Genomic DNA, 60948 nt, shown 5'->3' with positions numbered 1-60948 from the left:
ATATATGACATAGCAAGTCACAATTTTGAAGGTTATTCTCCATTTAGTTATTATAAAATTACTGCCTATGTTCCCTATTCTATACATTATATCCTCGTGGTTTATTTTATGCATAGCAGTTTGTACCTGTTAACTCTCTACTTCTAAATTGCTCCTTTCCCTTCTGTTTCCCAACCAGAAACTAGTTTGTTTTTTTCAGATTCCATATACATGTGATACAGGTTTTGTCTGACTTATTTCACTAAGCATAATACCCTTCCAGTCCCTCCATGTTATTGCAAATGGCAGAATTTCATTCCTTTTCATGGCTAAGTAATATTCCATCACATATTTGCCACATCTTCTTTATCCATTTTTCTGTTGATGGACACTTAGGACACTTCTATATTTTGGCTATGGTAAATAATTATGAACACTCGAGTGCATATATCTTTGTGAATTAGCATTCTCATTTTTCAGATATATACCCAGGAGTGGAATTGCTTGGTCATATGGTAGTTCTACTTTTAGTGTTTATTTTTAGGACCCTCCATACCATTTTCCACAGTGGCTACACCAATTTATGGGGTTGACAGAAAAGTTCATTTGAGTCGTGCCAGCCCAGTATGTTCCTATCAACAGTGTAAAGGGCCCCCTTTCTCTACAGCCTAACATTTGTTATCCGTGTCTTTTTGATGACAGCCACTCTGATAGCTATCAGGTGATATCTCACCGTGGTTTCAATTTGCACTTCTCCGATGGTTAACAACACTGAGCATCTTTTCATGTGTCTGCTCTGATGCATATTCTTTTAACCCTAAAGGTTTATCCTGGACAAAGGATCTTTGAGGTAAGAATGTTTTTGTGTCTTTTGCAGGGAAAGCAAGAGAAAAGGGAAGGCTGACCTTTTCTTTTAAACCTAACAGTTAAAAGTTCTTTCACAAAGATGCAGGTGGAGGGTTGGGGTATTTAGATTGGTAAGTCAGATCAACATTGGCAACTTTTAAATTTTACATGTTTAATTTGATGCCAAACACCAACCAAACATAATCATCTGAAGAATACTCCATCTCAGCCTTACTTCAGTGGCAGGAACTGGGCTCAATCTGGTGTTTTGAAGGTGATCACAGGAAAGAAAATGAGAAGGGGAGCCTTTTTAAAATGCTGCAGTACCCACACTTACCACATCACGAGACTCCCCACCGAGTGCTGGGACCCACCTCCCGCAGAAAGCCAAAAGAACAGACCACTAAGAGGGGTCCAAGGTGCCTTCTACACACCTTGGACCACACCTCTCCTTTGCCAGGGAGTGCTACTAAAACCAAAGCAGAGGAATAAGTCTCCAGAGAGCGACTGAGACACACGGATAAAACTGGGAGGAGGAGGAAGCAACAGGAGGCCGACACTGTGGCCTGGCCTTCCTGGACTCTAAACCCACGCGGAAGTCTGGGGCGCCACAGCTGCTGTCCAGTAAGAGGAGCTTCCAGGTCCTGTATGCCCCTCCAAACTCGGATTCAAATTCACCACCTAAAAATGGGGTTTATCTCTGCCCTGGGCATCTGCACCTTCAGTCGCTTTCATCATCATCCTCAATCTGAAACCGTTTCTTCTTCCGGATTCCTGGAACTCCCACCTCTGGTGCTGTGGGAATGACAGGGATGAGACGAGAGAGGAGATCTAAGTATGTTATGGAGAAGGAGGCTGGTAGCATTTATCTTCTGGACTGGAGAGAAGAGTGCTAGAGGTTAGAAGATAAAGCAGGTCCCGACCAGACTCCCCACTTCCGCTCCCACCTTTATCTTCCTCCTGCTCCTCATCACTGTCCAGCAGTTGTCGCTTCTTGGGTGCCATCATCAGCTGCTCTTTCCCACCACTGGTCCCTTCCTCTGAAACAACCACAAGAGGCATGAAATTAGGGAACTAGGTTCTTGTAGTCTCAGAAGTCTTGTAGACCCTCTTGATCGATATGGCCAGCACGCAGTAAGCATACAGTAGATAAGTGGTCCTGGTATTACCCTCTGGTGACACCAGGCCTGCTTTCTTTTTCCGGGCTAACGGGAGGGTCTTCAAGGCATGTGCTCCGTGCTCCTGTTGGTGCTCCTCCTCCTGTTGGTGCTCCTCTTCCTGTTGGTGCTCCTCCTCTAGGCCTGGCTCCCCAGAGACCTTAGATTCTAATCCTAAATGAAGCTTTTCCTCCCCTTCTGCTTGGCTCAAGGAAGCTGCCATCCTCCGGAGCTGGGTGGGACTCAGTTTGGCTGGAATTCGCCAGAAGATTTCCTATAGTGGCAAAGGAGTTGAAAGCAGGAGCAATGGGAAAGGAGAAGCCTCTAGCTCACCAGATTTTTATATTACTCACTGAATACATACAAGCCTACATTGGTGAAGCGCCACAAGGGTTGTGAACTCATTGCTTATTAATCCAGCTGTTAATTACTTAAGTAAATGAATGGATTCTAGGGCCCTAAAAGTGAGTCAGATACGATCCATGCTTTCAAGGATCTCACAATCAAACAGGAGAAAGAACCAATGTACTGTAACAATGTACCGTAACACCACAGGACTGGGGCTATACTAAGGGGACAAACAAATCTCAGCCACCAAAATGATTACAGTTGGCTCTCTGCATCTGCGGGTTTCACATCCATGGATTCAACTAACTACGGACCAAAAATACTGGGGAAAGAAATGAAAAATTCCAGAAAGTTCCAAAAGGAAAACTTGAGCTTGCTGCACACTGACTATGATGCACATAGCATTTATATTGTATTAGTTATGACAGGTAATCTATAGAGACTACATGCAAAGACTGTACACCAATACTATGCCGTTTTGTATTAGAGACTTGAGCCTCTGGTGAATTTTGGTAGGAAGTGTGGTTGAAGGGGTGAAAGAGACTGCTTTCTTGAGGAAGTGACAGCTGAACTAAACTCTTGAAGGTCGGGTAGTCTGTTCATCAGGAAGATGGGTGATCGGCCACCTGTGTGTGTGGCTGGAACCTTCCAGTAGGGGGAAGGTTCTGGCATGATTGACTGTTTACAGGTATGAAAAGGTCTGTTTGGAGGACGGAAAGTAGCTCAGGATGACTACAGTGTGAGGCAGGTGTTGGGTGGCATGATTGTGAGGCTGCAAAGCTTGGCCAAGGCCAGCTACATCACTCAGAGGCTGTGGACTTTGTCCTGCAAACGGTGGGGAACACCAAGTGTTCTGATCAGGGGAGGGATATAATCAAAACTATATTTTAGAAAGATAATGTGGAAGCAGTGTGGAAGATGGGCTTAGGAGAAGAGAAGATAGGTGAGGAAGATTAGCAGGACAGCTGCTGCAGGAGTCATGGTCAGAGATGACACGGAGTGAGAAGATGCATCTTAAAGAGGCAACACGATGCTTGGCTGATGTCCTAACTGGTGCATTTACCTGTCCAGAGGCAGGAGGCCGAACCCCTAGCTTTCGCAACAGCTGTTGGAACTGTTCATTTTCCATCGCTTCCTCATTTTCTTCTGTCAGTGGCACCACTGGAACTGCCTGGGAGCAGCCTAGGACAAGACCCGGTCACATGGTGAAGACGTGAAGAAGGAACTGGCCCTCCATCCCATGGCAGGTCCCCAGCAGCCTCCAGACCCCAATCCTCCCAAATCCGTCACTTATTCACTCACCGACCTCTTCCCGATCATCTGCTGCTCGGAGGAAGCAGTTCTGGAGCCAGAGGAGGGGAGCGGAAAAGCCTGAGGGAGTATGGGAAACTCACGGCTGGTCCACACGACCAACCCTGCCATCTGAGACACCTCTCCCAACCAAGCCCTCACCTTCCTGGTGCAGACTTTGCCCCAGGCATTCAGCTGAAAGGACGGAGCCAGCCTGGGCTTGCTCTGCTTCTGAGCCGCCTTCTTCCTCTTCATCCTCTTCATCCTCTTTCTCTGGCACGTTTTCCTCTTCGTCTAGATCTTCCTGGCAAAAATCGTGCAACGATTCCTCTTCATCAGGCTCCAATTCATTGGGGTGAGAAATGGACCAAAGGAGACAAGATAAGGAACTGCGTGGAGTCCTCGGTTCCTGACTACCACACTGGGGGGGCCTATTCAGAAGAGCCTGAGGCAGGAAGAATCTGGGTGGGCTACTTCTAAGGAGCACTGCAGGGGGAGAGGGGTGGGAGGGGGGCACGCCCAGCTGGCAGAGCCAGGGAAAGACTGTTACCAAGCTCGAGGGTGCCAGCTTCTTCCGGCGTTTCTTGTACAGCTCCCGCCGCTCAGCCACCAGCCCCAGAGCCAGCAGTTTATCCACTATTCGGGCCCGTGAGCGTTTGGCTGTAATGTTCTTCATGATGTTACCCAGGACATCTATAGAGAGAGAAAGTGTGAACGGCCGAGAGCAGCAGGGGAGAGGGACTGGTACAGAAAAGAGAGAGCAGGCTTTGGAAAGGGGATAACTCAGTTCACTCAAAAATGACGCCACAAAAAAGCAGCATGGAGGTCTTTCAAAAAACTACACATAGAATTACCATGTAACCCAGCAATTCCACTCTTGAGTGTATATCCAAAAAAAATAAAAACACTAATTCGAAGACACATGTACTCCAATGTTCTTGGCAGAATTGTTTACAGTTGCCAAGGTATAAAAGCAATCTAAGTGTCCATAAACAGACAAATGAATAAAGATGTAAAACACACACAGGTGCTTACATCTGAAGCCTCAGATGTAAAACACCTGAGGCTTCCCAGGTGCCTCAGACAGTAAAGAATCCATCTGCCACACAGGAGACGTGAGTTCGCTCCCCAGGTCGGGAAGATGCCTGGAGCGGGAAATGGCAGCCCGCTCCAGTACTCCTGCCTGGGAGATCCCATGGACGGAGGAGCCTGGCAGGCTACAGTCCACAGGGTTGCGAAGAGTCAGGTACAAATTAGCAACTAAACAACAACAGCAACATACACTTATACAGGAATGCTACTCAGCCATAAAAAAGAATGAATTCTCGCCATTTGTGGCAATATGGATGGACTTGGAGGGCATTATGCTAAGTGAAATAATTAAGACAGAAATATTATATGGCATCACTTATATGTGGGTTCTAAAAAAATAAAACGAATGAATATAACAAAAAAGCAGCAGCCTCACAGAACAAATTAGTGGTTACCAGTGGGAAAGGGGGAGCGGCAATGCGGCGGGAGGGGATTAAGAGTTGCAAACTTAGGTATAAAATAAGCTACAAGGACATATTGTACAACATGGGGCGTACAGCCAATATTTTTTAACAATGATAAATGGGGCATAAAATTAAAGAATTAGTGACTATAAAAAAAATTAGTGACTATAGTGAATCACACTGCAGTGAATTGTACACTTGTAACTTATATAATTAAAAAAAGAAAAAAAAATCCTTAAAAACAAACAAATGCAAATGTGACACCACAATAGAGCAGGTGGACAGAAAGGAGACAATAAGCCTCCCTCGGGAAGAGGCAGCAGCGGGGGCTCTCCTCTCAGAGGCTCCCCGAGCCCCGCCCGCTCACCGTCGGAGTCCTGGAACTCCTCAAAAAGCCGCTGCAGCTCAAGCTCCTGGCCCTCCGTCCACAGCACAATCTGGGTTCCTTTCCTGTTCGGGGAGGGTCCGTGGGGGGGCGCTCAGGGCTGCGCGCTGGGTCCCCGGCTCAGCCCCCGCCAGGGCACGGCCGCTACCTCGGGAGGTCCTTGACGCTGTCGGCCAGCCCCAGCCGCACCAGGTGGTGGATGACCTGCCTGCGTGTCCGAGGAGCGGCCTTCAGGTGCGCCAAGATGGTGTCCACCACATCCTGACCTGAGGCGGAGGAGGGTGATGCTGGGAGGGGGGTCCCGGGGCTCTGGCTGCCTTCCTCCCTCGAGCTCCTCGGACCTCAAGGCCTCATACCTTCCACATCCTTATGCGCAAGGTACAGTTCCCGAAGCTGGGCCTCCTCCTCTGGGCTCCACCTGGGGAGTCTGCCGCCAGAAGATCTGAGTGGGGAAAGGAGGGGATCGTGGAGGCTGCTGGCTCCGAAAGAGGAGACCAAGGGCCTTCCCTTCTGACAGGAGCCAGGGCGGCCCAGGCATCTCAAAGCAGCCAGCCAGCAGAGGCCCAAGGTGTGCCTCCTTCCTTTCAGTCTCCTTCTATTTAAGAATCCCAAAATCAAACTACGATCCTCCAGGTTGGGCCCCTGGAAGCTGATACTGCAGGGGCTGAGGGTATCACGAGGAGAGAGAAGAGAAAAGGAGAGGAGCCGAGCTACTCAGAGAAAGAGGACAGACATTTCTGTGTGTCCTTACGGCTTCCCAGCACTTCTTGGCATAAGGCACATACAGAGTCTCTGTGGGCCCCCGACTCTGACCGCACCCCCCGAACGCTGGTGAAGGAGGAGGAAACGAGGGCAGACAGGACGCTTGGGCTCGATCCCCGTTTCTCTCTCGGGTGAAATTAGGTAACACACTTCACCTTCGGGGCTTGTTTTCTCAGGTACGGAAGGGAAAGAAAGGGGACACCGGCTGATCCGCCAGGTCCCCCAGCTCTGACACGGCGCGCCGGGTCGCCCCCCACCACCGACCACCAGGCCTTCCCCTGTCCTCAAGCTCACCCGCCGTCCTGGGAGCCGTAGCCCTCGGTCAGCTCTCGAACCACAGCGGTGTTCTTCCAGAACAGCAGCTCCACGAAGGCTTTCTGGTTGACAGCGGCCAAAGCAAAGAACTTGCCCAGGATATACTTGGCAAAGGTCACCAGCTCCTGCGGGAGAGGGAGGCTGCTGCCAGGCCCGTGGCCTACACAGACAGGAACACGGGCCTCTGGGGATCGTCTGGACACCTGTTCCCAGCTGGCCCTCCTCGCTTGGCCTCTTCTGTCCTTCCCCACGCGGCTCCCCCAACCTGCCTGCCTCCGTCCTCAGCGTCCGCTCGCGGCTCAGCCCTGACGCCCCGCAGGGCCTTTTACCCCGGGCCCTCCCTAGGCCTCCAGACCCCGTTCTCCCCTGCTGCCTCACTTGGTAGGCCCCGGCGGCAGGGTCGCTGAGCAGACGGTTGAAGAGGTAGAAGAGGGAAAGCTGGAAAAGCAGGGCTTCCATCTTGAGATCGTGGGCCAGCCGGTGCAGCATCTTGACCACGCAGTGGTTGGTGTGGGCGCCGTTCTGCTTGTAGCTCCGCAGCAGCAGCAGGTAGGCTCGGAGCACGGTCGCGTTTGCAAAGCTGCGCCGAGACAGGGAGCGAGACGACGTGGGCGTGAGAAAGACACAGCGCGGCCGCCTGGCGCCCCGGTCTGCACCCCGACACCAGCCCCGTCCGCTGGGTGCGCACCGTTTCAGGTAGTCCAGAAAGTTAAATTCTCTCTCCGACACCTGGACCACGTCCAGCGCTTCCTCCTCCTCCTCCTCCTCTTCGTCCTCTTGCTCTGCCCCTTGTTCCTCCAGCCCCTGCTGGCCTACAGAAAGAGTGAGGATTACCGGGTGTCTGCGAGGCTGGCGCTAGAGAAGAAAGGGGAGGTGAGCGAAGAGAAGGGAATGGAGACTCACGGGGGAGTGGGGCCCAGAGGATTTGCTTCAGTAGCTGGATCTCCTCCTCTGGGGAGATGTCCTGAGCACCAAACACATCTCTTTCTGGCCACACCTCCCTGCAGCACAGAAAGAAAAAGAAAAAAAAGGCTTTTTGCCAGAGGGAATTTGGGCTTCCCTGGTGGCTCAGATGGTAAAGAATCTGCCTGCAATGTGGGAGATCTCAGTTCAATCCCTGGGTTGGGAAGATTCCCTGGAGAAGGGAATGGGTACCCACTCCAGTGTTCTTGCCTGGAAAATTCCATGGAGAGAGGAGTCTGGTGGGCTACAGTCCATGGGGCTGCAAAGAGTCAGACATGACTGACTGACTAACACTTTCACCAGAGGGAATCTAAATTATAATTTGAAGTAGTAGATGGAATTTAGACTTACTTGCCAACTGGAAAGAGAATGCAAACTGTCATCTCAAAGATGAAACAAAAAGACTCTAGGGAAATTTTCCCTCGTAAGCCTCATTGCAATGAAAATCATAGAGGAACAAAATGCAAGTTATCTAAATGCATGACATTTAGTTGGACAAATATACACAATGGGGTTTTAAAGCCATTAACAATTGCATAAATATATCTGATGAGAAATGATGCTCACAATATATTGAGAATTGAAAAAAATACCATAAATCGGTATCATAATATTTTGATTTTGTAAAAGAAGGTGCATATGTCTATATATAACACAGAAGGGAAAAATACTCTGGAATGTAATTCATCAAAATGTTAACGACGGCTATTTTTTTTTTTAAATGTGGAACGCCTCACGGATTTGCGTGTCATCCTTGCGCACAGGCCATGCTAACCTTCTCTGTATTGTTCCAATTTTAGTGTATGTGCTGCTGAAGCGAGCACTGACGGCTATCTTTGGCTCATAGAATTATCTCTATTTTTTCCCCCAACTAACTGTGCTGATATTTTTCAAAAGTGAAACAAAACAAACGATAAACCTAATAAAGCAAAACCAAGACACCCCGGACTCAGCCTCCCGCGCAGAGAGAGCTCCTGCGCTTCTGAGGGGTCTGCTCTCTTTGGAAGACTGGGAACCCCGTGCCCCAGTGAAAGCCACTCTCCACCCCCAGAAGCCCAGGGGCCGGATGCAGGAGGATGGCGGGCAGAGAGAGCTCTTACCGGGCAGACCTCAGGAGGCTCAGGGCCTGCGGGGCCTGGCCAGCCAGGAGGCAGTCCTGGATCCGCACCATGGCTTCTGCCCGCTGCTCTTCCACCGGCACCTCTGAGGCCGCGTCAAAGGGAACCGCAGAGTCCAAGCCGAGCTCAGAACCCTAGAGAGGGATGATCAAAGCCACGGAAACGTGGAGGGCTGAGGGGATGCCGAGACAGCCCGTCCAGGGCACTGGACGCAAGAGAAGGTTTCTGCAGCTACTTGCCTGGGCACAGCACTGCAGCTGCTCGGCCAGGGAGGGCCACACGGCCTCCAGCTCCTCTGGGCTGTAGGGGGCATCGCCAGAAGCAGCAGATGCCTTCTTTCTCTTCTTTCTTCTCTTTCGTTTGTTCTAAGGAGAAAGAACTGTGAGAGGACAGCAGGAGAGCCAGAGAGGACTTTCCCCGTCAATGTCCTCTAAGAACTAATTAGTCAGAAGTCTGGATTAATCAGACATTCACGGAGTGACCACCATGCGCTCCTTGCTGGCAGCGGGTAAGCAGCAGCGACCAGCGCGTGGCCTTCTCCTTGGGGCCCCGGTGGGGGAAGCAGGGAAGTGGGTGAACGACACCACAGCGTGGATAAGACCTAGAATGTGGCTGAGCATAAGGTGCCACGGCAGAACACAGGAACAGCACGTGACTCATTTCTCGGGGCGACACCCTAAGCAGAAGTCTACAGAATAGACAGATTTGCTGTAAGGATAAAAACTGCTACATGAAAGGGCTTTGTAAAAAGGAAAGCATTCTGCAAAAGTACACTACGATTGTTTTCGTCCTGAAAAGCAGAGGAATGAAAGCCAATACCCTGAGCCTGTCTCCCCAACTCATGGCTGTAAATCAGTCTTTGCTGTGGGTAAAGATGTGTGATGAGGTCCTTAATGACATTCATGATATATTCAAGGAACTTCAAACACACCAAAGGTCAGGAGCAGGAGCCTGGATTCCAGCAGGTCAGAATTAAGGATGGATGCTAGTCATTTACCCGCAAGACCTCGGACAACTGGCTTAACCACTCTGCGGCTGCGTCCTGATGGTGTTGTAGGGATTATGGGAAAATCTTAGCACCACCTCTGAGACATAGTAAACGCTAAACGTGCCATACAGTACTGAGGATACAACAGGGTTCTGAGTGAAAAAAGACCTTTTAGAAAAGTCTCATTGGTACTACGGCTGTCCTAGGTGGCGCAGTGGTAAAGAATCCGCCTGCCAATGCAGGAGACGCAAGAGACTTGGGTTCGATCCTTGGAGCAGGAAATGGCATGTATTGTTGCCTGGGAAATGCCATGAACAGAGGAGCCTGGTGGGCGGCAGTCCATGGGGTTACAAAGAGTTGCAGTGGATAGAACTGAGTGACTGAGTACATTGGTACCACAGCCCCTTTCAAGTTCACTCCTGACCAAGTTTTAAGCTGTAGCAAATAGAAGTACAGGAAAATTTTTACAAAGCAGAGTCCTTGCGTCTCCAGGATAGAAATGCCTTGACGTTTTCTTCTTGTCCCAGATTTTTCATTTATTATTTCATTTCAGGCTCATATGGGTAGATATTATAATCAACTCTAAAGACCTGGAGACTCACACAAGCGGCTTGAGTTATTCTAACAGTAACTAATACAGGATGACATCCCAGGTCTCTGACTTTTTTTATTTTTGGCTTCGCTAGGCGGCATGCAGGGTCTTAATTCCCAGACCAGGGATCAAACCCTGGCCCCCTGCAGCGGGAGTGCAGAGTCTCAACCAATGGACTGCAGGGCAAGTCCCCAGACCTCTGCCTTTTAATGTAAGGGAGGCCCTTTCTATCTCACGACAGTGAGCTCCTGAAGAATAGCCAGGAAATAGCACAGCATAATTACTAAATTCTAAAATTATGGACCCCCAGAGTCTTTGTGCTTTTAGCACAGAGCAGGTGTTTAATAAATGGTTCCTGAATGAAGATATTTACGGTAGATCAGGAATTAACCGCATGAGGGGAAATTCACAAGGCCAACTCACAATGGCAACACCAACAAAACTCTTGGCCTCAGTTGAGAGTCCTTCTAACAGATCAGCTTTCCCCTTCCTCCTTTCCCCCCAGCTCTTTCTACACCCCTGGGCCGCCCCATACCTGCACCATCAGGTTCCTGCGGTTCCGACAGAACCGCTCCAACATCTTGAGGAAGAGGTGGGTGGTTTCCACCAGGTCACGAAGGAAAGAGCGGGGTTGGAATCTCTCATCAAACTTCCGAAAGAGAGCCAGGAAGAGCTCCCGGTACTCCATCACGTAGAAAATGTTGTCTGCAAACAGGGAAGAGAAGGGGATGGAAGGACTGGTCTGGAAAGCTTGGGGATGGGAGAGACAGGTGGAGCTGGGATGGGAAGGGTGAGGTCTGGGTCGAGAGGCAGGGACGGCAGGACCAGCGACCAGGCCAGGCCTCACTCTTGATGATGCGGCTGCTCTCCCTCACAGCCTCGTCTGGGCACACGTCCATCTCGTTCACCGTGGCCAGCAGCTCCTGATACGCCTTCAGGGCCAGGTGCATCCTGCAAGAAGAAAGGAGGGGAAAGGGAGGACAGCTTAGCACCCTGGTTCATGGAAACAGTATCACCCCTTTGCACCCCCACCTCCCAAAATAGTTCCATCAAAAACTGAATGACCCAGCCTGTCCTTGCTCCCCAGCCTGACCACCTGAAGCCTGAAATAGGGAAGAAAAGCACCATCCCGAATTCAGGCGTTCTGATTCCCAACCTGCCCGAGATGCCCACTCTGACCCCAGTTCTCCTCCCGCTCACCGGCGTGCCCAGGAGGCGGCTTCCTTGCGGTCGGTCAGCATCATCTCATAGTAGTTGGTGAGGTTCTGCTCAATGAAGTGGAAGGTGCGGACACTGAGGGTCTCAGAAACCAGGCCTGGCCGGAAGGAGGCAGCTCGGTTGAAGGCCATGAAGAAAGCCAGGGCCCACATGTAGTAGGTCTCGTCGTGCTGTTGAGCCTTCTCCCGAAGCAGGTGGTCCTACATCCAGGAAAAACAGATCACTCCATGACCTCAGGGCTCCCCACTTCCTCCTGTCCTACCATGACCAGGTGGACCCTGGACACCACTGTGACAATATACCAGGACCCGAATTTCCATCCTCCTCTTATCCTCTCCACGTTCCCTTCCCTTTCCTCTGGGGCAACTACTCCATAGTCTTTTTTGTCCCATCAATAACCACTCCCTCCTGACCATGTCTCAGGAGCACCCGACACCCTTCCCGCCTGCTAGTCCATGCTCTTCGGCTAGCTTCCCGTGGGCTCCTCACCAGCCTGCCCTTCCCCCACCAGAGGCCCGAGTAACCTCTCTGCTCCACCCTTCCTAGGCTCTCACCTTCACCGAGCCCATGAGCCGGTTGTAACAGTTCTCTAGGAACTCTGAGCAGAAGTCCCGGAGGAAGAGTCTCACGTTGAGGGCGGAGCGGCGCTGGACGGACAGCTCCCGGGCAGCCTGGCGACGCTTAGGCACCCGTCGGGGCTGCTTCCCCAGGTCGGAAGTGTAGTTTTGGAGCTGGGGGTAGAGGTTGAGGGGATCAGAATTAGCCCTGAGCACCTCCCTCACTGGCAGCTCTTTCCACATCCTTGGTACTTCAGTTTTCTCAGAAGAAACATGTAGAAGGTTCTTTCCCGCCAGTACTAAGTGAAGATGCCAGTAAAGACAACGCCAAAACTCTATGCCTCCTACGCCTCCAACTTTCTAAGCCCAAGAACAGAGATGGCTTGACCTCCAGAGATGCTTACCCTTTGTAGGCCCCCTACTCTACAATGTCCCCCCAACCGCCCCGATGGGCCCATACTCACATTGTGGAGACCTTTATGAAAGATGAGGTCCCTCTCCCCAATGGATTTCAAGCCCTGGATGATGTAGGAACCCCCAAACCGAGAATGCCTGCAGAGGGGAAGAAAAAAACAAAAAAAACTGCAGGGTGACCCCTGCATTCTGTGGAAGCTCCGTCCTCACCCTCTTTCAGTGGCACACCAGAGCGCGCTGTGACCCAGCGTTCGGCCCGAGCCCTGGCATCCCACGCTGCAGGAATGGGAACTCGGCTCGAGCGGCTGTCTGCCACTCACCTGTTGCCTCGCTGCAGGGCTCGGGTCTTCTTTTCCGCCATCTCTCGCTGGCGCAACACCTCCAGCTCCGCCACATCTGTCCTCCGCTCCTGGGCCAAGCGTCCCTGCCCTACTCCTGCCAGCTGCTCAGGGCTCTGGATTTAGAACAAGGAGGGGCGAGTCAGAAGGGCAGTCATTCCCTATTCTGAGCTCACCTCCTGGGGGGACAGAAAGAGTGACCGAAAACAGGACTGTTGCTGGGACCCCGGACTTAAGACATGGCTACTCCACAAGTCACCTGCCTTCCCCAGACATCTCGGTCATGACTCAAGAACAATTCTGGCCGCACGGCAGAAAAGGATGCGAGGCGAGGGACGGCGGCAACAGGCCAGGGTCTCACCTGGTCACGAAACATCAGGGAGATGACCTCCAGCACGTGGAGGCCCCACTGCTGCTCCGCGGGCGAGCTGGCCAGGAAGAGGAGCAGGTCGTCCAGGCCACTGAGGTGCAGCGCCCAGAGAAGCCGGTCGTGGACGCTGGCGTCATCGTCGATCCGCTGAGCAGAGAGCGGAGAGGTGGAAAGGGGGCGCTCGGTCAGTTCTCCCGCCCTGCCTGGGGGTTCTTCAGCTCACTCCTTGACCAAGGTGCCCCCCACCCAGGCCGGTCAGAGGACAGGACAGCGGAAAAGGGGGCTGCTCACCCTGACCGAGCATGAGAGCCCAGACCGCCCCGGATCACCTGCTCCCGCTCAAGGTCGGCGGGGACGTGGAGGACGTTTCTGACCAGCAGCAGGATGCGCTCGATCAGCAAGTTGTCTTCCTCCTGCCGTTCCTCCCAGCCCTGATCAGAAGAAGGAGAGACAGAGGAAGAGACCCCCTGGGGAAGGCGGGAGGGACCTACCCTGACGAAGGGGCAGAGGCACAGAGAAGGGTCAGGATTAAAAAGAAAGAAAGGAAGTGTTGTTCAGGCAGTCCCGAGGCAGCAGACTCAGCGCAGTGGACTGGACTGGTACCCCAGGGGCCGGATCGCCGTGACGACGCCCTGCCTGGGACTCCGCGGAGGAGGAGCAGGGCGTTAGCTGCACCCCCGCCCCCAGCCCGCCTGGCATCTTGGGAGGCGGAGACTCACCAGCTGCAGTAGCTCATACAAAGCTTCACTGAGGACCCCAAATGCCTTCTCACTGGCAAAGGCCTACGAAACAGGGGAACGGACCTTAAGCAGGCTCCACGTTCTCCTTCCCCACCGCCCCCAACTCTGCCCCACGGACTCTGGGGGAAAAACCTCACCTCTTTGTAAGCCTGCAAGTAAGCCAGCACCTGCAGAAAGTGGTGCCGGAGGCTGGGCTCCTGGGGCACGCCGCCAAAACACAGCAGGGCTGGTTGTGTCAAGTTCACCATCAGCCTGGGGAGGTCACGAGGGGAGGGAGACGCTGTTAGGGTTCCTCACCGGGCACCAACACCAAAGGCTGGCCCACGGTAAACCTTAAAAAGCTGAGGGATCAACAGTGAGATCCTGCGGCTTAGCACAGAAACTAGATTCAACAGCCTGTGATAAAAGCCACAGTGAAAGAAAACATAAAAAACAATGTGTGTGTTTATATACACACACATACACATGTGTGTGTAACTAGGTCACTCTGCTGTCAGCAGAAATTAACACAGTGTTATAAACCAACCATACTTCAATTAAAAAGAAAAGAAGCTGGGTCATCACCTGATAACGGCATCAAAGAGAGGCTTGTCGCGGCGATGCTGGGTGAGGATAGGCAGGAGGTCGCTCTGCAGGATCTGAGCCGACCCCAGCTGCTGCCGCACGTCCCGCGTCTCATCCTCGTGCCTCAAGTAGCGGATCAAGTCCTTCACACTCTCTTCAGGGACAGAACAAACACTTACATGGAACCGGGGAAGAAGCTCCACCCAGGTCCCTGCGCCCTTCACACCCATGGCTTGAGAAATTCAAAAGATCGCGGTTCAAGTAAGTTTTTTTCCTTTTTTAATCGGTTTCCTCAAAAAGGGACTCACCTAAGCAGTCTGGCTCCTTGTGGTAAGTGTCTCCCTCCAAGTACCCGAGGGCACTGCATGTGGCAAGAAGTTCACAGTTCATCATGCTCAAGCCCACACATCAGTGGACGAGCCGAGGGACAGAGAAATGACGAGGCCTACAGAGACAAGGAGAGAAAACAAATGTGGGCTCCTCCCCACAAAAGGGGGGGAGCGCACAGGGCCTGAACGCTTTGGGTATTCTGAACAAAATCCTCAAATGCTTCACTTCCATCAGCACCAACAAGTGTTGTTCCCAGTCTCAGGGAAAGCTTTAAGTTAAGGCTTCAGCCAAGGAGGCTCCAAGCCTAAGAGTTAAGCCATCCCATCCTCTAAACTGGGGCCTCCCAGATGGTGCTAATGGTAAAGAACCTGCCTAGCAATGGAGGAGAGATGAGAGAGACAGGTTTGATCCCTGGGCCCCAGTATTCTTGCTTGGACAAGGAGCCTGGTGGGCTACGGTCCATGGGGTCGCAAACAGCTGGACACGACTGAAGTGACTTAGCATGCACGCATCCTCTAAATCAGGTCTGAAACTGTATGTTTCAGAGTCTAGGTGATGTAGTAGAAAAAAAAGCTGGTTAGGGAAGGGCATCAACACCAAGACTCTCACCCTGAGAAAGCTCTGCAGCTCTACGAGAGGAACGAGCTTTCCTCTCCCTTAAAATTGCCAGCCCCAGTCCCCTCCACCTTCCACACACAGTTATGGCTCTTCTGTACAAGAACTGAGAAGACCCAGCTGTGACTGTGAGGAGACCCCACTGAGCATCTGATATATCCCAGGAGCCCCGAGGCTTCTAAGGCCCTAGGGCTGGGCAGAGGAAGTTCCTTCACTCTCCCCCCCAAGTGACTCGTAAGCTTTGCTGATCTCAGTAGAAGCCAGCACCTCACAGGGTGGACAAGGAAAGACGTGAATAGGAGCCAGTTAAACTTCTTGTCCCTCTAGGCAGAAGGACCATCTTCCTTTTCAGAAGCATGCCCCCCTTTATAAAGGTCCTTAAGTCTGCATCAGATAATCAAGTAGGTACAGGTCCTGGATGTTTCAGAACCCGACACTAGTAACACACACACACACACGGGACTGTCCATCAATCTTGTCCCCTTATCACATTCAGCCATACTCTCAGCTTCCTCTAAAAAGACCTTTCCCATATGTCCCATAGAGGTTCCATATGTACCTCGAGCCCAGCTCCACCCCTGTTCCCCCACGGGAATGGGCATGTCCACAGGACCAAGGTCTGAGGCCTGGTGCTGTATCCCCGCGTCTATGTAGCCGGGTTATCTCTCTAGGCTGCTGCTCCCCCTTCCCCAGTGTGTTATACCCTCAGCCGTGTCCAGTTCTTCTGCAACCCCGTGGACTGTAGCCTGCCAGGCTCCTCTGTCCATGGAATTCTCCAGGCAAGAATACTGGAGTGGGCAGTCATTCCCTTCTCCAGGGGATCTTCCCAACCCAGGGACTGAACTCAGGTCTCCTGCGTTGCAGGCTGATTCTTTACTATCTTAGAATCTGATTATCTGTCGTAAGTGATCTACTCACACACACCTGCCCAGCCCACCACTTCCTAGACCCATGCCTTAGCTGCCTCTCTGGCTCTCTAACCCTCCAGCTCAGGAACACAAACACACACATTCTTAGACACAGAGCCCCGCCTTGCACTCTCCAAACCTTGCTCCCACCTTCTGGAAAGTCTATCTCCCTTAACTCCAAAAGTTCTAAGTCTATCTGACATTCACAATCCAGCTCAATACCACCCAACTCCTCATGAGGACAGGAGTCTATAGCAGGGCAGGTTCTGACAGCACATGTCATTCTAAATGGACTGCCTCCTCCAGCACTGAACACTTCTTTATGTTATAATTATCTAGAATATATCTTTTCTCCTCCATTACATGTTTTTTTTTTTTTTTTTTAATTTTTATTTATTTGGCTGCAGCAGGTCTGAGTTGCAGGATCTTTTATTCAGGTGCGCAGGCTTAGTTGTTCTGGGCAGGTGGGATTTTAGTTCCCAGACCAGGGACCGAGCCCCAGATTCTTAACCAATGCACCACCAGGGATGTCCCCAAACAAGCCTTTAACTTATCTTTGTTTCAATCAGAGCACTTTATTCTCCTTCGTGTTTTCTACTTTGAAAATAATTCTCCCATGCCCCCTCTCTGACCCACAGCAAAGGCAAAACAGTAAAACCAGAATTCTGGATTGCTAAAGAACCAATAGAAAAGCAGAAAGGAAATTCTTTTTTTTTCCCTTGAAAAAGATGTTAGAAGTAACAAAACATGCAAGTATGCAAGTAAGAGTACTAACATTATACCCAGTTAACATATACCCAGAATGCCTGCAGTTATTTGAGCCAGGCTGCACTTCAAAACCACCTTAGAGGGACCTCTCTGGTTGTCCAGTGGTGAGGACTCTGATCAAAGCAGGGGGTCTGAGGTTGATCCCTGGTCGGGGAACTAAGATCCCGCATGCCACCACATGCGGCACAAACACAAAAAACCATCTTAGAACGTCTGCTTAGGCCGGATCCAGATATTCAGAAACTCCAGGGGCTGAGGGAAACGGGCACAGGCACAGTATTCAGGAAATACTTGCCAAATGACCCTGTAATTGCAAACTGCTTTAAGACACACAAGCCTGTTATGCTGGAGAAAAACCAACATGCAAAGGCAGCTCTACAACTGGATTCCGCAGTCAGCAGTGAGTGCTCACCACTTCCTTCTGTGCGGCGCTTTTTTGGTGGTTTTCTTTTGTTTGCTTTGTTTTTAAATACAGACTGGTATAATGCAGTAGTTCCCAAACTTTTGGATTTCATGGATGGGTCTTTAATTTTTTTTTTTTTTTAATTTAGGGAGACTAACCTAAGGTTGCAGTCTTTAAATTTTGTAACTTAAGGACATTTAAAAAAAAAAAATACAGGCACACAAACCTCATTTTTGCTGGCAGAGGACTATAAAACAGTGCAGCTGCTGTGGAAATTGGTTTAGCAATTCCTCAGAATGTTAAACACAGAGCTAACATAGGGGCAGGAATTCCATTCGCAGGTAAACACCTGAGAGAAATGAAACACATGTCCACCCAAAAAATGCACACAGCTGTAACAGCCAGAGTGTTAAAAACCCCAGTGTCCATCAACCGATGAATAAATAAACAAAAAGTGGTATATCTATACAACGGAATACTATTCGACAATAAAAATGAATGAAGTACTGATACATACCATAATATGGATGAAATCTGAAAACATTATGTTCTGTGAAGAAGTCAGACACAAAAGGTCACATATTGTACAATTCCATCTACATGCAATACTCAGAATAGGTAAATCCATAGAGACATAAAGTATTATAGTTCAGTGGCTGCCAGGGTCTGGGGGAGACGGGGGAATGGGGCTGATTGCTAGTAGTCAGCTTATGGTTTCTTTTTTGAGTGATGAAAATGTTCTAAACTTAGACAGCAGTAACTGTTGCATATCTCTGTGAATTGTACATTTTAAAAGGGTGAATTTTATGGTATGTGAATTGTATCTCAAAACAGCTATTATAAAAAATACTCACACAATTACTACACATTCTGTTTTCAGTATTTAAACACCAAAAAAACCCCATGAAAACCTAACAAGGACAAAAATCCCAGGATAAAATAGTCCTTTACATTTCATATATTTGATTTTATGAAAAAATTCATTATGCTGTATTTTCACATTTCATCATAGACAGATGAGAACTTTATCAAACACCTTAGACAAAGCAGACCTGGACATTTAAAAGGAATATTAGTTAAGTTTCCCACTCAGCAGAGTACTAAGCAGTTGAGATGAGGCAGTAATCATCTGAAATTAATACTTGCAGGCCTCAAAATGCAAGACCCAAAGGAAAACAAAGCATGAAATATTAAAAATGCTTGTAATTCAAAACAGAAAACTAACACACTTCTTGAAAACAAAACCAAACAAAAACTTTGGCCCCAAACCCACCCTGCTCTACAAGCAGCTTTGAGTATCACTAGTATGAACAAAATGACACTTGGCATTGGAATTCCAGTTCTGTCCAGTACTAAGGTGGTGATCTTCAGCATGTGGCTTAACCTAAAGCTCAGCTCTCTTATCGGCACACTAAGAAAAATAAGTAGGGGGTGGTTCAAATGAGGTCACGAAACTCATGTCATCTGTGGAGCGGTGGCCCATTGGTGGTCCAAACAGTTAGCTGTCTGCTTCAAGATTAGTACGAAAACAAAGCATAAGCATTTAGAACATCTTATAGCAAGCTGACAGAGCCGATGTACGTTGAATCTAATAGTGAAAAGCATGAAAGTGCTAGTCATTCAATCGTGTCCGCCTCTTCGTGATCCCATGGGCTGATAGTAAAAATGTCTCTATTCTGTATATCTTTTTTTTATGTTACTTCTCTAGTAATTTAATTTTTCTAATAATACTATTCAAGTTTTATTATTTTATTTTTAAAATTAATTAATTAATTTTAAATTTACCTTTTTGTGTGTAGGGGGTGGGGTGCAGCGCCATGCAGCATGTGGCATTTTAGTTACCTGAGCAGGGATAGAACCCATGTTCCCTGCATTGGAAGCACGTAGTCTTAACCACTGGACTGCCATAGAAGTTCCTAGTCCTACTATTTTAAAACAGTTCTTTATATGTCAATTATATCACAATAAAGTTGGTGGTGAGAGGGGGAGAAAGCATTGGTCTGCAATAGCTTGGGAGGGGAAAAACCCTGGTCCTTCACCAAGAAAGTCTGAGAAGCACTGATATCAAACTGATATTTACTGAGTGCTGAGTACAAAGACTTCTCAAAATATGAATTTCCTCTCCAACTACTGGACTCTACAGTCAGTCATTAAGTGCTTACAAAGAGCTTTAGGCAAAAGTCAGGGCTCTGTGGGTGCAGTGGCTACAGGTGTTGAAGATATGTAAGGAATTTAGTTGCACAAATAAAACTCACCTAATATAGAGGAAACTATATAAAAGGCAAGTCAGCACAAGCTCTAAATGAGTGATATTGAAAAAAGATTCTGAAAAACTAGGGCTCTTTTCAGGCTGAAGTAGTCAAGGAGGTTTTGTCAGAGAAGTGTGATTAGAACTGGGCCTTTGAAGGCTGCCTCAGAATTTCCGCAGCTAGGAGGAGGGGAATTTGAGCAGACAATCTTCCAGAGCAAAAGCAGAGAGGGAACCACTATGAATAAAGGAGCTTAACAGGAGAGCAATGAAAAAGATGGTTGGAACTGGGTTTATGGGAAAACTTATTGACAATCAGTTTAAGGATTTAGAATATAAGCGTGGGACTAATTGAAGATTTCTAAGCTGAAAAACAAAATGATCAGACGGGGGTACAGCAAGCGGGAGCACATATCCTACTGTTTCACTACACATCACTCTTGTAAGGTCTCAGTCTTTTTTCCTCTTACTGCATTCACTCCACAAAAGATCCCAGCCTCAGATCAATGCAACCATTTACTTTCCAGGCTCTTGGATTCAAATCTAGACTGGGATTTGCTGCAGGAAACCAAACAACCCTGCACAATGATACACAACAGATGTGGTCGTCCACCCGAACAGGCCTTCAGCCTGGCCCAGCATCCTTAGTGTGCCTGGTCCTCTCCCTCTTCTGAAGGAGCAGCTGTTTCCAACGTTCACGAATTACCCTTCAGTCCTTTTACCCCACGGCTTCCCACCCCTCTCAGCTGGCGTCTCTGGTCCTTTCCTCTCAGAACAGCAGAAACCAGAAATGACCTCTCTCAAAAGCTCTCCACCCAAACTGAAAAACACATATTTCAAATGCCCACAGTGACCTCTTTGCTTCAAATCTAAGCTCTCCATCCGTAACAGCTCAATTGGAAGCTCAGTCTTAACCACTGGACCGCGAGGGAAGTCCCTGATCAATCACTTCTTATCCCTCAGTTGGTTCTTGCTCATTTGTCTCCAACATCCTCTTTATACTGGCTCCTTTCCCGTATAAGATGCTCAAAGCTCTTCCATCTTAGGAGGAGGGAAATCCAATAAAGCGAAAACCAAAAAACCAAAACTTTCCTCAAACCCATACCGGCTGCTCCTCCTCTCCTCAAGTGGGACGCTCCTTTTTATGTGCGTACGGCTGCAAGGCTTGGGGATCTCAGTCACGGCCTGAACCCTGGACACGGCAGTGAAAGCCTGGAATCCTAACGACGAGGCCACGGGAGACTCCTAAGCCTACACCTTTAGTCCTCTTCCTGTCTCTCTACACAGCTCCTTGGGCAAACTAATCCACTCCCACATCTTCAACTACCATTTCTGGGCCATCAGCCAGCACATCCGGTATCTCCTGCCACTTTGAGCTCGCTGGTGCCAGTCCCACACATGAATAGCCATCTCCATCTTCTTCTCAAATCCTCACACTTAATATGTCCAAATGCAACATCTTTTCCCTTGGTTGTCTTTACTTTTCTGTTGGATTTCTCAGGAATTGACACAGGCTACTCAGCTATTCACAAAAGAAACCTAGAAGTCATTCTAAATGCCTTGAGTCAGTCACTCAAGCTAACTTGACTTCCTTACGCTCTTCTGTCTGGCCCTTGTCTGTCCCCATTGCTACCGCCTCGCTTCAGGTCCTGAGTATCTCTTGCTTAGATTACTCAGCTGCTACCTAGCCTCTTTCCCTGTGTCCAGTTCTCTTAAATCTATCCATAATATGGTTACCAGGGCTGGCCATTTAACCACACTGCTTAAAACCTTTCAATGACTACATAAGAAACTCATAGTAATTGTCTCTGGGGAGAACTGGGGGACCTAGGTCAGGAGAAATAGTTATCTTTCTCTTCAGTACTATTCGAATTGTTTACCTTCAGCATGCGCTAATGCCTACAATACAAAGTCCTTCCTGATCTGTCTGCTAGTTAACCTTCTAAGCGTCTCTCCCAAGACACTCCTCTGTCAGGAACACCCTTCTCTCACCCACCTAGAGCCCATCCACTCGCCTTTCAGAACTCTGCCCACCTGGCACATCCTCCTGGTTTCTCCATACAGAAAGCATCTCTCTTTTGTGTTTATTTTGTGCCATAAACAGACTTTCATCATGGCATCTGTAGTTCATGTTGTACATACTACTTAAACAGACCGTTTAAAACATCTATCTCCCTGAATCAGCCTTCGATTCCCTGAAGGCAGGAATTGTTTCACATTCACCTTTGAATTTCAGAGTCCAGTGAGTGAGTCAGAATCTCCCGGGAGTGGGGCATGGACAAGAGTGTTCTGAAAACACTCTTTGGGTGCCTCTAACTCAAGCTCCTGTTACCTGCACTAAAATATAAACTCTTCTGAGACTAGAAATCTTTGTGACCAGCACAACATAAGTGTCAATACATTCTTTCTAAGCTGAAGTAGACAAGTTTTGAAGCTGAGGGAGGAGAGGCTGGGGCTGGAGATTTGGAGGCATCGGGTAGTTAGGTGGTCTGTCAGGCTGTGAAAGTAGAGAAGTTTGCTCAAGACAATTCCAAGTGAGCAGAGGAAGGAAGCCAGGGTGGAATTCCCTGGCACCCTGTAACTGAGCTCACACCTTCCAGTTCCTTAAGGGCAGGAACTCCGCTCTATCCATCTCCATCCATCTGGTACGGAACACAGTGCACTGTAGGAGCTGAGTAACTTACTCAATTGTGTAAGTGCCACAGAAAATGTTTAGTCGTGAAGTTGTGTCTGACTCTTTTGGACCCTATGGACTGTAGCCCGCTAGGCTCCTCTGTCCATTGGATTTCCCAGGCAAGAATACTGGAGTGGGTTGCCACTTCCTTCTCCAGGGGATCTTCCTGACCTAGGGATGGAACCCGTGTCTCCTGCACTGGCAGACGGATTCTTTACCAATGAGTAACCAGTGAAGCCCGTCGTATACAGAAGGAGGTGAAATACTTCAGAGACACAAAGGAAAAAGTGACTACTTTGGCCTAGGAGGGCTGAAAAGAGAGGTTTTCAAAGGGACAGTTGAGTTCACTCCTGAAAGAGAAGCTCATTTGGCAGAGAAGTGGTAAGGACTTCAAGTTCAGGGACAAGTTGGAGCACAGGCCTCAAAGCATGACAGACGCCATACAAACACCTTTTCCACAGGGCTGGGATTCAACCGCACGAGATGGAAAAAAAATGACCAGAACCTTTAGGAAACAACTGAGTCAGAGTCAGACTGCCAAAGGCCTGGACACCCACCTAAGGATTTAAACTTGACCGTGGGCAGCCAAAGAGGAGCTTTAAATGTAATCTGAAATGACCAGATTGACTTTTTATAAAGGTAGTTATTAGTGGCAGCAGGAAGGACCAAGAATTGAGAGACTAGAGGGAAGGAGCCTCATTAACGGCTGATGGTCCAGCTAACAAAGCCAAGCAGAGACTGCAACCTCCAGAAGTCTTCTACCAAGGGAAAGGTCAGAAGGGAATGAGAAACCCATTTTATAAAAACTCAAGATTTAAGTCAAGTGACCACTGGATCCCAGCTCCTGCTGACCACCAAGTCGCACATCTGTTTTTTTCGGGTCTGAATTGGATGGGAAGTTCAGAAGCGGAAATTCCTGGGGAGCTCCTGTCTTACAGTAAAGGTTGCAAGCCCCTTTCCATCACAGCCGCACCCTCGCGGGCGGCCCAGGCTGTGCGGAGTGACCTCGGGAGAACAAGGGGGCGCCCCAGGCGAGCTGGAAGCGCCCGGACACCCACGGAGCCCCGACTGGGAACTGCGCGTGCGCACCCGAGCGCGCGGCCCGCCCCCTGCCTTCAAACCCGGCGGCGGGAAAGGGGGCTCCGCGCGTCCCCGGGGAGCCCCCGTGGCCACGAAGGGACGCAGTCCACCTCGAGCCTTCTTGCCCACACACGCACTCACCCGCTCCCCGCCGCTCCTGCAGATCCCCGCGGAGCCAGCAGCCCGACAGCACAGCTCCGCGGCTGCTCCCGCCACCAGGGTGGGTCGGACCAGACCCTGCCTACGTGGGGAGCGGGGCGGGGCGAGCCGGGCCGGTCCACGGGGCCCTTGGCGGCCGGGGCAGTTGGTGATGAAGCAAAAGACAAAGGAAGCGAGTACCAGTGTTGTTTTATCTGAGTCGATCCCTTAGATTGAGCCCGAGCTCTTGCCGCAATGGATTTCCTGCTGACTTATGATCATTGGGATCTAAGTCCGAATAGAGGTGAATTTACAATAGAGGTGAATTTACATTCTTCCCCTTCTCCTAGTCAAGTGGATTATTCCAAAGTCTTAACAAGGTTAGTTAGAAAAGTTTGGCTTTATTTGTGAGGAAATGGAGCGTGCAGCTATGCGCAATAGTGGTCTCATGTGGGGCCAGGGTGCCTGTCTTACTGTAGGTATAGGTTTAAAGCTTGCGAGGTGTGCAGTTGGCTCCTAAAAGGAAGAGGTCAACGTAAGTATTCATCGTCAAGCCAGGGGCTCCTCTGGCTCCTGTTGAGATGAGTGTATTTTCCCAACAACGAAGGAAGATAGGGATCAAACAAATAATATCTCGTTAATTATTAAGATTTCAATAGAAGGAATCAATTTCTGGGACATGAGGCTTTAGAAGAAATTTGATGAGGATGAAAAGACAGATGAGCGGAAAGTGAAAAGACACAAAAAAATGGAAAATAAAGACTATAGAACTAGTGATAAAGGCAGAAAGATGCCATTTGAAGATTATTTTGGGCTGCTCTAAATTAAAATTCTGAGTGTCAAATCCTCTTTCTTCTATGCCCCCACCCCTACCTCTGCATTTGCTCTAGGCATCAGATTTCCTGTTTTGGCCTTAGGGAGCACTTCTGGGCTTAAACGCCAGTGTGTTTGGAGGTCACACTGGGGTTTGTCAGGCAGAACAGTTAAGCTGCTTAATTTTTCTAGGTTCTAGGCTCATCCATTGCTTGGGTTGGGATCTCAGTCACCCAGGGCCTCCAAAGAGATCCATCATGCCAGAATAACCTCAAACCCAGCCAGTGGATGTAGAGAGGGTGATGTGGAATTACAGAACAGTCCCAACCCCAGTATTTACTTTTCTCAGAGCTATTTTGCCACCCAAGTCCGTGGGGCAAGCATCCCTGAGATAAGTAGGCTACACTCTCCTGTTAACTTCTTCAAAATTCTTGGTACAACTGCCTCCTAATCTGGGGCTGATACCTACACCAGGCCCAGCTGCTTCTCCCAGCTCTTGGAACGCCTTGTCACCTCCACTTCCCTCCGTCTGCCTCCTCTGAGGAGTAACGAAATGCTTCCCTGCTCCCTCAGAAACCTGGAGCTGAACACTCGGCTGGCAGCGGGGTAAAGGCCAGAAACTGAAGGTCTTCATGCCCTGTACTTACCGCGGTGGGTTGGGAGAGGAAGGTATAGGGTGACAGCTCTCTTCCGTTCCCTACCTTTCATGCCAAGCCCCCAAACTCAAGACACAGGCACATTCACTCACAGTCATACGCACAGTCACGCACACGCAGCGGCGAAGAGAGGGGGCTGGGGAGGAAGGGAAGTGTGCACCAAACAGCTCAGGAATGCAGCTTGAAAGATTTCACACGGCAAAAGGCAAGAAAAACACACACACAAATTTAAAAATAAAGAAGTACATGCCCCTCCCCACAGTCTCTTTCTTCATCCAGGGGCTGGCTCAGCCCCTCCATGTAAACCCAGAAGCTTCCTGCTCCCTCTATCCAGCTGGAGCTTTTACAGGGCCTGGGTCTTCAGTTCAACAGGTTCCCCTGTGACCTCTGGTTGTCCATTGGACTCACTGGGCCTGGTACCCTTGAGAATAGACAGTCTCTCAGAAACACTCTTGAGCCGGGGGAAGAGGAGAAAGTCATAAAGGAGACTGCCCAGGCCTGCTCCAATGACCGGGCCCACCCAGTACACCTGTAGGAAGAGGAAAAAAATAATCAGGTTTGGGCAGCGGACGAAGAGCAAGGTTGCTCTTTTTGCAATCCCACTGTTTTAAGACAGACATCCTGCACTTGGCACATACAACTGGGCGCTGTTTAAGCAGAAGTCAGTGTTCTAACCCTAACTCCTGGACTGCTCCACAGCCTGCACTTCAGAATTCATTTCCTTTCTGACTTATTAAGTTATTCCTTTATCCTATACCTTAACACGTGTATATTCTATTTTTTTGCTTTTTGCTATCAATTTGTACTAGTTTCCATATTGCTTTTTGTTTTGTCTTTTAATATTTATGTATTTGGCTGCCCAAGGTCTTTGTTGCAGCGTGGAGGATCTAGTTCCCTGACGTGGGATCAAACCTGGGCCCCCTGCATTGGGAGTTCAGAGTCTTAGCCAGTGGGCCACTAGGGAAGTCCCTCCATATTGCTTTGAAATTTCTTTTTAATTGTAGTCAGTTACACATAACATAAAATTTCCCATCTTAACCGTTTCTAATTGTACAGTTCAGTAGTGTTCAGTATATTCATGTTATTGTATAGCCCATCTCCAGAAATTTTTTTATCTTACAAAACTGAAACGCAACACCTATTAAACAACTTCCCATATCCGCCACTCCCTAGCCCCTGTTACCTACCATTTTGCTTGTTTCAATGAATGTGACCATTCTAAATACCTCATATAGGTAGAATTATATGATATGAGTCTTTTTCTGATTGGCTTATTTCACTGAGCATAATGTCCTGAAGGTTCCTCCATGTTTTATTTACCATGTATAGAATTTCCTTCTTTTTTAAGACTGAATACTGCTTCATTGTATGTATATACTACATTTTGTTTACCTTTTCATCTGTGTGGGGCACTTGGATTGCTTCCACCTTTCGGCTATTGTGATAATGCTACCATGAAAATGAGTGTACAGCTTTGAAAAATTTTTTGAATTATTTACATATGCTTGACTGGCATAGGGCCAGACAACACCAGAATAGCCATTTTTTATTGAGGACTTACTCTGTATCATATTCTGTGCTAAATACTCCATACATATGATTTTCACATTTATTTCTCATAACATCCTGTTCTGTAGTTAAGGAAACCAAGGTGCAGAAGGATTGAGTTATCTGTCACGGTCACACATGAGGCTAGTGACGTGTTAGAACAGGGATGAGGCCAAGGCCCATTTGTGCTTATACATATCCCAGCCTCTTGAGAGTAGAAGCTTTTGTCTTCCTCTTCAGTAGTCTGTCCTCATATCTCCTAGCTTTGGAATCCAGCGAATATTTAGTAAAAGAAAAAGAAGCCCTGACTAACTAGTGAAGGAATGACATGAGCAAGAGTTCATAATGAACCCTGCTCACACAGGCAGGCAACCTCTGTGCCAGCCCCCTCAGCTGAGGGCTGGTAGAAGAGTCAGCACATCCAGATAGGAAGCGGGAACCAAAGCTAGAACCTGCAGGCCACACCCAGCCAGGAGGGCTTCGGGGTCTGGCCCTCCTCCTGTCACTCACCCAGTGGTTGGTGAAGTTTCTGGTAAGAATGGCAGGAGCGAAGGAGCGGGCAGGGTTCATGCCTGCGCCCGTATAATACATCTGCGAAGACAAAGGTCGCTGAGACACCTTCCCCCCGCCCCAGCCCAGCTCCTCTCCCCCCACCCACCGCCCTCCAAGGACTGGCACCTTGTCTGTAGCCAGCAGCGAGGAGGGGTGACAGCGTGCATGGAGTCCCACAGTGGGGTCACTAATGCCCGTCGGAGGACAGGCTGTGGGTTCCCTGGCAAAGCCCATGCCTTCCCGGGAGGCACGCTTTCTACAGTGGGGTCAAGAAGGACTAGCTACAGCTGTCGCTAGAGAGGGGAACACAGCGGGATTCATTCCTCTGTGCTGATACAGACGGAGGGGGATCACGTTCATGTTTGACAGTGAAGTGAGCGGGAAGAATGCTCAGAGGTTGGCAAAGGTTTGGGGGCCCTGCAATTTTAAAACAAGAAGTTGCAATCCCTTCTCCTGCTTACCCCAAAGAGGTGCCCCAGGGTGAGGGAGAAGCCCACGGCCAGGGCCACGGAGCCCATTCGGCCATTCCGCCTCTCGTCGTACGTGGCAAAGATGCAGAGCACGAACTGGAGCGTCAGGAAGATCTCCACGATGGTGGCCTGGCCCACGCTCACCCCAGGGTGCAGCTGGGCAGAGGAAGAAGAAGAGAGGCGGTGTCTCAGGGCCGCCACAGCCTTACCTCCTCACGGCTTCCCAGGCAGGAACCCCTTTATGGCATCCGTTCCCTGGAGAGGAACGCTATTAGCACCTCCTTCGCAGTAGTTGTATTTGCTCCTTAATTTCTCCTACTAATATTCCTGCATAGTAGAAATAAATGTACCCATTTACATGGAGGAGAAACTGAGGCCCCATAAAGTAAAATAAGCTTCCTCAAGAACCTGCTAGGAGCTGGAAGAAAAGCGGGGACCCGAACTCAGGTCCAGGGCTGGATGGCTTCCACACCCCCCACAGTACGTGTTGATCCTCCCCACCCTAAACATCCACACACCACACACACACACACAGAATGTCCCGGACCCCCGAGGAACTGATTTACCTGCCCAAGAGGAAGTCAAGGCACCAAGTCCCCCGCCCCACTCGGCCCACCATTACCGTGTTGAGCGCTAGGTTTCCTCGGACGGCCGACGGGGTGACGCTGTACAGCACGGCGGCCCCGGCCACGGCGCCCAGGAGCTGGGCCACCATGTAGCAGATGGCGCGGAGCAGGGACATCTGGGAGCCCACCAGGAAGGCGAAAGTGACCGCGGGGTTGACGTGGGCGCCGCTGATGTGGCCCACCGCCTGCACCAGGGTCGCCAGGGCCAGGCCGAAGGCCAGAGCCACCTGCAGGACGTGCAGGGGGCCCGGGGCCCAACGCAGCGAGGCCCCCAGCCCAAAGAAGACATAGAAGAGGGTGGCAAAGAACTCAGCAAATATGGCCCTCCAGAAGGAGGCTGACCGCAGCTCCCACATGGCAGGGGGGATGGGCACGACGCCTGGGTCCCTGACACCCCCCTGGCCTGATCTGGATGGACAGTCCCCTTTATAGAGGACTTCTAATCCCTGGGAGGGGCAGGCTGAGGTGACCGGCCCAGCCTCTTAACCCCTTCACGGCTGCGGCGGGCCGGCCTGCTCTGGTGCATCAGAAAAAGCTGCAGCATTTCCCCCTCCCTCCTCAGTTGCGAGAGGAGCAGAGCCACGGGCGTGAGGGTGGGGATGGGGTCAGGGCTGGTGTGAGGCTCCGAGAAGAAAGGACCGAGAACGGGGGGACTGGAGGAGTCTGCCTTTCTCTTCATGTCAAAGTTGGGGTTCATAGTCCTGACTGACATCTACATTAGAACGTTCCTCAGCTCTGCTGGGAAGGTTAGTGAAGCTGAGTTCATGTCACAGAGCATGAGGCTATGCTCCTGGGGGCCTCTAGGCTCCTCTGAACTGGCCAGGGGTAAGGGTGGGGGTGGGGGTCAGGAGTGGAGTCCGGCAGGGAAGCTGGATAACTGAAGAGAATTCTTTAGTTCTCTGGGATTAGGGGGCCTTCTCCCATTGGCTGGTTTGGGCTGGAATCTGTGGATCCTGCAGCCCTGGGACAGAATAGTTCTGCTGCGTCTGGCTTTCTCTGAGCCCGGGCTCCCTACCCCTGACCCATGCCAACACCTCCCTTTCCAAGCCCTCAGCCTGGCCTTTTACTTTTATTATTTATTTATTTGCTATATCACATGGCTTGCGGGGTTTTAGTTCCCAGACCAGGGATCGAACCCATGCCCCCTACAGTGGCAGCACGGAGTCCTAACCACTGGGCCGCCAGGAAAGTCCCAGCCTGGCCTTTTAAACAACAGGGATGGCAGGAAAGAGCTATCTTCCATGGGTAGGTTGGGAGAGGTGTTGGGGAGCTGGGAGAGGAAATCAAAGTGTGAAAGTGTTGGTCATTCAGTCATGTCCGACTCTTTGCAACCCCATGGACTGTACCCGGCCAGGCTCCTCTGTCCATGGAATTTTCCAGGCCAGAACACTGGAATGGGTTGCCATTCCCTTCTCCAGGGGATCTTTCCTACTGAAGGACCAAACCCAGGTCTCCCACATTGCAGGCTAATTCTTTACCATCTGAGCCACCAGGGAGAGGAGAAGAGAGGTTATTAATTAAATCTCAGAATCAGCTTGTACTTCATCTTTCCTAATTCATAAGGTCCTAGCAGGAAGTACTGAAGGAAGGAAATTGAGTCTTGGCTATGAAGCAGCAGGAGGGTCTAATGCCCCCTAAACTGGCTATGATCAGGACATTAAAGTCTTAAACCTTGACCCGTAGAGAAAGGTCTGGGGATGTGGGTATCTGGGGTAGCAGGGTGGTCAAGGAGAGGGAAAAGGACAAGATGGGGAAGAAAAGCTTGGAGAAAGAAATTCAGTTGTGGTCAGGCTTAGTGAGGAAGTCGGGAATCTAGTGATGGGCGCTGTGTGGTGGTGGAGAAGGCAGAATGGAACACACTGTTAGGTTTCACCATCTCCACACGGTGGCTCGTCATAGAGGCCACAAGCTGTTCCCATGAGAAGTACAGGAATCGGGAGAAGGGGATGTCATGAACAAATGACTATTCTGTGCACTTGAAATCCATAAATAACAGCAGGAGCAACAAAAGTCCTGCCTTTACCACTTTCTAGGTGGGGAAGTTATCTCCACTAGATATAAGCTCCAGGAGGGCAGGGGACTTGTCAATCTGTTCATTCTGTAAACCCTGTGCTTGACACACACTATACAGTAAATAAATATTCACTGAATAAATCAATATAAGCTCTCTCAGCCTTCTGGTTGGCTTCAGTCAACCAGGGGTGCTCACAGTGAAGGGAGGGACTCATTGTTTCACTCCTATTCATCGCTATGAGCCTGGGTTTCAGGAGTCAGAGAGCCAAAGAGGAAAGCTAGTGGGCAGATCTGTAAGACAATGAGAAGAATCCTAGGAAAGGCAAGGTAAAGACAGTCCATCCCTCACCATAGACAGTCAGGCCGTGAGCAGGTCCCAACGGTGAGCCAGCACTTGGGTCACTGGAATCGGCAAAGGAAAGCATCTTTGAGGAGTTGCATGGGACTGCAGGGGATTCCTAGGTCAACACTCCTGGGATCACCCAGGACACGCAGTGTTCAACTGGCTCTTCTTTTCTGGCTGGTTTGTTCACTTTTTTGCTATCATTCTACTTCTTTCTGTTTAAACACTATTTTTGGCCTCGCCCAGCTCGGCATGTGGGATCTTAGCTCCCCAACCAGGGACTGAACCCGTGCCCCCCCGTTATTGGACGTGTGGAGTCCAACCATTGGATCGCCAGGGATTTCCCCACTACGCCATTCTTGTGTTGGGAGTTCTTTTCGGGGGTTGGCAACAAAGTTTACTCCTGGATTCTCCACATTTCTCTCTTCTGGCTTTAATAAACCTACAAACATTTTTTAAAATAAGCACTTCTGACTGAGTCTTCGTGGCCGTGCGGGGCTCCTTGCGGCGGCCCCCCCTGCTGCGGAGCGCGGGGGCCCCGGGCGCCCGGGACCAGCGGGTGCGGCACGTGCGCGCAGCGGCGGCCGCGCCGGCCTCCAGGGCGCAGGCGCAGTAACGGCGGCGCATGCGCACGGGCTTGGTTGCTCCGGGGCGGCTCGGGGGTCTTCCCGACCAGGCAAGGCTTCTCCTGCGTTGGCAGGCGGATTCTTTACCACTGAGTCACCAGGGAAGCCTCTTGTAAACATTTTTGACGTTTTTTCCACTAGGAACTATGGAAATGGAGAAAAGGAATTTGTAAGATAACAAACCTGGGGTAGTTGCAAAGTTATTTCAAGTTTTAATGGCTTGTGATAGTAATCCCTTCTAGAGTCTCCTCTATCTCTACACTTAGATTCAGTTATTTTTGGTTACTAACCATCAGCCTTTCAACTTATTTCTGTTCCTGGGGCTCTGAGCCTATGTTTACTCCCCACGTCAGAAGACCCCACTTCTGTCCCACGGAGGTGCCGTGGGAGCATAATCCACACGACCAAGGAGCAAGTGAGTCTGTAGCCGAGCAATCTGCCTTGCTTCATTTCTGTACAGGGGTCCTGTGTGATGACTACAGCTACCTCTGAGGTTGCCTAGGACCGACTCCCTACCTTTCTGAAGCTACTCCCTAGCCACCCTGTATCCCCTGGACCCAAAGAACAACCCAAGTTTGAGTTCCATGAAAAATCTACTTTGCTGACAAATGGAGAGAGTCGTTCGGTTGCTCAGTCGTGTCTGACTCTCGCGACCCGGTGGACTGCAGCACGCCTGGCCTCCCTGTCCCTCACTGCCTCCTGGGGGGAGCAGCATGGGAATATACACACTATCATATGTGAAACGGATAGACGGTGGGAATTCTGATGTATGACTCAGTGTTCTGTGAGGGCAGAGAGGGGTGGGATGAGGTGGGAGGTGGGAGGGAGATTCAAGGAGGGTACATATGTATACCTATGGCTGATGCATGTTAATGTATGGCAGAAACCAGCACGATATTGTAAAACATTTATCCTTCAATTAGAAAGAAATAAAAAAAATAGAAACCCCAAAAATCCACTTTGTTGATCATACAGGATTGTATGAGGATAGGATGATATACACCTGAGCAATACATCCATGTTAAGTTGACTGCCTTGAAGTATAAATGAACCGATTCATGAATTAATCAGATATAAACACAATTTCATGGTTATCAAGTATGAACCATCCTCTTTAGCAATTACAGTGTGGGTAAATAGTGATGCGGTACTGAGGGGCTGGGTGACCATCCGTCTCTGCTCCCACCACGTGGAATCTCCATCCCAGCCCTGTACTTAGAATGCCAGGTCAGCATTTGACCCAGCTCCATTGTGTGGACAGTTTCAGTAGGACAAAGGCCCCAGCACAGCACAAGCTAGCCTAGCAGCCCCTTTGGCTAGCTCCTGAGGGCCCCCCTTCTCTCTCTTTCTCTGGTAATGCTTTGCTGACTGCTGACTCCTGGCAAAGTCCAGAACAATCACCAAGCTCTGAGGGCATCATCCCTCTCCCACTCATATTTAAGGGCTCCAATTAGCACTTGGATCAGGCCAGGGCCCTTGTGTGTTAGAAACAGGATAATCCAAGAAATAGAGTAAATGGTCTAGTCTACCCTGTCCTTGGAAGGACTGATGCTGAAGCTGAAAGTCCAATACTTTGGCCACCTGATTCGAAGAACTGACTCATTGGAAAAGACCCTGATGCTGGGAAAGATTGAAGGCGGGAGGACAAGGGGATGACAGAGGATGAGAGGGTTGGATGGCATCACCGACTTAAAGGACATGAGTTTGAGCAAGCTCGGGGAGTTGGGATGGACAGGGAATCCTGGCGTGCTGCATGCAGTCCATAGGGTTGCAGAGTTGGAAATGACTGAGCGACTGAACTGAACTGACCCTCTCCTTGCCTCCTTCTCTACTTTTTTTTCTGTGGAGTCAGATACAACCCAAGCCAGGCAGACCAATGCTTGCTATGGGTCAGGTCCCGTTCTAAGCACCTTTGTATCTCAGATACTGGTACTCCCTAGGATCTCACCTTCAGCTTATTCCCTACTTACTCTAGTTTACATCCTCTCCTTGGATGACTTCATCTAAGTCGTCCCCTCCCTTGAAATTTATATCCATATACCTACAGAATGTCTTTACCTACTTGGGTGTCCCTCAGATCACAAATTCAGCCTGCTCAAAACAGAATTAATTATCTTTCCCCATCCAAGCATGTTTTTCCCTGTGTATCCCCTCATTAAAATTTTTTTATTAGAGTATAGTTGCTTTATAATCTTGTGCTAGTTTCTGCTATACAATGAAGTGAATCAGCTATATGTATACATATATCCCCTCTCTCTTGGGTTTCTCTTGCCCCCCTTCCCTGGCTGTATCCTCTCATTAAGTCAGAAACCTATGAATCAAGTTTCCTCCCCCTGCCTCTCAATCCCATCTAACAATAACCACAGTTCCATCAGTTCTACTTTCTGGACAGCTGAGCCCACACCAAAGACTCCCAGAGGCTTTGGACTCTGCTTAACTGTTTCTAGTCTTATCCCCTCCAATTCACTTTCCATGTTGCTGTCAGCTCTGTGTTTGAAAAAGGACCTGTAATTTGTTATTACACTGTGTTCCCTTTAACAGCTCTTGCATTCCTGAAAAACATTCTTATCAGGGCACACATGACTCTTCATCATTCGGCATCAACTTTTCTAACTCCTCTCCTTATCTCCCGAGCATGTGACTCTGGGAATACTGTGCTTCTTGTTGTTCGTCTAACACCCACTCTATTTCATAAGCCAGTGCTTTATCCTAAGCTGGTCCCTCTAGCTTAAATGTCTTTTCCTTCTTTCTCAAGTAAAATTCTGTCTCTTCCTAATTGTTTATTATGCATGGAAATGTTCAAGAGTTAATTACTTGTCCATTAGCAATGAGGCAGATAGATTAACAGAATGAAAGTGAGTTTATCAGATAGATAGTCTGTAAAAGTGAAATAATCCAAGAGATAACAGGTAAGAAACTATTCCCTGAGCAGGGAATAAAGTGATACAGTTGTGTTCTGACAGTTGAGGCACATGGAGTGATCACTTCAGCTCTCAGGACCAGGAGGAACAGGAGAAGTCCTACAGAAACACAACTCTGGAACTTTCCTCATTATTGAGTGCTGTGTTAAGTCGATTCAGTCCTGTCCGATTCTTGGTGAGTCTATAGATGGTAGCCGGCCAGGCTCCTAGCTTGATGGGATTCTCCAGGTAAGAATTCTGGAGCGGGTCGCGATGCCCTCTTCCAAGGGATCTTCCTGACCGAGGGATCAAACCCGCATCTCCTGTCTCCTGCATTGGCAGGTGAGTTCTTTACCACTAGCGCCACCTGGGAGAGGATGACTCTGCTGAAGGAAAAGTCACCTTCACACCTGTGCTTCTGGTCTTGAAAAGAATGGAAACCTCTCTTCTCACACCCTAATAGGGATGGAAAGGCTGAGCCAGGCTGACCCCTGGTGGAAGGAATGAGATAGTGCATGCAAGAACGTGGGCACAAAACTCCCTTATGTATGCCTTCTTTCAAAAAGCGAACACTTACTCTGTTCTGAGGAGATACTGAGGCCCAGGAGCACAGAGAACAGGGGACTTACAGCCCCTCGTGGATTCACAGCCTAAGGGGTGGGCTAGTCTCTGTAAATGTCCCCTCAGCCTCACTGAGGAGAATGGAAGACCAGGTGCAAAGCCAATGCAGCAGACCAGGGGAGAAATGTGAGAGGGATTTAATAACAATCGGATATGTGAGAAGCTGGAATCAAGATTTCTGGGAGAAATATCAACAATCTCAGATACTCAGATGACACCACCTTTATGGCAGAAATCGAAGAAGAACTAAAGAGCCTCTTGATGACAGTGAAAAAGTTGGCTTGAAACTCAACATTCATAAAACTAAGATCATGGCATCTGGTCCCATCACTTCATGGCAAATAGATGGGGAAACAATGGAAACAGTGACAGACTTTATTTCCTTGGGCTCCAAAATCACTGCAGATGGTGACTGCAGTCATGAAATTAAAAGACGCTTGCTCCTTGGAAGAAAAGCTACGACCAACCTAGACAGCATATTAAAAAGCAGAGACATTACTTTGCCAACAAAGATCCATCTAGTTAAAGCTATGGTTTTTCCAGTAGTCATGTATGGATGTGAGAATTGGGCTACAAAGCAAGCTGAGTGCTGAAGAATTGATGCTTCTGAACTGTGGTGTTGGAGAAGACTCTTGAGAGTCCCTTGGACTGCAAGGAGATGCAAACAGTCCATCCTAAAGGAAATCAGTCCTGAATATTCATTTGAAAGACTGATGTTGAAGCTGAAACTCCAATACTCTGGCCACCTGATGTGAAGAACGGATTCATTGGAAAAGACCCTGATGCTGGGAAAGCTTGAAAGCAGGAGGAGAAGGGGATGACAGAGGATAAGACGGTTGGATATCATCACCGTCTCAATGGCCATGAGTTTGAGCAAGCTCCGGGAGTTGGTGATGGACAGAGAAGCCTGGCGTGCTGCAGTCCATGGGGTCGCAAAGAGTCAGAGACGACTAAGCGACTGAACTGAACTAAGAAGTGAGGGAGACAAAGAAGTCAAGGACTTCCAGGTTTCTGGCCTGGGCACCATTGTGGGTTGCACTTCACCAACTCAAGGGATAGAGGAAGAGACAGTTTGTTTAGGAAAGCAAAATTAGCTTAACCACCTTTGCTTTGCAAGCCACAGATAATGGCTTCTGGGAAGGCTCTTGCCAACAGTCCCTCATGTACTACTCAACTAGAGGCTTCTCCTTGCTTCCTGAGGATCCTATAACCACTTCAGTCACAGCACATAGTCCATGACAACGCAGCTGCCAATATTCTCATCAACCTTCCCGCTAGATTCACAGACTTTTGAAAGAAGAACTGTGCTTTGTGGGAAAAAGATGGTAGGCAGCAGTCATATCGTGTAAAACCTTGTCACAGTGCAAGGGAATTTGATGCAGGCATAGTCAAACATTTAAGTAGAGAAAAAACAAACAAAAATCAAAAGACAAAAGTAGCATGGCATGAACAGATCTGTGATTTTAAAATATCATCCTGAGGCTTCCCCGCTGGCTCAGTTATGAACAATCCACCTGCCAGTGCAGGAGATGCGGGTTTGGTCCCCGATCCGGGAAGGGCCACGTGTCGCGGAGCAGCTAAGCCTGAGCACCACAGCTACTGACCCTGTGCTCTAGAGGCCTTGAGCTGCAATAACGGAAACCCCCTCCACGAGAGAAGCCCCCGCAGTGAGGAACCGTGGCACGGGGACCACAGAGCAGCCCCTGCTCACAGCAAGCAGAGGAAAGCCCACACAGCAGTGACAACCCAGCACAGCCAGAACCAAGTGAACAGAACTTTAAAAATTCACTCTGACTGTAGCGTGGACACTGGAGGACAGTTGGGAGTCCCAGCGGGAAGTTGGGAGACCAACTTAGAGGCGGCCATATTACATTTAAAACAAGAAAGTCCCCGTTCAGGTCAAGGATGACAGTGGCCTGAACTAGGGACATCGCCACAGGCCCAGTAGTTGGAACTCTGGAATAAGAGAATAATTTTTGGTAAATTAGACGCTGAAAGATCTGAAATCCCTTTTGCGGGGGAATAGGAGGAAGATGGTGATGCCAGAATCTTGGCTGTCTGTGTGCTAATGCCAAACAAAAATAGGGAGCTGGAGTTATGGAGAAGAGTGGTTTTATTTCTTTGCCAGGCAAAGGGGGACTGCAGTAGGCTAATGCCTCAAGAACTGTCCCACTCCCCTTTCCCCCTAGCCCTCCAGTGTGTAGGAAGAGGTTATATAGTTAGGCAAGTGTATGTGATAAGAATCAAGGCAGTAAGTTGCACATGCTTCTGTCTTTGCAAAGTTTCAAAAGAGTGGGGTTGTTGACAGTAATAGGGTGTGTGCTGGTTTTAGCAACCAGTCTCCTAATCTTGATGAGCTTCTCCAGTCCCTTTAATCTTGCCTCAGGTGGTTTTGTGGCTGGTCTGCCCTTTGGAACTCAAGTCATGGAAGCTGGAGTCATGTTTACAAGAAATGGGGACAAAAAGGCCTCTGTGCCTGGGAGCCCCACAGAACCCTGGTCAGCATCAATGGGATGTTATTTGGGTGGCCAGTAGAGTGTTGAGAAGAGCCTTTATAATCCTAGAAAGCAGGGATATAGAGACTCAAGCAAATAAAAACGTTCAAAATGTAGGCCCTCCATAATCACCCACTTAACTGATCCATTCTGAACCAAAATAGTGATATTTTGGGGTAAGCTGAGAAAACCAAATATGGAGTTAAAGCTTCCCTTGCCAGCCCTGAAAACACAAAACCAACATTTATTAGTATTTATTGTTAACAACCGCCAAGTACACAGTGGTTGTTATTTGTCAAGATGTACTCTAGGGTATTCTCTCACTTAACTTTTTTACTATGGCTGACAGCTAGCCTTTTTTTTTTTTTTCCAATGAGACTATTATGGCACAGAAAAATTAAGTGGTTTGGAACTGTGGTGTTGGAGAAGACTTTTGAGGGTCCCGTGGACTGCGAGGAGATCCAACCAGTCAATCCTAAAGGAAATCAGTCCTGAATATTAATTGGAAGGACTGATGCTGAAGCTGAAGCTCCAATACTTTGGCCACCTGATGTGAAGAACTGACTCATTTGAAAAGACCCTGATGCTGGGAAAGATTGAAGGCAAGAGGAGAAGGGGACGGCAGAGGATGAGAGGGTTGGATGACATCACATACTCGATGGACATCAGTTTGAGCAAGCTGTCTGAGTTGGTGATGGGCAGGGAGGCCTGGCGTGCTGCGGTCCATGGGGTCACAGAGTCGGACACGACGGAGCGACTTAACAACCACACAGGTGGCGGGCTCGAACCCAATCATTGTTTAATTCTAGAATCTGTACTTATAACCATCTTGTTACACTTTCTAAACGCCCTATTTATTTAAAATAAGAACAGCATTCCTCTCCGCAAAAAATCCGATGAACCAACCCCCGAGGTAACAGAAACAGAGCTCATTAAGATGGCGGCTCCCTACGTCATCACACGGCGCGGCGCGCTCTCGGGCGCCACGTGCGAGGGCCGCAGGCGGGCAGGTGGAGCGGGGTCTCAGCTGGGGGCGTGCCCTGTTCATCCGCGGCACAAGATGGCGCTCCCCTTTGCACGTTCGTTGTGCCTGTGCCGCAGGGGAGCCAAACGATTGGGGGTTGCCGCCGCGGAAGCCCGCAGAGGTAGGATTCTATCCTTTTACTCTCTTTTACGTCCAAAATAGTTTCCGTCTGATATTCCTGGAGCCCGCGGGAGAAGCAGCCCCAGCCCCTTCGACTCATTCCCGTCCTCCACCTGCGTTGCAAACGCGGGACACTCTCTGGTTTCTTTAAATTACACGGTTTCTCCAGTCTGAGTTTTTCGGCTTCTCGGGCTGCCCGTACTAAAGCGCCCCCGCTCTCTTGTCCGTTCGACATTCTGACTCTAACGTGTTTCCTCGTGGTTTGTCTGCCTGTTAGACATCGGCTTGTATCCGTTCTAGAGTTCTAGCTCACGTCACCATCCAGTCTTTTTGCTCTGCCCGCAGGCATCAGTTTCAAATTGGAAGAAAAGACAGCCCACAGCAGCCTGTTACTCTTCAAAGGTGACACAGGTGTCAAATACGGCATGGTGGGATTGGAGCCCACGAAATTGGCCCTTAACGTGGAGCGCTTCCGGGAGTGGGCAGTTGTGCTGGCAGACACAGCTGTCACCAGCGGCAGGCATTACTGGGAGGTGACAGTGAAGCGCTCCCAGCAGTTCCGGATAGGAGTGGCAGATGTGGACATGTCTCGCGATAGCTGCATCGGTGTTGACGATCGTTCCTGGGTGTTCACCTATGCTCAGCGCAAGTGGCACACCATGTTGGCCAACGAGAAAGCCCCAGTTGAGGGCATGGGGCAGCCAGAGAAGGTGGGGCTGCTGCTGGAGTATGAGGCCCAGAAGCTGAGCCTGGTGGATGTGAGCCGGATTGCTGTGGTCCACACACTACAGACAGATTTCCGGGGTCCAGTGGTGCCTGCCTTTGCCCTTTGGGATGGAGAGCTGCTGACCCATTCAGGGCTTGAGGTGCCTGAAGGCCTCTAGTATGTCCATGACTGGAGTCCCTAATCACTCTCTTGGCCTGCCTCCTGCTCTAAGTGTCTGAAACCTTTTAACTGTGCCCGAAGAAACCGCTGGCTCCCAAAATTCAGTGACGGGTCCTCTGTGCAATATTTGTCATCTTCCTTTCTCCTACTTTGTGAAAGCTAGGCATATGGCCCCGCTCTCCCCTCCCCCAAACTACTGCCAGTTTCCTAGGCTACTATGAATGTACTTTCTCTGACTTGCATCCTTCACTCACTCTGCCTCCCTGTGTCCTGGTCTTTCTCAGACTGTATTCAGTCCGGGGGGGTCTTACCCTTCAGCTTTGTTTGAATTTCGTCACTGCACTACCTCTCCCTCCCTCTGCCCACATGTAACTCGTTTGTTTTGGGGGCTCTACCTAAATTTTCCCAGAGTAAATCCTTTCTACCTCTGGCTGGAGGAGTGGCACCGTGAGTGACTTGGCCCTTTCTGTATAGCATGTAGAGTTTAGGCTCTGGCTCCCTCGGGAAGTGCTTTACTGACCGTGTCAGGATGAGAACAGAGCCCTCCTTCCCTGATGCCTCAGTGTTAAGACTCAGCCTCACACAGCTGCAGGGCTCCTCACCCTGAGTCCATCTGCCTCAATCGCAGACCTCTGATAACCTGGTCATCTGTTGCAATCACTGGACCAGTTACAATCATGACCAAAGGGGAAGAGACACATGGGGGATATTGAGGGAATTAGTGCTAGAAACTTTTTTCTCCAGGCAGTCCATCTTCATTTCAGCCACAGTTTTGACTTCCAGAGCAAGGAAGGAGGCCTGAGGTGTTACACAATTCACTTGGGGGTTTGTTCAGACCCAAGCAGTTGCCCCCACTTGGCAGCGGAATACACTTAATCTAAAGCAGTATTTGGGATTGAGGAAAACCTAGTGGGGTGAGTATGTATGTGAAATATGTATTCTTTGGGCTCTGTCTGACCCTGTGGTTCCATCTTACTCTACAATACCTTTATGATGGTGATGCAGCTGGGTGGCCCTAGGGGAGAAAGAGGACTGGGTCTGGCAAAAATAATTTGTGTGATTAAAGTTTATTTGAGCACAAAATACTTCCTCTGTCTATAAAATTGCTATTAGCAGCAGCAGCACTTCTGGCCAAGGGGGAAGTCTCCAGACTACCAAAGCCCGGTACATAGCCCCCTCTTCCTCTGTGTATATACACACGTGTAGGGTGGCTAGAGCCCCCCGCTGGACACTCTCTCAGAATGGCTTCTTCGGAGAGAAGAGGGGACCTGCGTGAAGACCTGGGATGATCTGCAGTGGGCTAAGCCATTAGTCTGTACTTAGAGGAAGCCCACAGTCTTTGCAGGTAGCTCTACTGCAGGGGTCCACAAAAGGCACTTCTCTATCCTTTTTCTGCCAAGGGAACGGGGTATTTCAGCTCTTTCACAAAAAGCACTGGCCTTAGTCCTGGTCTCCACTGAAGCCGTGCGGCCCTCCGTAGCATGTTTGGTGGTTATATGTTAAGTGTGTGGCCAGCTCGTGCTTTTTCTTGGGCAGGGACCATGCATGCCCCATGCTCACACCATGCTCTCTAAGTTCTCTTTGGACAGGGCCTCCGCTGCAGCCTCGGCCCAGGTCTCAGACGGTGTGTAAGACTCCTGGTAGTCTTGCAGCAGTCTCGCCACCTCCAGGTGGTTGAACTGCACCGCATCGTCCAGGGGGGTGTTGCCCCACCTGAGAGGAACCGAGACCGCCCCGGTTACCCGCCTGACCGGTGGCCGGAGCGCAGAGGTGGGGAGGTTGCCGCCCATTTTCTGAACCGCCCCCCCCCCCCCCCCCGCAACTTTAGCTTAACCCTACTCACCTGTCCTTGACAAAAGGATTCACTTTGCAGGCCTCAATCAGGAATTTAACAACTTCAATGTGTCCTAGGAACATGGGCAGAAGGAACACGAGAGGGTACAGATCCTAATGCTGTGGTGTTAGCACGAATGCAGACACTCCACTGGAGTCTGAACTGGAAGGGGCGGGGAAGGCTTCTTCCCAGTTCTGCTCCCTGCAGCACCCAGTAACAGCCTGCACACTGGGGGCCACCCAGACAAAACTAGCTGTTGCCTCTGTAACCTTGAGGGCACACGTAATGGGGGTACTCTTGGTAGAAAAGAAAGGTCTTGGGATCTGCTTCCCCTCTTATTTTTAACCTTCAGATACCTTCAGCAGCAGCAACGTGCAGGGCGGTGCGGGAGTCATAGTCTTTCTGCTCCATATCCATGGCCGACAAGGCAAACCTAAAGGGGAGTAGAAAGTAGCTGGCGTTGCCCAGATCAGCCCGGAGTCAGTGGTGGCCTTTCTCAAGTGGGGTCAGACTGGATGAGTTCCAGAAGAAGCAAGACAGAGCTTAGGACGAGATCTGCGGACTCTGCACAGTCTGTGTTGTCCATCTGATGAGACTGCCAGCTCCTGTCAGGTAGGCGTGTGATGGTTGTGGGAACATCACTGCCTACCTGTAGGAGGTGCCCAGGACAGACTCATTGACGCTGGTAGTCCATTTGAGGCAAGGTCCTTACCGACCTCCTCGGACTCTGCTTTTATCACCCAGATTAATCACAACAGTGACTACCATTAATTAAGTTCTTATCACATGGCAGTCACTGTAAAGAGAAAACCTCCTTTAAATACAGCCTCTGACCATTCAGTCTGACTGTGAGGCTGAGGCACTTAACTATCTGGCTATGTTGACGGCTGATGAGATCTCTGACTAGGAGTACTTTTTTGTGTTCATTTGGTCAGAGTAGAAGTACCTTCGAAGAGCTGAGACATCTCCACTAGAGGCAGCAAATAACAGGTTGACCACAGTCTTGTTCTGGAAAACAAATCAGACCCACCTGAGATGAACTGTGACTTTGAACCCACCCATGCCCAGCTCTTCCCAGTCAGCCTCCCTCACGGGTTAGCCTTAGGGGTTAGCTTAGCCTAGGGTTTTACTGAAGTGTTACATAATGTTCTCTGAAACAATCTTATGAGTCCCCCCCTCCCAGGGTCTTCCTTACCCGGACTTCTCCCCCTTCGCGCCGTGGGTCTAATTTTCGAGCGCAGTGCCTCAGGTTATCGTAGTTGTGGAAATTGAAGAGAGACACCAACCTCTAGAATTGTAAGGCAAGGAGACTGTTTACTCCCTCCCTGCACTTAGGAGGAGATCAAAATTGCTTTCTCATTCAAAAATAGGAAGTACTATATGCAAAGTAACTTACTTGGCAGAAGTTGACCCCCCTGTAGCTGTTCCCCAGCTTGTCCAGTGGAGGTGACAGACACATCATGCCCATGACGTTGGGCACCACCAGGAGGACGGCTCCTGACACAGCTGATTTGGCCGGCAGGCCCACCTTAGGGACAAAGTTGGAACTGAGGATGAACCAGAGATGCCCCAACTCCGGGTTAACAAGTTAGCCAATCCCAAATGACTGCATGGGCAAGGCCACGCCCATCTCAAACTGTTGGCTTGTCAAGTACCTTTTCTTATGCCTGTCCTCCCCCGCCCTCTTAAATTTGTGGCTTCAGTAAGGAACCTATCTACTCTGTGCCTGAAGCTGTCTTAGAGCTAGGACAAAGCCTGTCAGTTAACTTACATTCTGGTGGTAGGAGGTAGACAATAAACAGGTAGACAAAAATAAAAATAAACAGGTAGACAAAGGCAAAAATAATCACAACTTAGGATAACACTGGAAAAAGAGCAGGGTGCTGTGACTGAGGATGAAGTGGGAGGGAGGGATGTATCCAGCAGAGAAGTGGGTGGTCAGAAAAGCCTCTCTGGAAGTGACCGCCTGCATGAGACCTGAAGAGTCTGCAGCCATGTGAAGGGCGGCAGAGGAGTGCTTCTGAAATTGTACCCGCCTGCGTTCAAGTGTTTGAGGGGCCTGCTGTGTTTGGCAAAGTCCCCTGAGGGTTCTCGGCCTGAATTGCCCGGCTGGAGGTTAGTGAGAGGCAGGAAGACAGGGCCACCTCTCCACCTTCAGACTCAGCGCCTCTCCTTGGCTCTGGGCCCGTGACGAATGGATGGCAGGGCCAGACGCACTCACGTGGAAGGCAAACTGGCCCGAGAAGTCGTACATGCCGCAGGAGTGCATGAGGCTGAGGGTGTTGCGGACGGCTTCGGCGCTTAGCACGCTCTCCCCGGTGATGGGGCAGATGCCGCCATTGGCCAGGGTGGCCGCCATGACGCTGCCCGATTCGCAGGTCACCTCCACGGAGCACAGCTGTGGGGACGGGGCGGAGCTGAGGTGTGGAGCGGCGTTCCTGACACCCTGACCCCTCAACAGACTGCCCTGGTGTTTCTGAAGGACCCCGGCACCCCTGGTGACCATCTCGGGGGTCACAGGAAGGAAGGCGGTCTGTCGTATTCCCTCGGCCTTGGGCGGAGTGGCGGCGTTTGCTCACCTGGAAGTAGAGATCAAGGGCAGCCATCATGTCCACCCCTTTAGGAAAGCACTGCGAGGAAGGAGAGGAGGGAGCCATCAGCAGTCCCCGTCACGCTGCCCTACCACCGGCCGCAGGGTCCCCAGGGGCCTGCTCTCCCGCCTCTCCCGGTTACCTTCTTTTCCTTCAGATAATACCCGATGGCATAATTGCGATCCCCCGTTTCCTTCTCTGACTGGAATCTGAAGCAGATGCCCGGTTTAGTAGTTGACATTTGAAAGATGGGTGTGAGGAGAAGGGGGAAAATACCTTCCCTGAGCGAGAAAACTAGATGGCACACGTCAAGCTAAGTCAGCCCTTTCACAGATTCTCCCAGCGGCACTGGAGGAAGTGTCTGAGCCTACGCCAGCGCCGGGCCCAGCGTTATGGGGAAAAACACAACCAAACGCCATGGTGTGGTCACCTAGCCTCGGAAAACGGCGTTTTGGGCCTCGTGAAGCTTGGCAAGAAAGGGCCCAGGTGCAGACTCTCACGCTGTCTTTCACATTAAGTACTAAACAGAAATGGAACAAATTCTTTTACAAAGCAAACAAACGTCGAGGATGGGGCAGGCAGGAAGCTGGGAGGTCAGAGTTCCCCTGGGATCCCTTCCTCCTAACATTCTCTCTGTCCTCCTCCTTGATTCACCATGTCCCCCCACGGCGCCCCCCAGCAGGTGGGGGAACACACTCAGAACACCCCCACACACATTTAGCCAGTCCTGTGGACAGGGCCTTACGTGGCATTGCTGAAACCCATGTATTCATTCCCAGCCATTTTGTTCAGATATTGCAAGACCTGGAAGAGAAGAGGGCGCATGGGAGGCACCACATGCATGAGGACCCCTAGTGAACACACACAGGCTTCTGGGAGCCTCAGGCCTTATCCCAGCAGGGAGTCTGAAGGGCTTCTTCCTCCCTGACACCAGATGCCCACACTTCTGGAAATAAGGCTTCCAGTACGGGCTGGTGCACCATCAAAGTGGGGTTAAAGCCAGGCACTGGGGCAGCTGGAATGGACACCTTGCCACGGAGAAGAGCAGCCAGGGGCTGAGCAGCGAGGGAACTTACAAAGTCAAACTTTTCTGCTATGTTACAGTCCATCTGCAAGGCAATGAAAAGAGCTGTCAGTGTTCTAAGCCTAGGAGGCTGACAGGGCAGCCCAGAAGGACCTAGCGGAGACAAACTGTTAGACTGATTTTGCTACTCAGCATGTGTTGCGTTGTACAATGGCTTTTTTTTTTAAACTGAGAGTTTCTGTATCCATGTCTACGTAGTGATTTTAAAAACCATTTAGAGTTTATGATCAAGTAATGAGCCCAGGTACTTTCACCCCATCTGTGGGCCTCACCCGTCCCTGAGTTTCACTCCCATCTCCATTCTCAACGCCAGTCCTCATCCCTCACTGCCAGTTCCATGTTCCTGCTTCCCATCCCGTCCCCAAGCCCCGCCCCTCCTCCTGCGCCCCATCCTCATTGCTTATGCCCCTGCTGGAGCCTTACTCTCCTATCCCTGACGCCCACAGCCATCTCCAAGGCTGGAGTGAGCGATGGGAAAGGGAGGAGGGTGTGTGTGGCAAACACTGTAATTCTCAACTGTATAAACTGTATTGATAATTGAAGTAAAGTGAAAGATTTTAGCTGAGGGTCACGTCACTAGGGCCTGTTTAGATGGGAACGGGATGGGGCAGGTCCCAGATACAGGGTTGTAGACAGAGTGATCCCAGAGCAAGGGGAGAGCCTGGTCCCCGCCCCAAACCTCCAATTGCTTCCTGTCTGTGTCAACTACAGTGTCAACACAGCAGGAACTCTGACACCCGGGTCCCTGGGGGAGGGCTCCTAACACCACCTTCCTGGGGAGGGGCTGTGATTGGCTCTGGATTGTTGCTGCCCACGCTGCTCTCAGGTTCTTGCTCAAGCCCTGGGAGGCCTACAGCTGACAGGCTGGCCTGACATCCTTGCTCAAGGCCAGCTCACAGCTCCAGGTGACGTGAATAGCTGCCCTGGTCTGGCCATTCACCCTTCTTTCCTTGTGTCCCTCACCCAGAAGTGGCCAATCAGTACCCAGAAGAGCTGTCCTCCCCTTGTGTCTGGCATTTGGCCCGTGGTCCTAGGCTGGGGTCAGGACCTGCTGTCTTCTCTCTGGGCCAGGAAGCTCTGGGCTCCAGACTCAGGGGTGGGGGCAGGGATACAGTTCCTCTTACTAATGTCCTCGGCATAATTTATGAGTCCCTGCTGTGTCTTCACTGCCCCCTGGGCACCCTCAAAGGAAGCAAGGCCCCACCAGTCTCCCTGGAGAGACAGGCAGATATAAAGGAGAGCTAGAGAGCAGTGCCTTCCAGAAGCCCAGGTAGCACTGACCTTGATCAGGGAGCTCACGACAATGGCGCCAGCATTGACCATGGGGTTATGGGGGATTCCTGGGGAAGCACAAACCACCCAGAGTCTTATCAGCCCGAGTGAAACCTTTACAGCCTGCCCACTCTGCAGGGTAGATGGGAAAGGGTTCTTTGCTGGGGAGGACGGCGTGACAGAGCTGGGCAGGAAGGCCAGAGGACTTCCCTGGTGGCCCAGTGGTACAGAATCCCCCCACCAATGCAGGGGGCACGGGCTGGATCCCCGGTCCAGGAAGACTGCACATGTCACAAGGTAACCAAGGCCGTGCGCTGCAATTCCTGAGCCCGAGCGCTGCTGCTGCTGAAGACGGGGTGCCCCAGGGCCCGTGCTCCGCAAGGGAAGCCACCGCCCTGAGGACAGCGCACCGCAGCTGGAGCAGCCCCACCGCCACGCTGGGGAAAGTCAGCACAGCAGGGAGGACCCACTGCAGCCAAAGAGAAAAAAAGGAAGGGCAAAGCAGCACAAGCCCTTGGGAGAGGGCTGGGACAGGAAGGGGCAGCTGTGAGTCTGGTCTGGGCCCAGGGGGTGCTCACCTTCCTCATTGAGGGAGAGCGTGTTGTAGCGCAGGCCGCTGGGCTCCTTGCCCACGAACCTGTGCACGTAGTCCGTGCCCAGGGTGCTTATGGAGATGGCGTAGGTGAGGGGCTTCACGCAGGACTGCAGGCAGAAGGGGACCTTCGTGTGGCCCACGGAATGCCTGGGGGCAGACGGGCCGTGACGGGCTGGCCCCTGCCCTGCACCGGCGCCCGCGCCCGCCCTCGCCCGCTCCTCACCGCTGGCCATCCACGGTGCACAGCGAGACGCCCCACAGGCCCGGGTTTGACTTGGCCAGCTGAGGGATGTAGGCTGCCACCTGGGTAGGGGCGGGTAGGGAAAACAGACAGAATGGAGAAACGGACATGGAGGGGGGAACAGAGCTGAGGGTCAGATCAGGAGAATCTTTTAGATAAGAGCTAAAATTCCGACTTCTGCAGGACAAGAGGGTTCCCTCATTCCTGGTGTTCCTAGAGACACCGAAGCCTTAAGTCCTAGGCCTTACCCTTCTGCAGACCCACTCCTATAGAGATATCAGTCAAGCGCATAAAAGGTATTAATACAAAGAGAATACTGGGTTAGCTTTCCTTTCTCTTCTTAGGCTCAACAACCCTATAGTCTCTTTCAAAGTTCTATTGAACCCTTATGTCAGTTGTCTCCATAAAAACATCAGATTCCCTCACTTGCTCTAGAAATCACAGGTAAAAATACATAAAGCCCCTGTCCCCCACTTTTAGAGGTTCTGCTTCTCATCTCTTGTCAGTTGGGTTTCCAGCGCCAGGAAATCCCCGAGAAGCAAGGTATGCCTGGCCCAGCACCCTGGCCCTCACCTCGCCTCCAGTGAGCTCTTTGGCATCCTCAAAGATGCGGTCCACGTGGCTCGTGAACTCCTCAAAATCAGGAATGACAAACTTCTTCCGGAAGGCCTGAGTCAGTAACACAATGTTGCTGCTCACACACCTGGATCCCAGACACGACTGGGTTAGAGGGCTGGAGAGACACGGCTGTGACTCATGTGAGGCATGGGGCTTGGGAATAAAACGTGTGAGTGTGAGTGGTCGTGGTTTGGGACCAACAGCTGTGTCCCCTTTGGTCTATCACTGGATCTTTCTGGGTCTTGTTTCTATGCCTCTAAAATGAGGGGCTGTAATGACAGGGAAAGATATTCCAAGACATAATGTCCTGGGATGGGAGGAACAAAAAAACATGAATAATCTGTATAGTAGGTCAGTTTTATATTTTAAATCTTAAATGTTTACATGTGCATATGGATATGCATAGAACATTACCTAGAAGATACCTACTAATCTGTTTACTTCTGGAAAAAGGGACTGGGATCGGGGAGAGAGGGAAAAGAGAACATGTATTTCTCTGTTGTTTGAATTTTTTATATAAGTATAGGCATATTCACGTGTTGCTTGTGTAACCAGTAAATAATAACATTAAGTGAGGGGTTGACTTGAATCCCTAGGATCCCTCCCGGCTGTTAAAGTCTGTGTCCCCAGAACAGTTTTGAGAGGGGGTGCCCATGTTTCCTGGGCCCTCACTTTCGGAAAAGATCTCGGTCCAAGAGGCCACCACTGTTGGACTCTCGAACCATGCGGCGCATGAGGCTCATGCAGTCCCGGAGCCGGGGATCTGACGTCTGCAGTCCGGTGGCCTTCAGCGCCTTCCGGGGAAAGAAGCCTGGTAAGGTCAACTACAAGGACAACAGTCCAATCCTAATCATTTTCCACAATAGATAACAATGAACTCAACCCTAGCTACTGCAACAGGTGGAACAAACGGGTTTTCAGACTAAGAAAGGATGGAGTATAACAATTTTGAAGGCTAACATGGGTTTCCTGCCCTTTTTCATCAAGGCAGCTGGTTTCTGAACCCCAGAAACCCCTGGTTTCTGTCCCCTAGCTGGGACAGCCTAGGCTATCTGCTATCATCAGCTGTTTTTCATCCTCATAATGAAGCCGCCCATTAGCTGCCTTGTACCTGTCCTACCTTCCTTTTCCCAGTTTCCAGAGATCCTAAGGGACTAGTATCCTGAGCAGGTGGAGAGGAACTTACAGTGGTGAACTTGTGGATGGGGATTCGTTCCTGTCCCTCAGCAACCGTGTAGAAGAGCAGGTCACCCAGACGGGACAGCATGCCACTCTCTGAAGAGTCACTGTTTGGAGGCAGAGATGGGGAGGGGGACAGGAGCCTGAGAACTGCCCCCTGCTCCTCCTGCTCGCACAAGGGCTGATCAGCAGGGAGGCGTCCTTGGTCTACACCCCCTCCCTGAACCATCTGATCTATCCCTATAATTCTAACCTTCACCTTTGTCCTGTTCTCCAGCTTTCTTTTGTTCCTAAACTTCAGACATATGTTTCTAGTTGCCTCCTAAATAATTGCATTTCTAGATGTACCATAGCACTGCAAACTCAGCATGTCCAAGTCTGAGGTCATCTTGCCTGTCTCCCTCCCTCTGCTCCTCCTCTTGTGCTTCCCATTTGGATTAACAGTGTTACCACTTACCCACGGGCCAAGCTGGAAACGTGGAATCATTTGGAGGATCCCCATACCTTACACCCATAACCAAACCTGGATGAATCTATCAAATCCACACGCTTTTCTTCTCTCCCCCTCTGCTGGAATAGGGTAGTAGAAAGTACAGAAAGTAGAAAGTATTGCCTCATAATAGCTGTGTGATCTTAATATGGATAGTAAGTCAGGTTATTTAATACAGCTGAACCTGCTTCCTCATCTCTAAAAGAAGGGTTTAATACCTATTTCACATGGGTAATGTGAGGTTTAATTTCAACGACATTCCATGAAAAACTATCTTTCACAAAGTAGATGCTCAGTGGCTCCTTGTTTGTCCATTACACATTCTCTTGCAACCCACTGTTCACAATGTGACAGTTATCTTTCTAACACTCAAATATTATTTCTTTAATCAGACCTTTGATAGCTCCCTAGTACCTACAAAGTAAGTTCTATTTCTTGGTATGGCATTAAAGGTTCTTTAAAACCTGCCAACATTCCTTTCCTACTTTCTACCATGCCCCCACACTCCAGTTATGCCAGGAGTAATATTAAATAAAAGAAGCAAGCTGAAGAACACTGTTTATACTACGTTTACACTATGGTATTATAGTATGTATTACTATATATTATGGTACAGGTAATGAATACGGGGCCCCCAAAGGGGCTAAGGCACTGTCAGGATTCCTGGCCTTTGCTGTGTATACTGAAACTTCTGCATGGAAAGACCTTCTCCTCCTTCACCCGCTCATCCTGCTCATCCTACAAGGTCCATATCAAATGTTATTAACTCTGTAAAGGCTTCCCCAGACCCCTAGATTTTGCTTATGCTGCTGGTATGACACAACATACCATCTTATTGACAATCGTCCCTGCTCTACTGTCTTGTCTTCTTGGGTTTTTTTGGAGACAGGGCTGGGCCAGGCAGCATTCGGGATGTTAGTTCCCCTACCAGAGATACCAACATATATTTGTTGATATTTGCATAGAATATCTCTAGAAGGTTGTACAAGATATCAATGAAAGATGTCTCTGCGGAGCAAAATTTCCTAAGAATTTACTCTAAGACATAATTGAACAACTGCATAAGAATATGTAGTAACCAAACTGGAGATTGGTTAAATAAATTAGGATATCTCAATACAACGGAATCTTACAATGACAAAACAGCAGCCATTAAAAGGACAATATCATGCATGCACACATTAAATCAGATTAAAAGCTGTTTATAAATGGGATAGGCTATCAAAGAATAGGAACACTATGATCCTACTTTTGTTAAATTTTTATATATCCATATATAGCATATAGTATATATGTGGATATAAATCATGGATTTATACTGAATACAGATATATGGTTACCTCTAATATTGGGACCTTAATTTTTTCCTTGATACTATATTTACCTTGTTTTTCTTTAATAATCAGAAATAAAGCTAAATATTAAAAAACAAAACAATAACCTGAATTACAGGGCTTTTCCTCTTGGCTGCCCTCCTTCTCCACCAAGAACATGTTCCTCTCATGGTGCCACCTTCCCAGAGCCCATGCCCCTCCATGCCCTCAACTCCTGCCCAAAGGAGGGTCAGTCCAAGGCCTTTACCAAGAAGTCTCTGGGCGCACAGGCAGCAATAGGTAGGAGAATCAAGTTTCCTAAGAACACTTCCAACTGTAAATCAAATACTCCAGTTAAACACACACACACCACTTCTATTACCTGAGCCACAGGATAAGGAAGGAGGTGTGTGTGTGCAGGAACCAGGGATGTCTCTTGCTCCCCATCCCACAGAAAATGTGAGGGTGAGGGAGATTAAACCTTTTCTCTATCCCACAACTGTTTCTCTCAAGGTGATTATTTGGGAAAAGTTTGGATGGAGAGTAGACCGGGAGACAGAAGGTTTATTCTTTACAGTTTAAACATTCTGTGTCTCCTTGAAAAGAGGCTGATGTATAGCATAGTAACAATTCTTACCAATAATAAATTGTTTAGTTGCTAACTCTTGTCTGACTCTTTTGCAACTCCATGGACTGTAGCCAGGCAGGCTCGCCTGTCCATGGAATTTCCCAGGCAACAATATTGGAGTGGGTTGCATTTCCTTCTCCAGGGGATCTTCCCCACCCAGGGACAGAACCGGAGTCTCCTGCACTGGCCGGTGGATTCTTCACCACTGAGCCATCAAGGGTAAATAGATAAAGCTTATTGCATGTTACCTGTCCAAGACAGGGGGCTTCCTGGGTGGATCAGACGGTAAAGAATCTGCCTGCAAAGTGGGAGACCTGAGTTTGATCCCTGGGTTGGGAAGACCCCCTGGAGAAGGGAATGGCTACCCACTCCAGTATTCTGGCCTGGAGAATTCAACTGACAGTCCAGGACAGGAAATCCAGTGGTGGCGAGGTAGAGGACAGAGTGGTCTGTCTGGTTCCTTTAATTATAGTGTGCATGTCTTTATGATTGCCATCAATAGATGTCAATGACAGGGAAGTTGGTTCATTTCTTATTTTTGCTATAAAAGAGCATGGGCTACCTGCATAGTGTCTGTGTTGGCTTCTGGGGATGACAAAATTTCCTGCTCAGTCTGTTTCTGCGTGCGGAAGACAAGAGGCTCATCCACCAAATGTTCCCGGGTTGTGGGGGAGCGAGGTTCAGCCTCGAGGGCTGAGTGAGAGACCAAAGGAAGGAAACACCTTAAATCAGGGAGCCGCCTCAGCAGCACGTTTAATGCTGCTGGATCTGGTTTGGGAGATCTGCGTCTTATGCTCTTCCCCTCCATTACAGATTTTCCTCCTTCAAAAACCAATCGGAGAACCACCCTTATTCTAGATTAGGGAGTCCTGATGACGCACACAACACATACCCAGAGGACACACGCACGTATCTGCGTACCAATAACACTTGAGCATCACACATTACATGCCGAAACACAGACAGGCCACACACAGATCCAAGTACACCAGGACACGAGGCAGGCTGTTCCACACCCACGCATCCCCGAAAATACACACGAGGATCAGGGGGAAAAGGAGGGTGAGGATGGGCAGTGCTCACACTGCACTCAGACACGTGCACCAAGCAACACTCCGCGCCCACCAGCATTCCCAATTAAGTACGCACCTTGGATAGGCACCATCCCGAGCGCCGACCTGCCCAAAAGCCCTCCCGGGCGGACGGCGCGTTACCGCCCGAGCGTGGCGGACCCAAAGCCCCAAATCTAAAGGAAAAGGCATCGCAGGCCAGTAAGCGAGGAGAGGAGAAGGGAGATGGGAATAGGACTCGGAAGCTAGCGGGAGCCGCAGTGGGAGTGGGAGCGAGCCTGTCCCTTGCCCCTGTCCCGCGAGTCTTACTGGTCCTGGTGCTGCGTCTGGAGGCTGTGCGGCGTCTCCCTGCCCTGCGCCGCGGCCTCGCTGAGGTGGTGCCGGGCGCCCCAGCCAAGGAGAGGGTTCTGGCTCAGGTGACCCCAGCCTCCCCGCCGGCAGTGACTGCCGGCCCTGCTCAGCGAATTCTGTAGAGCCTTGACGGAGCGCATCCCCCCAGCTTGCCGCCCGCTCGGCCAGAGCGCCCAGGCCGTGTGAGAGGTGGTTGGAGCGAGGGGCGGAAGAATCGCAGACCAGGTGGAGAGCGCTCAGTGATGGAGCGCAGTGGAGAGGAGAGGCCGGTGGGTGGGGTTGGCGCAGGAGGAGGGGCCGGTCTCTACAAGGCTCGGACAGGGCCAGGCGCACCCAATCCCCCCGACACAGGCATCGCGGAGGCGCGCGCGGGCGCAGAGTACCTGGCGGGGGGCGTCTACCCGCGGGTGAGAAGGGGGCGGTGCTCGAGAGTTGGGATGGACAATGCCCAGGTCCAATCATTGAGAAAGTTAGAAAAAAAAAACCAACTTGGGGGCGGAGATAAGATGAGGCTACCCAATGAAAGCAAGGCGGCGGGCCGTCCATAAAGGCGGACGGATTCCTCCGCGCCCCCGCCCGCTGCGGATAGCGGTACCTGCGGGCGCTGAGGGCGGGAAAGCCGAAGCGGGGGCAGTTGCGAGGGCCAAGGACGCGGTGGCGGTCAGGACGATGGAAGTCTCGGGGAGAGGGGAGAGCGGTACCCCTTTCCACTCGGATAAGAGTGAGCCCTGTTCAAGAGGCCTCTTAAGTGACCTTCGACATTCGAAGGCCAGAACCCGCCCTCGTAGTGCGGCATCGAGGCTGAACGCCGAGTCTCCAGCACGTGGTGTTGGTGAGTGAGGACTCAGATGGCTGGAAATTACCCGGGCTGCAAACAGCCCGCAGCACTTAAGTGAGATCAGTGGGCGGAGGAAAGAGCCCCCTAGGTTGCTAGGGTGCCTGGGTTTTCGTTTTATCTCTACTACTTAGTGGCTGTTTAAGATTTAGGTGTCTTTAATTCCGAGCTCTTAAACATTTTATAAACCGTTAGGTGCTCCCAAAATTTTATTTTATTCGATTGCTTGCCTCTGTATTCCTCACGGTTAGAAAAGATGTACAAAAACAATTTTGAAAACTAAGCGCATTCAGAAATTTTATCATTTGCAACAAGGAGAGCATTCGCCTGTATCATGACAGCATTTAGTAGAAGCTCATGGAAATAATAACTCTTATGGTGTGTCAACCACTTTATATAGTCTCCCTCCTTACCAGAGACCTAAAGAATATCTGTTATTAGTCCCATTTTGAAGATGAGGAAACTAAGACTCAGACATTAAGATTTTTCTTTGACTCAGATAACCCCTCTAACAGGTACCAGGATTGGGAATCAGACTCAAGTCTCCTACCTCAAGGCCCGCTCCATCGTGCAGCCCTTACCAAATTTAACCATTGAATTATCCCAGGAAATGACCTCTTTCCTGAAGGAAGATTTGACCAGGATGATACACTACTAAGAGTTGGTTAGAGGCTCACTGTATCACAGAATGTCACTAGCTTTCCTTTTTGTTTTTGGATTAAAATGAGCATCAAGGGTAACTGTGGGAAAAGAAATATCAAAACCATACCCTGGTGTGTTCTGTGGAAAGGCAGTTCTCCTTTGGCTTGGTTACGGTTGGAATGTTTAGTTTGAAACCAAGCAGAGTGACCTTTCCTTTTTGTTTTTTCTCTGCTGTCGTCGTCGTTCCTTAACTGTCCCATCCCTTCTCCTTTAGGTAGGACTCTAACTCAGCGACTCCAGCATACCCTGACTGCCTTACTAATGACTTTGCCCATTACTTCTTTTTTTATTATTATTTTTAATTGGAGGATAATTGCCTTACATTGTTGCCTATTGATTCTTTAAGAAAGTTCTGGGTCTTAATACTTAGTGTAAACTTGAGCCACCATTGATTTTTCCAAATGTAGTAGGCTAATTTTATCCTTATTTCACAGGAATGTTATTTCTCTGAAGCTTTTTGAGCTGTCAAGAAAAAGATGACATGCGTCAGGGCATTTCTAAGCATTACCCAGAAGGTATTTGCTTCTTTTTATTTCCTAGCCCCTGCTCTTTTGAATTAGCTTTAATGATAATCAGTAATAAGTTCCTCACTCTCTTTCTCCCTGGTTCTCTCAGATAGTGGAAACTGCTGGGGCAGTGAAAAAAATCTACTGGTAGAAGGGGAGGTTCTTTTCATAGAGACTTTGGACTCTGCATAGAGTTCTTTGGCTTTTGACCTGATTCTTCCACTATAATGTAGCTAGTTTTGCATGAGGATGACCGATGACTTGAGAAGCCTACGGCCTTTAAGAAGACACAAGTTTGTCATTCTAGGTGGTTAGAGTTTGGCAATGTCAAGTTCTTTTTCTGTTTCTGCTGGGAAAAGGTCCTATCTAGTTAAATCTTTGCAGAAGTATTCGCCAACTGTGACATGGCCAGCTAGATCTGATTTTTCACAAGTGAAGGAAAACTTTCAGGTATCTCTAATAGTAGATTTTTAGGTCAGTGCCTGGTTGTGCTAAAGTTTGTGGTATAAGGAGAAGGATTTCGAGTTTTTAAAATCAGAAAAACTGTATCTTCCGTGGTACAAAATTACAAACTTGATGCTTATCTTTGGAGGATGTTTATTTGTTATGATTTAGAGACTCATTTGTTCTACTCTTAGACTGTAGTTAGAATCTCAGTCCAAGTGAAAGATTATTTCATGTAAGTTATTTTTTCATTAGTGTTTGTTCTGCTAATGTTGCTTTCAGTTCAGTTCAGTCACTCAGTCGTGTCTGACTCTTTGCAACCCCATGGACTGCAGCACGCAAGGCTTCCCTGTCCATCACCAACTCTCAGAGCTTACTTAAACTCTTGTCCATTGAGTCAGTGATGCCATCCAGCCATTTCATCCTCTATCGTCCCCTTCTCCTGCTTTCAGTCTTTCCCAGCATCAGGGTCTTTTCCAGTGAGTCCGTTCTTCCCATCAGGTGGCCAAAGTATTGGAGCTTCAGCTTCAGCATCAGTCCTTCCAATGAACACCGGGACTGATCTCCTTTAGGATGGACTGGTTGGATCTCCTTGCAGTCCAAGGGACTCTCAAGAGTCTTCTCCAATCCCACAGTTCAAAAGCATCAATTCTTCAGCTTCAACTCAGCTTTCTTTAGTCCAACTCTCACATCCATACATGATTACTGGAAAAACCATAGCTTTGACTGGATGGACCTTTGTTGGCAAAGTAATGTCTCTGCTTTTTAATGTGCTGTCTAGGTTGGTCATAGCCTTTCTTCCAAGGAGCAAGTATCTTTTAATTTCATGGCTGCAGTCATCATCTGCAGTGATTTTGAAGCCCCCCAAAATAAAGGCTATCACTCTTTCCACTGTTGCCCCATCTATTTCCCTTGAAGTGATGGAACTGGATGCCATGATCTTAGTTTTCTGAATGTTGAGTTTTAAGCCAACTTTTTCATTCTCTTCTTTCACTTTCATTAGGAGGCTCTTTAGTTCCTCTTCACTTTCTGCCATAAGGGTGGTGTCATCTGCATATCTGAGGTTATTGATATTTCTTCTGGCAATCTTGATTCCAGCTTGTGCTTCATCCAGCCCAGTGTTTCTCATTATGTACTCTGCATCTAAGTTAAATAAGCAGGGTGACAATATACAGACTTAACATACCCTTTTCCCGATTTGGAACCAATCTGTTGTTCCATGTCCAGTTCTAACTGTTGCTTCCTGACCTGCATACTGATTTCTCAAGAGGCAGGTCAGGTGGTCTGGTATTCCCATCTCTTGAAATGGGTAGCCATCATAGTCAACAAAAGAGTCTGAAATGCAGTACTTGGATGCAATCTCAAAAACAACAGAATGATCTCTGTTTGTTTTCAAGGCAAACCATTCAATATCACAGTAATCCAAGTCTATGCCCCAACCAGTAATGCTGAAGAAACTGAAGGTGAATGATTCTATGAAGACCTACAAGACCTTCTAGAACTAACACCCAAAAAAGATGTCCTTTTCATTATAGGGGACTGGAATGCAAAGGTAGGAAGTCAAGAAATACCTGGAGTAACAGGCAGACTTGGCCTTTGAGTACAGAATGAAGCAGGGCAAAGGCTAATAGAGTTTTGCCAAGAGAACACACAGGGTCATAGCAAACACCCTCTTCCAACAACACAAGAGAAGACTCTCTACGTGGACATCACCAGATGATCAATACCGAAATCAGATTGATTATATTCTTTGCAGCCAAAGATGGAGAAGTTCTATACAGTCAACAAAAACAAGACTGGGCGCTGACTGTGGCACAAACCATGGACTACTTATTGCCAAATTCAGACTTAAATTGAAGAAAGTAAGGAAAACCACTAGACCATTCAGGTATGACCTAAATCAAATCCCTTAACGATTATACAGTAGAAGTGAGAAATAGATTCAAGGGATTAGATCTGATAGACAGAGTGCCTGAAGAACTATGGACAGAGGTTCATGACATTTTTCAGGAGGCAGGGATCAAGACCATCCCCAAGAAAAAGAAATGCAAAAAGGCAAAATGATTGTCTGAGGAAGACTTACAAATAGCTGAGAAAAGAAGAGAAGCAAAGGGCAAAGGCAAAAAGGAAAGATATACCCATTTGAATGCAGAGTTCCAAAGAATAGCAAGGAGAGATAAGAAAGCCTTCCTCAGTGATCAATGCAAAGAAATAGAGGAAAACAATAGAATGTGAAAGACTAGAGATCTCTTTAAGAAAATCAGAGATACCAAGGGAACATTTCATGCAAAGATAGGCTCAATAAAGGGCAGAAATGATATGGACCTGACAGAAGCAGAAGACATTAAGAAGAGGTGGCAAGAATATACGGAAGAACTGTACAAAAAAGGTCTTCAGGACCCAGATAATCATGATGGTGTGATCACCAATCTAGAGTCAGACATTCTGGAATTCAAAGTCCAGTGGGTCTTAGGAAGCATCACTACAAACAAAGCCAGTGGAGGTGATGGAATTCCAGTTGAGCTATGTCAAATCCTAAAAGATGATGCTATGAAAGTGCTGCACTCAATACACCAGCAAATTTGGAAAACTCAGCAGTGGCCATACGACTGGAAAAGGTCAGTTTTCATTCCAATCCCAAAGAAAGGCAATCCCAAAGAATGCTCAAACTACCACACAATTGCACTCATCTCACACACTAGCAAAGTAATGCTCAAAATTCTCCAAGCCAGGCTTCAACAGTGTGTGAATCGGGAACTTCCAGATGTTCAAGCTGGATTTAGAAAAGGCAGAGGAACCAGAGATCAAATTGCTAATGTCCGTTGGATCATCAAAAAAAAAAACAAGAGAGTTCCAGAAAAATCTACTTCTGCCTTATTGACTATGCCAAATCCTTTGACTGTGTGGCCCACAACAAACTCTGGAAAATTCTGAAAGAGATGGGAATACCAGACCATCTGCCCTGCCTCCTGAGAAATCTGTATGCAGGTCAGGAAGCAACAGTTAGAACTGGACATGGAACAACAGACTGGTTCCAAATAGGAAAAGGAGTACGTCAAGGCTGTATATTGTCACCCTGCTTATTTAACTTAGATGCAGAGTTCATCATGAGAAACACTGGGCTGGATGAAGCACAAGCTGGAATCAAGATTGCCAGGAGAAATATCAATAACCTCAGATATGCAGATAACACCATCCTTATGGAAGAGAGCGAAGAAGAACTAAAGAGCCTCTTGATGAAAGTGAAAGAAGAAAAGAGTGAAAAAGTTGGCTTAAAACTCAACATTCAGAAAACTAAGATCATGGCATCCAGTCCCATCACTTCAAGGGAAATAGATGGGGAAACAGTGGAAAGAGTGACAAACTATTTTTTTGGGCTTCAAAATCACTGCAGATGGTGACTGCAGCCATGAAATTAAAAGATACTTGCTCCTTGGAAGAAAGGCTATGACCAACCTAGACAGCACATTAAAAAGCAGAGACATTACTTTGCCAACAAAGGTCCATCCAGTCAAAGCTATGGTTTTTCCAATAGTCATGTGTGGATGTGAGAGTTGTACAAAAGAAAGCCGAGTGCTGAAGAATTGATGCTTTTTATTTATTTATTTATTTTAATTGATGCTTTTTATTTATTTTTTAAATTGATGCTTTTTAAACTGTGATGTTGGAGAAGACTCTTGAGAGTCCCTTGGACTGCAAGGAGATCCAACCAGTCCATCCTAAAGGAAATCAGTCCTGGGTGTTCATTGGAAGGACTGATGCTGAAGCTGAAACTCCAATACTTTGGCCACCTGATGCGAAGAGCTGACTCATTGGAAAAGACCCTGATGCTGGGAGGGATTGGGGGCAGGAGGAGAAGGGGGCGACAGAGGATGAGATGGTTGGATGACATCACCGACTCAATGGACATGAGTTTGAGTAAGCTCTGGAAGTTGGCGATGGTTGGGAGGCTTGGGGTGCTGCAGTCCATGGGGTCACAAAGAGTCAGACACAACTGAGTGACTGAACTGAACTGAAGAATTTTCCACGGTTTGTTACTATCCACACAGTAAATGGCTTTGGCGTAGTCAATAAAGGAAAAGTAGATGTTTTTCTGGTGCTCTGTTGCTTTTTCGATGATCCAGTGGATGTTGGCAATTTGATCTCTGGTTCCTCTGCCTTTTCTAAATCCAGCTTGAACATCTGGAAGTTCATGGAGATTTTCCATTGTTCTGTTAAGATATCATATTACATTAATTGATTTTTTTGATATTTAACCAGCCTTGGCTTCCTGGAACTAACTGCAGTTGGACATGGTGTTTAAACCTTTTTTTATATGTTTCTGAATTTAGTTTGCTAATATTTCATTGAGGTTTTTTATATCTACATTCATAAGAAATATTTGTGTATAGTTTTTTCCTTATGATCCCAGTTTTTAATTTAATGATTTTTAGTACCCCTTGATAATCATTGCCCAGACCAACTGTTTTCACTAGCGTTTTCTATCATTCTTTATTTATTATTTTGAATTCTTGTATAAATAAGAACTTTGCTTCATCAACTATTTAGTCATTCAGGGATACAGTTCGTATAGAAAAGGTAGGCTGTATATTTGATTTGTTTCCCTTTACTTGCCAATTTATAGAATAATAAATTGGTTCCATAATGTCAAAAGTGATTAGTTAGAGTTTTAAAAATTACTATGAATTTGAACAACTAAAATGTTTACATTCTTGCAATTTTTATTCTTTCTGATGCTCAAATATCCCATCTCTGGATAGTGGGAGACCCCTGAAGTTGTCTCTTGAATCCTTTGACACAATCCTGGTAGTTTTTTTTTTTTTTTTTTTGATGGTTGACAGATCTTAACAGTAAAAAAAAAAAAAAACTTCACACTTGTGGACTTCCCTGGTCCACAAAGACCCATTTCAGTACAAGGAACGTGGGTTTGATCCCTGGTTGGGGAAGTTCCGCGTGCCTCAGGGTGTGGCCCAAAATTAATTAATAAATTCAAAACAACAACAACAGCAAGAGCTTCACACTGTTTATGATAGGAGAGTAAGTGTTTCTTTAATGAATAATTAAATGAAAATTACCTGGGACCTTACAGGACTTTTAATGCACACTAGGTTTGCTGTATATCTTAGCTAAGACTAGCTTGCTGCTGTCATTAGAGTCTGACCGAAAGTTAGCAACAGTAATTTATAGAAGATTCACGTAGTAGATTCCTAAACATTAATTCTCCCGAAATAAAATCAGGAAATAGAATTCTATTATGCTTAGTTTTAGAGATGGTTCATAACACATGTCAATTCTATGATTTTGATGTTGCCTTTTCAAAGATGTGAAATACTCGGAATACTGGCCCCAAATAACTGAGATGCATATGAAAGAAATTACTTCAGCGAGCCCAGACTCCTGCATCTTTTTTTTTCCATTTATTTTTATTAGTTGGAGGCTAATTACTTTACAATATTGTAGTGGTTTTTTCCATACATTGACATGAATCAGCCATGGGTGCACATGTATTCCCCATCCCGATCCCCCCTCCCACGGACTCCTGCATCTTCCCTAAAATAGAAAAGCAATAAATTCCTTAACTTGAGAAACCTAGTTTTTCTTAATTAACAATAATCTTTTGATGTTCAGACTACTTGCCCCTCATTGCAAACTTCTGTGTAACCCTGACCCCTTCCTCCGCCGCCTCTGAGCAGTTCTGTCAGTCACTAGAAATGGCTGTCTCCTGGGCTTGAAGTCCTAAAAATTCCCTCCAAATAAAACATTACTCAGTTTTTAAGTTGTGACTATTTTTAAGTTGACAGAGGGTAAAAGTATATGTCCTTTTGCTTAATAGTGCAAAAGGAGACAATGCTATTTTACATTTGCACACACAATATGTGATAGCCTTTTCAGCACACT

The 60948-nt window shown here is 48.8% G+C and overlaps 4 protein-coding genes and 1 non-coding gene across 10 annotated transcripts; 1 reads left to right on the top strand and 4 right to left on the bottom strand.

Moving 5' to 3' along the window:
* Window positions 1-977: 977 nt before the first annotated feature.
* Window positions 978-23717, bottom strand: TIMELESS (timeless circadian regulator). 5 transcript variants are annotated; one of them, XM_043889906.1, is made up of 30 exons: window positions 17691-17813; window positions 14749-14885; window positions 14441-14594; window positions 14014-14128; window positions 13856-13918; window positions 13466-13567; window positions 13128-13283; window positions 12749-12882; window positions 12479-12566; window positions 12012-12188; window positions 11440-11657; window positions 11087-11190; window positions 10775-10944; window positions 8899-9024; window positions 8642-8793; window positions 7482-7579; window positions 7267-7390; window positions 6957-7158; window positions 6558-6703; window positions 5858-5943; window positions 5650-5767; window positions 5484-5566; window positions 4171-4313; window positions 3783-3960; window positions 3633-3701; window positions 3394-3512; window positions 1995-2256; window positions 1773-1865; window positions 1545-1620; window positions 978-1085 (listed from the first exon to the last, which is right to left on the bottom strand). In XM_043889906.1, the coding sequence occupies exons 2-29, from the start codon at window positions 14831-14833 to the stop codon at window positions 1547-1549; spliced, it is 3639 nt and encodes a 1212-aa protein (XP_043745841.1). In that variant the 5' UTR covers window positions 14834-14885; window positions 17691-17813; the 3' UTR covers window positions 978-1085; window positions 1545-1546. The 5 variants fall into 5 exon arrangements, 4 of the variants coding, with proteins under 4 accessions (XP_043745841.1, XP_043745831.1, XP_043745827.1 ...); XM_043889896.1 differs by lacking the exon at window positions 17691-17813 and adding an exon at window positions 23608-23717 and having other exon boundaries at window positions 978-1620; XM_043889892.1 differs by having other exon boundaries at window positions 978-1620.
* On the bottom strand, window positions 8259-8365 carry LOC122686152. Its single transcript, XR_006338634.1, has one exon. It is a non-coding gene; the product is annotated as a U6 spliceosomal RNA (small nuclear RNA).
* Window positions 23718-25245: 1528 nt separating the features above from the next.
* LOC122678240 (major intrinsic protein of lens fiber) lies at window positions 25246-28668 on the bottom strand. The gene is made up of 4 exons (XM_043878859.1): window positions 28266-28668; window positions 27635-27799; window positions 27132-27212; window positions 25246-25602 (listed from the first exon to the last, which is right to left on the bottom strand). The coding sequence occupies exons 1-4, from the start codon at window positions 28623-28625 to the stop codon at window positions 25417-25419; spliced, it is 792 nt and encodes a 263-aa protein (XP_043734794.1). The 5' UTR covers window positions 28626-28668; the 3' UTR covers window positions 25246-25416.
* Window positions 28669-38073: 9405 nt separating this feature from the next.
* On the top strand, window positions 38074-40382 carry SPRYD4 (SPRY domain containing 4). Its single transcript, XM_043889883.1, has 2 exons — window positions 38074-38412; window positions 38757-40382. The coding sequence occupies exons 1-2, from the start codon at window positions 38205-38207 to the stop codon at window positions 39293-39295; spliced, it is 747 nt and encodes a 248-aa protein (XP_043745818.1). The 5' UTR covers window positions 38074-38204; the 3' UTR covers window positions 39296-40382.
* On the bottom strand, window positions 40346-52936 carry GLS2 (glutaminase 2). Of its 2 annotated transcripts, none has more exons than XM_043889871.1 (18): window positions 52292-52936; window positions 48719-48818; window positions 48205-48326; window positions 47488-47617; window positions 46897-46976; window positions 46657-46820; window positions 46088-46146; window positions 44799-44831; window positions 44468-44526; window positions 43865-43931; window positions 43711-43761; window positions 43353-43529; window positions 42528-42659; window positions 42327-42419; window positions 42078-42139; window positions 41488-41564; window positions 41141-41204; window positions 40346-41010 (listed from the first exon to the last, which is right to left on the bottom strand). In XM_043889871.1, the coding sequence occupies exons 1-18, from the start codon at window positions 52402-52404 to the stop codon at window positions 40854-40856; spliced, it is 1740 nt and encodes a 579-aa protein (XP_043745806.1). In that variant the 5' UTR covers window positions 52405-52936; the 3' UTR covers window positions 40346-40853. The 2 variants fall into 2 exon arrangements, with proteins under 2 accessions (XP_043745806.1, XP_043745799.1); XM_043889864.1 differs by having other exon boundaries at window positions 52522-52920.
* Between the last annotated feature and the right edge of the window lie 8012 nt (window positions 52937-60948).

Source organism: Cervus elaphus, chromosome 3 (genome assembly GCF_910594005.1).
Source record: "Cervus elaphus chromosome 3, mCerEla1.1, whole genome shotgun sequence".
NCBI lineage: Eukaryota > Metazoa > Chordata > Mammalia > Artiodactyla > Cervidae > Cervus > Cervus elaphus.
Note: the sequence above shows the minus strand (reverse complement) of the source record. Positions and strands in the feature narration are given on the sequence as shown.

What these genes read in the sequence shown, in the direction of transcription:
- TIMELESS (XM_043889896.1), bottom strand. Translation starts at nt 14,833, where the DNA reads ATGATGAACTGTGAACTTCTTGCCACATGCAGTGCCCTCGGGTACTTG. An exon ending in GAGCAGCCGCATCATCAAGA is followed by an intron (nt 10,945 to 11,086) that starts GTGAGGCCTGGC and finishes CCCTGTTTGCAG; the next exon opens with ACAACATTTTCTACGTGATG. An exon ending in AGCCTCCTGAGGTCTGCCCG is followed by an intron (nt 7,580 to 8,641) that starts GTAAGAGCTCTC and finishes TCTGTGCTGCAG; the next exon opens with GGAGGTGTGGCCAGAAAGAG.
- LOC122678240 (XM_043878859.1), bottom strand. Translation starts at nt 28,625, where the DNA reads ATGTGGGAGCTGCGGTCAGCCTCCTTCTGGAGGGCCATATTTGCTGAG. An exon ending in GAAACCTAGCGCTCAACACG is followed by an intron (nt 27,800 to 28,265) that starts GTAATGGTGGGC and finishes TCCTCTGCCCAG; the next exon opens with CTGCACCCTGGGGTGAGCGT. An exon ending in GAAACTTCACCAACCACTGG is followed by an intron (nt 25,603 to 27,131) that starts GTGAGTGACAGG and finishes CTCTTCCTACAG; the next exon opens with GTGTACTGGGTGGGCCCGGT.
- SPRYD4 (XM_043889883.1), top strand. Translation starts at nt 38,205, where the DNA reads ATGGCGGCTCCCTACGTCATCACACGGCGCGGCGCGCTCTCGGGCGCC. An exon ending in CGCCGCGGAAGCCCGCAGAG is followed by an intron (nt 38,413 to 38,756) that starts GTAGGATTCTAT and finishes CTCTGCCCGCAG; the next exon opens with GCATCAGTTTCAAATTGGAA.
- GLS2 (XM_043889864.1), bottom strand. Translation starts at nt 52,703, where the DNA reads ATGCGCTCCGTCAAGGCTCTACAGAATTCGCTGAGCAGGGCCGGCAGT. An exon ending in CAGACGCAGCACCAGGACCA is followed by an intron (nt 48,819 to 52,521) that starts GTAAGACTCGCG and finishes GCCTCCAAACAG; the next exon opens with TGACTCTTCAGAGAGTGGCA. An exon ending in ATTATCTGAAGGAAAAGAAG is followed by an intron (nt 43,762 to 43,864) that starts GTAACCGGGAGA and finishes CCTTCCTCGCAG; the next exon opens with TGCTTTCCTAAAGGGGTGGA.